Genomic DNA, 71,778 nt, shown 5'->3' with positions numbered 1-71,778 from the left:
TAGCTTGTATCAGGAGGACGGGTCCCTGGAGATCCGTTGCAGTTCTTGGCCCCTGTATCCCCCTCCCCTCCCTCCGGAGAAGGTCCTCATCTGAGATCTCTTTCCCTTCATTAGCTGTGCTTGTCGAGTCTCCCCAGCTGCACTTCCTCTGGTCTTTTCTGGCTTCGCTGTTTGTTTATCTGTTTCCCTGTCAGCCTCTTTCTCTGGCTGTGCTTGTAAATAGAGCCGATGACTGTCAGCTCCAGGGCCTGTGTGGTGAACCTGCCGCCCACGTGGGGGCGGCAGGTCTCGTAGACTCTAGAATCTGATGCCAAGGGTTATTTATCCCTGACGCTCAGAAACTGCTCCAGGCACTGGCCCGAGCTGTCCAAAAGGTTTTTCTCCTGATCATCCAAATGGAACTTTACAGACAGAAGCATCACACGACATGCTCTCTCCTTCCCCTCCCGGCCCTCTCTCTTGCTCCTTGTCCTTGCCACCACACCCGCATCACAGGTTGGGCAGCTGACCGAGGAGACACCCAGGTCATGCATTACACTCTTCCCTGGCTGATTTTTAATCCTCATTGAGAAAGTTAGAACTGGGCTCCCTCTACCTTGCCCAGTCATTCCAAATTCCTAAAGCCAGAGCATCCTTGCTTGTTGGCTATGGCAGGAGAGACCGCTTTGAGGCTGAGCCTCTGTCTTTTGCGTCCATCCCGGTCTGTTTTTGGGCCGAGGAAGGTTCTCCTCTCTCCTGAGGCCAGTTACCCTGTTTCACCCCCTTCCCTGCTTTGCAACCCGGGGGACCTCCTCCGTCCCCACCTCCACCCTCAGACCCCGGTGGACTCTGCTTCTCCCTGCCTTCTCCAGCGCACTGGCCCCTCCGAGGCAGCTGCCAGTGAGCTCGCTGTCAGCGGGAGAGCCTCATAGGCAGTGCCATCCTGCTCCAGTCTGCGGTCCTCCCCCGACTCTGCGTGGCAGCGCATCATCTGTCAGCGCCCCCTCCCCTCCCTTCGCTTCCCCACCCCCTTCCCCAGGCGCTCGCTGCCTTCCCGGTTCATGAGATGCAAAGCCCGGCAGGCGGGTAAGGAGCCAGCGGGAGCCGCATGTTGCAGCTGCCCTGCTAGGGGCACCCCCCACCCCGCGAGGTGAGGTGAGCCGCCCCTCGGCAGCCCTCTCCCATGTGCCAGGAGGTGGCTGACTCGGTCACTCAGGGCTTCACCGAGCCATGCTCAGCTGGGGCCGGCGCCAGCCAAACCTTCCCAGCTGCACTTCCCTCCGCCAGACAGGTAAGAGATAGCCGCTCTTCCAGCCAGGCCGAGAGGGTCCCCGAACTGGCCCTACCCAGCTGGCCATCCTGAGCCACGAGTCTTGCTGGGAAGTGCAGGATACCCCAGTGCAGAGAAGGCACTGTCTGCCTGTCATAACCCTACCCTCCCATTCTCTGACAGAGCTCCTTGGACAGACTGGGTTAAGCCTTAAGGTCACTCTTGCCAGGAGCAAGGGTGCAGGAACGTGCCCATTCTTCCCGGTCAGTGTGCACTAAGCTGCCAATATCCTGGTTTTGTTCTTTGTCCTCCCCTGAAACCTCCTTTCTTGTCCAAGGGGACGCAGTATCTCCCCGCGCATCCCTTCGGGGGCTCCGTGATTACGGTAGATTGCTGCCTGGACCGTGACATTGTCTCTGTTAGTTTCATTCATGCCGCCTTTGCTGTTGTGTTAAGCGGATGGCCGGCACAGCAGTCTGGCTGCCCACAGCATCTGTTCTGTTTCCAGACAGCGTGCAGGTCTCCTGTGCTCCTGGTGACTAATGCTGGTGACACATTCCAATGCAGGAAAACTCACAATCATAATGGGTTCAAGAGAGATCAAAATACATCAGAGGTCACCGATTTTTTTGTTTATTTCAGCTTTTTTGAGATGTAATGACAGATAACATTGCAATGTGTTTAAAGTGCCCAATGGGATGATGTGATACATGTATGCATTCTGAAAGGACTCCTACCGTAGAGTTAATGAGCACATCCACTGGCAGGTCACCAAGTTCTAGTTTCAAATATTTTTCCACATTTTTATTATTGCATATAATATTGAAAGAATATCAGATAGTTTTGTTCACGTTCTGGATTGTTTTCTTAGACATAGTCTTAAAATGAGATTTGCTGGGATGGTGGTGTTTTTTTTTTTTTTAAACTGATACAAGTGACATATAACATTGTTTTGGTTTCAGGTTACAGTGTAATGATTTGATATATGTATGTATTATGAAAAGATCACCGCAATAAGTCCAGTTAACTTCCATCACCACACGTAGCTGCAGTTGTTTTTTTTTAAGGGGAGGGCAGGTCACCAATTTGTAAGCAGTGAGTTGAGGACACAGGAAGCACCCATAGGAGTGATGAGTCCTTGGCAACAGCTTCTCAGAGCTGTCTAGGGGGGCGTGAAGGAGAGCGGCTTCTCTCTGTGCTAGAGTCATTCCATCTCAGTCTGTTGTTTCACTTCATACTTACAACCTGGCTGAAGGTCCTCATAGGTGTTTATCTTGGGATGCTTTCAAACTAATGAAATAAGGAAACTAAGGAAAGCCTACCCCTTCCTACAACTTGGGTTATTTTTGGATTATTTGTTCCTACAGTTTTGGAAAACTCCAGGTTTTTTTGGGAAGATGCAGGAGGTGCTGGAAAGTGGGGGAGTGAGATAACGGTTATCAAGAGAGCATCTAAGTGCTTGGGGGAAGTTCAAAGCTCTAAGTGGCAATGTGTTATTATGCTGATGATGGCTTTTACTTTTAGTTTGGGAATGGTATCCCTATGAGCACTCAATCAGTCTGGCAAACTGTTTTTATTAACCATTTGCTCTATGCTCAGTCCTTAGAATAGGTGTCCTCCTAGTAGAGGATTGATGGGAGTGGGGTGAATGGGGATTGGAGAGTGTTGGGTGGCCCCTAGTCCACCGTGGCCTGGCTGAGGTAAGCTACTCCTGGAGACCCTGTTATTTTGGCATTAAAATTTCTTCTCACACAGTGCTTTATGCACAAAGGAATCTTAAAACTTTCTCACATTCTTTGTCCAGTTGAATTAGACTTTCACTTGAAGCCAAGGTCTTTCTCCTATGGGTCAGTGATCTTCAACCACAAGAGTCATTTCACAAATGCCAGGGACTCCCAAGGGATTGAGTAAGAGGCAGATGGTTGACTGCACAAAATCCATCATATTACCATTTTAAAAATCCTCCAAATGTGGGTCTCAAGGATGGGTCAGCAGCAGCAGTACTGAATGTGATGCAATGTTTTATAGAATGGAAAAAACCCTGGTGGTCCTGGGTTCAAGTCTCCCTAAGGTCATTAATTGAATTACCCTGTGCCCCTCACTCAGGGATCTGGTACAGCTTTGCTTTTAGCATCTGTAAAATGGGTACAATAACAAGGGCCCAACTTACCTCCAAAAGTTTTTATGAGGATCAACTAAAAAATGATGATAGCTGCCAGTTATCAAGATGTGCTGGGCAACTTTACTAGGTACTTTCCTTACATCATGCTGTTTAATCCTTCCAAATTCCCTAAAACGTAGTCTCCAGGAGCTCAAGAAACTTGATCAGCTAAAGAAGTGAAAGCAATTTTTAGGTTTCGGCAGTGCCATACAAGTATAAGTTTTGTTGTGTATCACGACTTCATGGCTTAGGATATTTATCCTGCTAATCCTTTCCCAGGCTCTCCTGTCCCATGTGCTTGCTCATTTCATTTCTGTCCAAATACTTACAGCTCCAGAGCCACTAGAAATGCTCATTGCTTTTCCTCTGTCTTGAAAATTAGAATATTTTTCACTGTTCAAGAAGCATCAACATTCTCACCAGAACCTTTATCAGGGCTCTCTGTTTGGAATTTCCAAAAAGCTGTTGAATCCTTCAGTAAAAGGTCTAAAAAGAAGAGGGTCTCAGAAAAGCTGAATGGCTTAAGGTAGATTCCTCCGAGGGCCTTGTCTCTCAAGGAAAAGTGTCAGAATTTGCTCAGCATCTTTGTGCATCAGAGTGCACCCACACAGCCCTGGTCCCTCCTCCCGCCCCCAGTGCAGACATTCATGTGCACCGGCACAGGCCTGAAAGCAAAGCATTTCATTTTCCAGAGGGCTCTGTGAAGGTAGGAACAGATCCCAGTGGGAAAGCTGTTCCCGGTCTCCACACCACCATTTCCTGCCACTGTTGGTGTGGCCAGCCCCCATGCCCGAGTCTGGTGGCTGTGGAGCTTCCTTCTTACATGAATCTGGCTAGCTGGCTGGACTGGACCTGGCAGGGAAGACACAAACGCCATTGGCTGAAGTCATTAAAAATGGAGGATTAGAAACAGCTGATTTTCTATTCAGAGGAGGGGGAGAGTGCTGAAGCTGCTTTCTGCCCACAGCTGTAGACCCTGATGGCAAATGGTAAAGCTTTTGTTACTGTCTATGAAGGGGAAGAGATTGATAACCAGCACCCTGGCACTTCGAGACAGGAGGAGAGCCACACTCCTATTGTGGCAGGGCCTCGTGCACTCACATCTCAGCCCCAGGGCCTTGAAAACTAGGTCCCGCTACTTCTCCATGTGCTGCTTTGCTGCCCCATCCTCTGCAGCCTCCCGTCTACCCCTGTGTGGTGTTTGGCCTCTGTTTCTAAGACTCTGATGCTCTCAGTGTGACTTCATGTTTTGATAAGGCTGAAGAATATACAATCCATGTTTTCTTAGATATTATTGAATTCTTACAGTAGCTCAGGAAGTTGGCATTGCTTTAGTATTCTGATTTCAGAGAGGAGACAGCAAGGTCTTAAGCCAAGATAACTTAGCCACAAAGGGGATGAGTTGGAGTTTGAACCCTTTTTACTGGACCTGAGAGCTCATGCCATTTCTGTAATTCTGTGCTACCTCTTCCAGTCATCATCCTTACTCCATACAGTCTCACTCACCCATCCGTTGTCTGGTTCAGTTAAGTTCAACAAACATTTACTGAGCATCTTATTGGTGCCAGGCACTGGGCTAGGTGCTAGAGATGTAGAGAGGAAAAATCTTTTACCTGTGTCATCTGTATAGGTCATGAAATGGACCTATGCCGCCTGGTACATTGCTTGGCGCATAGGAGATACCTAAGGGTTAGTTGAATAAATGAATGAAAGCATGGATACAGTTTCCTGTCCTTGGTGAATTTAAGAGCCTTGGTAGGAGCCGAGACTTGTAGGCACTTAATCGTGCCAAGTGCCGAGGTAGAGAAGAATGTCCGGAGCACAGAGTAGGGCAGTTGCAAAACCTGGCTGTACAGGGGAGCCTGCTTGGAGGAAGTGGTCCTGAGCACAGCTAGAAGGGTGGGGAGGCAGAACAAATTGCAGAAATGAGGCTTAGAGACTTGGAATAATGATGTGTGCTCAAGACTGTGAGCAGTTTCGAGTTATTAGAGCATGAAGCATCAGCCACTGGGGTGGTGGGCAACTCTCAGGTAGGTGGGACCCAGTTCCTGAGGAGTTTATGTGTCAGAATCTTTATTAAAGCTTGAACTTTATCCCGAGGCTTGGGCTTACAGGTTGTGAGGCGAAGGGACCATAATCATGTTTGTGATTTAAATAGGTGATTATGACTGCAGACTGGAGTTGAATTTAAGGAGGTAGGCGGGATCACAGGCCAGAACAAGAACCAGGAACTATGAGCCAGGAGGTGAACTAGAGCGATGGTAGTAAGGAAAGAAAAGGAGGCAGGTGTAAAAACCGTGACGATTTAATCAGTATGGTTTGGTAACTGCTTGACTATGGGAAATGAAAGAAAAGGTGTCATCTCTAATTGCTTCCCTATTTTTGGCTCAAGTTACTCAGTGGATGTTGGTGCCAGAAGCTGAAACCAATGATGGCAGAGAAAGCCAAGATTTATAGGTATATGGGGGAAGGGTGGGGGGAAATGGGTCAGGAGAAGCAGGTATGATGTGCTCAATTTTTAGATACATCTGCATATGTTGTGCCTGGGGAATATCTGAGAGAGATATTCACCAACCCATGGGTTATAAGAATGTTTACAGTTGGGAAAAGGGCCAGAAGGAAAGTATTTGGAAATGGTCGGTGTATCTGTGTAGATAGGAGTGCGGACAAGGGTAAGATTGCCCAAGAAGCATTTAAGGAGAGGAGAACAGGAAGCCAAGGTTAGAAAGCAGGAGAATATCAACATTTATGCTTTGAGAAGAGGAGGAAGGAGCTAGCAAAGAAGACCAAGGGGAAGGGCAGTTAGGACAGTGTCAGGCTGAGGAGGCTGAGGGAGTAGGAACGCTAGAAGTGAAGGGTCACTGTGGTGGATGCAGTGAAGAGGTCCTTAAAGACAAGAGTCATTGGGCTTCACAGGATGGGGGTCCCTGTTTCAGGGCTGTGGTGGGCATGGGAGCCAACTGTGAAGGACTGAGGATGGGATAGGAAGTGGGGAAACAGGAGATGCTGTCAGACAGCTTTGCTGACAAAGGGAGGAATGCCCAAGGGGGATTTTTTAAAATGAAAGAGTACTTTTATTTGTAAGTGTAATGGGGGAGAGAAAGAATAAAGATAGAGAGTTTATCAAACAGGATTAAGTGGGGAAGCAGGGCCTCGAGGAAGAATTTGTCCTGATAGACACAGCTGCGAGGGGTGGATATGTGTAGATGTGGGTAGGTTTGCACATGAGGAGACAGGAGAAGAGGTTGAGGTTGTTTCATACCTGAGGGCTTGATGATCATGATGAACCAGGAGATGAGGCTGTGGGCATGTGACGGATCATGTTATAGAAGCCCTCTCTTCTCTATGGGTTTCCCAGGTGGCTTAGTGGTAAAGAATCTGCCTGCAATGTAGGAGACGTTGGTTTGATCCCTGGGTCAGGAAGATCTGCTGGATGAGGAAATGGCAACTCACTCCAGTAGTTTTGCCTGAAAAATTCCATGGACAGAGGAGCCTGGGGGGTTACAGGCCATGGGGCTACAAAGAGTTGGACACGACTGAGTGATGGAGAATGAGTAGGAGCACTCTTCCTTACATTCTGGCTTCCTGCCCTTTGACTGCCTTTGCAGAAGCCAGCTGGCCACTGGGAAGCTAATTTGTAAACAGTGAGTTCACTGTGTAAGGCTCAGGTCACAGTAGGGGCAGGGAAGCGTCGGGGATGTAAGCGAACAGGTCATCCTTTGCATCCTCATCCAAGGTTGACTTGTGGCCCTGGATTCTGGATGTTTGGGCAGCTCAGAAGTGGGAGGAAAGGAAGCAAGTAGCTGGATGCTGTTCTAATAGCTCTGTGCTGAGTCCTGACTGTGGCGCTAAGAAATGTGACTTTGGGCAAAGTCTTTAAAGTTTAGGTTCTGTAGGTGATATCTGAGAGTCATACCCGCTCTAGACCTCTATGGATTTTAGCACCTGCTCCCTAGGAGTCAAATAATAGTTTTGTTTTGTTTTTTAAGTTGATTTATCCATGGGGAAGAAAGCTTACAATGGAAAATAAACAGGGAATCAATTTTTATTCAAATTGCATCTTTCATATTTTGATTTCCTTGCACTAACAGTTTACACATTGTATGCTCTTTTTACTAAAGTGTATCTTGTCACACTAAAAAAACAAATTAGGCATACTATCAAAAATACACAAGTCAAGAAAACAGGACAACTCAGCTTTGACCCCCTTGCACTCACCACCCTGGATGATTTTAAAGCAATTTCCAGATAGCATATCATTTCAATGTTAAATATTTCCGAGTGTATTTCTAAAGAGTAAGATTGCTTAAGGAAAAAAAAAAAACACCTCAGTATTGATATCACACTAATAATAGTATCTAATCAGTGCTCATACTTCCCCCAATTGTCTCATATTTTTTTATGTTTTTAAACTCAAATCAGAGTCCAAGTTAAATTTCACATGCTGTATTTGGTTGATGTGCTTCTTAAGTTTTTGTTTTGTTTTGTTTTTTAACACTGATGGCCACTGTCTAAGAGTCCTGTAATTCCACAACAACTCCTGATTTCATGTCATTTCCCCCAGTGTAGGTCTGCCATTTAATTTTAGGAGCTCTAAGGGAACCACTGCAGTTTAGACAACAAAGCCTCTAAAGATTCATTTTAAAATGCCTTCTAAAAAATAAATAAATAAATAAATAAAATGCCTTCTAGACACACTTAGAAGGAGAAGTATAAAAATAATAAATTAAAAAAAGAGGATAGAAAGAAGAAAAGGCTGGAGGGAGTCATAAGAAGACAGATGAAGGCTCAAGGGGAACAAAAGAAAAGGACTTTTGTAGCAGGGACTTAAGTAACCCCCATGCACCAAGAAGCTTGAAAACCCTTACAAATGTGTTTCATACTTTTTTTTTTTTTTTTTACTGTCACCTGGCTTAGCAAGTGGCAAACATGAATCTTTAAATAATAACATTCTGTTTATTTAGTGTGTTTTCCCAGACAACTTATCAAATAGCTGAGTGGGTATCGTTGAAGTCATCCTCTATGTAAAGTGGGGAAAGGTAGGAATTCTAATTCCCATTTTACAGATGACGAAACAATTGATACAGCTAGTAATAGCTGTATCACAGTCATTTGCTGTTCATCAAACATTGTGCTGAACTTGATGATGTTATCTAATTGGATCCTTTTAACAAGCTGATGACATTGGTATAAGGATCGTTATAATCTTTATAACAAACTGATGACATGATGAAAATAACAGTCAGAGAGGAGAATAACTTGCCCACAGTTACAGATCTGGAGAAATCAAGGAGCAGAGATGGAAATCCAAGGCTGTCAAACCCACTGTTCTTTTTTTCCAGGTCAGTCTGGTCTCTACTAAGTCATCAATCTTGTTCTGCATAGACTTGCTCACTGGCAAAATTCCATTTAGGGAGTAGCACAGAGCATCACCAAATATAATAACAGGGTACAGTGTGCTGGAATTTGCAAAGCATTTTCCTTCCCACAGACTGTCTCATTTCTTTCTTATAACCACCTTGAAAAATAGGGCAGGTGTGTTAATTTGTGTTTTACAGATGAGGAAATTGAAATTCAAAGCTCTTGGTTATGTTAGTTGGTAATCATGCAGCTAGTGAGGGCAGTGAGTGTCACGGAGCTAGTTTGCAGCAGAGTGAGGATTAGAGGCTCTTTCTTCTGATTCCAGATCCCATGTTTCTCGGGTCCTCTTTGCAAACCTCCTGGGCCCACACCTTTAGCTGCTGACTTTTTTTCCATGCCCCCTCTGATGTTCCTTGTGCAAAGTCGAGTAGGCTTATTACAAATTAAATATCAGGAAGCTCAAACTGATGAACAGGAAGGAAATGAGTCTGCTAATGCTCAGAGGAATGGAATCGAAATGCATTTTTTTTAGCAGAATTTTGGGCCAACTGGCCTCTTTCTGTCCTTCCCTTCCCTGTGTCCTTCCAGTCTCCATGGAAACCCCAAATCAATGTGGCATATGTTGATTCATGTTTCTACTGTTACTAGGAAGCTACAAACTGGAAATTGCTTTTAAAAGATTTGTGGAAGAGCTTTAGCATGCTGACCAGAATTCAAATCTAATATCCAAATGACTGTTTTATTAAAAGCTTTTAATGTGGTCCTATCCTAGGTGGTATGTTGATGAAATAAGCACACGGGGGGCATTTGGCAATAAACCTCCGCTTCCACTATCGTGGCTTTTAAAAATATTATATTGCAGTCCTTAATTCCCTTTATCTTCAATGTAATTACATTTCTGTGGCCCGTGTGACAATGCCAGGTGTCCTTTTGCTCTTGATTAATTCCACTCTGCCCCAACCAGGCAGTTGGGAACAATAGTTTGCAGATGCCGTAGGTACCTGGACGGCTGCCCCTGGGCATCATTAACATTAGGCTGACTTCCATCTTGACCTGGAGACTGCAGAAGTCTGGCGTGTTTCTGCCATAAGGAATCCTCGGTGATTTTTCACATTTTCTCATGAACTGAAAATCAAATGCAGCTGACATTTATTAAACACCTGCTCCATACCAGGCAATGAAAATTGATAGCAGGGGGAACGAGTCAGAGAGTCTGTCTTTGTGGAGCACACAGTCATTTGGGAGGATCCGAAAACATAAATCACAAGGATAAACTACAGGCTGTGATGCGGGCTGTCAGAGAATCACATAGCACAGCGGCAATGCGGGATGAGGGGATTCCTCCCGATTGAGGGAGCTCTGGAAAAGCTTTGGAAAGGCCAAGTTCTAACTTGGAGATGTTGGGTTTTAGGAAGGACCTGGGAGTTAAGAGACAGACCCAGAATGGAGACAGTCAGAGAGCCTAGCTGAGGAATCAGGTCTGTGCTTGCATGCATGCATGAGTGTGTATGTGCACGCATGCACAGGCCTGAGTGTACAGCGGGATATGAGACTGGATAGGTAAATGGGACCAAATTATTGGAATATCAGGCAGGACAGGGAGTTAGCATGGAGCCCATTATACAGATGATCTGCTTTATTGTTTGTTGTTGCTGTTTAGTTGCTCATTTGTGTCCCCCTCTTTTGCCACCCTGTGGACTGTAGCCCACCAGGCTCCTCTGTCCATGGGATTTTCCAGGCAAGAATACTGGAGTGGGTTGCTGTTTCCTCCTCCAGGGAATCTTCCTGACCCAGGGATCAAACCCGTCTCTCCTGCACTGCAAGTGGATTCTTACCACTGAACCACCGGGGTTTGTGGGGAATGGGGGTGATGAAATAGGGACAGAAGATCAGTTATTTAGGGGAGGTGGAAGGGCACGCATTGTGGGTGCTGGTAACCTCTGACATGGCAGCATCAATGGATGCGAGATGAGGAAACTCAGAAATAAATCAGAAATACAATGATAAGGTTTAGAAATCAATTCAGCAAGAGGAATGGAGGGAAAGAAACCCCAGATACCTGCATTTATTACCTTGAGGGTCTGGAACAGAGTGATGTCATGAATGCACACAGGAGCCCAGCAAGAATGGAGGACTCGGAGGGGAAGGTGGTTGTTTTGGAGACTGTTGAGAGTCTGCAGGGTCTGAGAGGGGTGGGGCTGTCTAGAAGACCTCTTGAAATGCAGCGTGGAGCTCAAGAGAGCTAGGACCCAAGCCCTGATTCTGGAGAGAAGCTGTGCCCGGTGCTTGGGAGGACGGAGTTTCACAGAGGAGCAAGTGCAAAGAGGGGCGATCATCAAGGTGCCCGGCAGCCAGAAGTGCCGAGAAGCCAGAGCAGGGCATGCAATGATTGTTTTCCCAGGAAAAACCGTGCATCTCAACCTGAGATGCCGTCCTAAGCCTAGTTTTCAGCCAGCAGCTCAGGAGCTGTAAACAGAGACTAATCCAGAGTTCTACGTCCCTGGACCGGAGTCCAAGTAGCAAGTGCCTTTCTCATTAGCCCTCCAACCTGCTTGTCTTTTCCTGTCTCTCTCCTTTGGGAAAGAAAACCATGCCAGGATACATATCCCCTCGGTTCAACTTAATTTCCCTCGCCTAAATTCTTTACACACCTGCCTCTATAGGAAGGAAGATAAGAGTCCTCCCTTAAGAAATTATGTATTTGTTTGACTGCACTGGGTTTTGGTTGTGGCATGCGGGATCATTAGGGCTTTTCAGGTGGCACTAGTGGTAAAAAATCCATCTGTCTGGCTAACAAACACATGAAAAGATGCTCAACATCACTCATTATTAGAGAAATGCAAATCAAAACCACAATGAGGTACCATTACACGCCAGTCAGGATGGCTGCTATCCAAAAGTCTACAAGCAATAAATGCTGGAGAGGGTGTGGAGAAAAGGGAACCCTCTTACACTGCTGGTGGGAATGCAAACTAGTACAGCCGCTATGGAAATCAGTGTGGAGATTTCTTAAAAAACTGGAAATAGAACTGCCATATGACCCAGCAATCCCACTTCTGGGCATACACACTGAGGAAACCAGATCTGAAAGAGACTCGTGCACCCCAATGTTCATCGCAGCACTGTTTATAATAGCCAGGACATGGAAGCAACCTAGATGCCCATCAGCAGATGAATGGATAAGGAAGCTGTGGTACATATACACCATGGAATATTACTCAGCCGTTAAAAAGAATTCATTTGAACCAGTCCTAATGAGATGGATGAAGCTGGAGCCCCTTATACAGAGTGAAGTAAGCCAGAAAGATAAAGAACATTACAGCATACTAACACATATATATGGAATTTAGAAAGATGGTAACGATAACCCTATATGCAAAACAGAAAAAGAGACACAGAAATACAGAACAGGCTTTTGAACTCTGTGGGAGAAGGTGAGGGTGGGATGTTTTGAAAGAACAGCATGTATATTATCTATGGTGAAACAGATCACCAGCCCAGGTGGGATGCATGAGACAAGTGCTCGGGCCTGGTGCACTGGGAAGACCCAGAGGAATCGGGTGGAGAGGGAGGTGGGAGGGGGGATCGGGATGGGGAATACGTGTAAATCTATGGCTGATTCATATCAATGCATGACAAAACCCACTGAAATGTTGTGAAGTAATTAGCCTCCAACTAATAAAAAAAAAAAAAAATCCATCTGTCAATGCAGGAGACACTAGAGACGTGAGTTGGATCCCTGGGTCAGGAAGATCCCCTGGAGGAGGAAATGGCAACTCACTCCAGTATTCGTACCTGGAAAATTCCACAGACAGAGGAGTCTGGCGGGCTACAGTCCATGGGGTCGTCAGGAGTTGTTGGACACGAGTACGCACACCCACACCACTTGGGATCTTGAACCTGGGCCCAATGCACTGGACTATAAGGGAAATCCCTAGAGTCCTCCCTTGCGAGGGACCTGTGCTAGGTCTGCGCTGCTCAAACTGGGGTTCTGTGAGCCTACTCCTTGGTGTTTAGGAGAGTTGGTAAAAAAATAAATAAAAAGTTTTCAGTGCTTTTAATTTTCTTTTTACTCATGCTAGAATCATGTCTACACACCCTCATCCCTCTGCTCTTTATATTCCTGTTCTTTCTTTTAAAACTTTATTAATTGTGGTATCGCTCCTTAAATGTTTGGGTTGGCTTACTGACTTGCTGTGACTGTATTAATTCTCTCAAGGCTAAGTGAAGATTCTGATGCCTAGTTAATATGGGTCAGCTTCCACTCGAGCCTTGGGCTCCTGTACAACACCCCGCTGTCTCTTCAGTGCCTTTAAATCCTGGATGCTGGACTGGGCAGTGTAAGACTTGGAGGAGGTCTCCAGCCCCCTGCGTTAGCACCGGTAGAGGGGTCCCATGACGACCCTGCCTTTGTGTTCAGGCGAAAGGTGGAATAGGCTGGAGGCACTGAGTTTGGTATCAGACACCCAGCTCTATTGCTTACAAATGGCTTTTCTCTGTTTTCCCATCTGTAAAACAGATGATAAAGACGTTGGTCTTGTAAACTTGTGTTAGTCACTCAGTTGTGTCCAGCTCTTTGCGACCCCATGGGCTACGGCCTGTCAGCATCTTCTGTCCATGGAATTTTCCAGGCAAGAATACTGGAGTGGGTTTCTATCCCTTTCTTCAGGGGATCTTCTGGACCCAGGGATGGAACCCAGGACTCCTGCAGTAGGCAGATTCTTTACTGTCTGAGCCACCAGAGAAGCCTGTAAGTTTTTGGTGAGAGTTAAATAAGATAACAAAGTGCAATGTTTAGCACAGTGCTGGCACATACTAGTCAGTTCAGTCACTCAGTCATGTCTGACTCTTTGTGACCCCATGGACTGCAGCATGCCAGGCTTCCCTGTCCATCACCAACTCCCGGAGCTTACTCAAACTCGTGTCCACTGAGTCGCTGATGGCATCCAACCATCTCATCCTCTGTCATCCCCTTCTCCTCCTGCCTTCAATCTTTCCCAGCATCAGGGTCTTTCCCAGTGAATCAGTTCTTCGCATCAGGTGGCCAAAGTATTAGAGCTTCAGCTTCAGCATCAGTCCTTCCAATGAATATTCAGAACTGATTTCCTTTAGGATTGACTGGAGTATGAAAGGAGTATGAACAGTATGAAAATGGCACATACTAAGTGCCCATTAAACATTAGCCCTGGATGAGGAATCCAGGGGTGGATCCACCTTATAGTATAATCTTACCTTGGATTAGGGAAGTGCTTATCGCTGGGCTTTTATTCACTGGTTTATCTGTGTGCCTCTTTCTGATGGTACAGTTCACCAGGAAAATGTCCAGAAGTGAATGATTCTCTTTATGCTTTAATTCAAAATCCCAGTTTGCCTCGGGGTTCAAGACAGGAATTCGGAGGGCTAGAAAATGCTCCTTTGCATCTCCTTTTATAACACGAAGTTCCCTTTATCTAACAGAGGGGCACTGTGGACATTTTCAGAGAGAGACTGTGAGTCACTGTGGAGGCAGCATCAGAATTTTTATTTCATCCTATCATCAGTGTGGTTGCGGCAGAGTCATTGCACTGTGAGGGGGCCAGGCCATGCACCAATAGATCTGCCAGGAAAGACTGGGTTCTGGCATGACGTAGTAGAAAAAGCTCTGCTCTAAAAGTCATAAGGAAGCATGTTCTGGTCCTTGAAGTGCCTGTGACGTGTGCTGTCACTTTGAAAAAGGCAGGTCACCTTTTCTACCCTCAGTTCTCTGCTCTGTGTCACAGGGATGATAATACTGTCTCTGACTGTGGCAAGGGGTTGTTGAGTGACAACGCAAACAATGCTTTCTACATTGTGAACGGTTCAACAAATAGAGTCCGGTATCTTTAGAATAAAAGCATCACTTTCCATAGTGATATCTGCTGATATCTCCAGCGAGTGCTGCCTTCTGGGTTTCAGAAATGATTTGCAGCAAAGTCTAAGTGCATTGGGAGCTAGTTCCTGGGTGGGAGCAGGAGGCAGTGCCTTAGAGACCTGGAGTGGAATGAGGAGAAAGAAGGTAAGTAAACTTTATCCCAGGGCAGTGGTTTGTAAACTTTAGCATGCACTGGAATCACCCGTAAGACCGGCCCCATCCCCAGAGTCTCTGATTCTGTAGGTCTGGGGGTGGGGCCTAAGACTTTACATTTCGAACACATTCCCAGGTGATGCTGACACTGCTGGTCCAGGGACCACACTCGGAGAATTACTGTACTAGGGCAAGCAGGAAGAGAGAGTCCTCCTTGTGGAACTGAACCGGGCAGTGTGAAGATCCATGTGGGTAAGGCGATTTGAAAGAAAAAAAAAAAAAAGACTGTAGAAGATAGAAAAATAGAGATAATGTGCGGATTGGGTAGAACAAAGGGAAAAGTCTCATTCCGTGACAAATACAAGTCGGGGGAAGTTGCTAGGTGATGGATGAGGGAGAGGGGTGAATTTCCAGTGTAGGGAAACCCAGGTGAGAGGCAAGAGCATCGATTTGGAAATGTACAAGTCTGGGGAGGTGGAGATTTCTCATTAAGAAGTGAGGAGTGGTGTGGTTGGTTCTGGGGACTGGGATGGGTTGCGGGGGACCAACGCCGCTGTGGGGTAAGAGGGACAGCTGAGCTGTGGCAGAGGGGGGTAATTTCAGTGTTGTGTGGTGTGGCTTGGCAGTGCGGCACAATAGAAATTGGGAGAAAGGGGGTGGAATTTAGATGTGTGACCTGCCCCATAGCTTTCTTGCTCTCTGCATTTATCACATCACATCACACCCAGCAAGACAGCCCCCCTCCTCCTGGTTCATTAGGAGATTTGATTCGGCTTGGCTCCTGCTGTCAGCAGCTGTCTGGGGGCAAAATCTTTATGCTCCCTGCTCCCTAAGCAGCAACCAGCCTTCAGCCAGCAGCAGAGCTCATTAGAAGACGCCCCCCCACCCCCCACCCAGACCCTTGATTTTCAGCTCACTGGTGGTGGGAAAGAGTTAATACCTCCAGCTTCGCTGCCCCCCTGGGCAGCCTCTGGGTGCCGAGGGAGGCAGCTCTGGGCTGTGGGAACTTCTCCCTGAGCTGCTGAGCTGCAGCCAGAGGAGCAGTGAAGCAGGTTAGTGAGGCTGAAGACGGAGATGCGGGAGGAGTGCCAGGCGAGCTCCGCTCAGGGGCACCTCCTGCATCCTGCCAATAAGGATGGGCGTGCAGCCTGTGCCCGGGAGCTGAGCCGCCGCCCGCTGGGTGTAGGCTGCTTCAGTATTTACCGAATGTGACAAGCAGAGAGAAGAGCTTTCAGCGGGGCCGCTTGCTGCCCAGCTCAAGTGGTGGGAGGTGTGTTGTGCATGCAGGCATGTGGATATGTGTGTGTGTGTGTGTGCGTGCACAAGTGTGCCTCTGTGTTCATGCACACATGCCCTTCACCCGCCAAGGATTTGACTGCTAAGAGAAAGATCTACTCTTTCCCCAGAGCTCCTTACCTGCAGCCTCTCTGACCATCCCGTTGGCAAAGACCCGCAGGCCATGAGGACTGGTCAAAGACAGTGAGTATCGCTTGGGTTTCTCTCTTTCCTCTCCGGGGTGCCCGTGTGGGCTGATTGCATTATCCATATTTAATTAACCTGCCTCTCCATGCATATTGATTGCTTTCTTCCCGCTGAGGCTCTTAGTTCCTCTTCCCCTCTTTATAAATCTTTGCTCTTTGCTTTTAACCTTTTTTTTTTTTCTTTCCCCTTGAGTATCCTCTCTTTCCAATATGTCTCAGCCTGTCTGCCCCAGAGTCACCTGTAACTCGATGCCTACTTATTAGGGCACATGGACCATGGTACCATCACACCTTTGACCTTCCTGGGCTCTGCGTAACCCCAAACTCTTCTACAAATCGAGGGTCAAGTAGGGAAGAGACCCCAGGTGCTGGGATGAATGAGAAAGGTGGAGTCAGGGTATCCTGCAAACTCTTATGTACTTGACTCTAAGCTGATATAAGGGGTGGTGGAGGGGTTTAAAGGGCAATAGTGGCCAGTGTTGGATGAGGAAGAGAGAGAGGCAGATGTCTAAGCAGCCCTGGGAAGCCGGCATGGATGGTGGTGGGACTGGAAGAGCCGCAGGGCAGGAACGGGAGGCCAGGTGATGCTGCCCAGGTGACCTTGCCTGCTGTGAGTGTGGGTGGTAGTACCTGATTCTGCTCGGCCCCAATCTAGTAAAGGCTCCTGGCCTGGGCGTCCCCCTCCTCTGGGGCTCTAACCCACAAGTCAATGAAAACAAGGCTAAGATACCGCAAGTAATGCTTTCTGGTGACCCTTATGGCTGTGAAGGACTTTGATTTCCTGACTTCTGTGCAAGCAGGTATATGCACAGTTAGGGCACAGATTAAGGAAACATCCTTGATGTCAGGAACACAGCCCTCGCTCAGTCTCCTGCACACAAAGTCTAGTCCCACCCCCCAGTTTTAATAAAGTAATCTTTTAATTTGATTAATTATAGTAGTATGAGAGAAGGTATTTTTTTTTTTAAGTATTGGTGAAATGTTCCCGGTGATATCAAAATAATTTAACCTGCGTAGATCTTGCTGGGGCTGTATCTATCTAAATTAGGTTTCTTTGAAAATGGATTCTATGTTTGGTGTCAGGGTTCCCAGGGGAACCCTTAATGGATAGGCTGCTCTCCTCACGTGTTTCTTCCTATCAATTTCGTCTGTGGGAACAAAGGGTTTGACGCCCTGAGAGTGGGACCCCCAGGAGAGAGAGGGGGTCAGTCAATCAGGCCTCTACCTAAAGACCCCCGTTTCCCTGCTGCGCTTCCTGCTTCAGGTCAGGGACAGGCCAGTCCCCAAACTGTGGAAGGTCAGACGGTCTCCATCTGGGCTGGAGAGAGTGACTTGCATGTTCATTTCTTCAGCCTGTGCCTGTGATCCCCGCCAAGGGGCAAACCTGAGTGGTGACTGTGCCTGACGAGCCTCCCTTGGAGTTCTTCCACCCTTCCTCCCGCTCACGCCCTCCCCGGGCTCCGGGCTCCCACCTCCGGGACAGGTCCCCTCGGAGGGAGGTGAGAAACAGCCAATCAAAGGATTCTGGAGCAGGCGCTGACCCCTCCTCCCCCACCCAGGGCTGGCTGGTCACTTGGGCCCCACTCGAGTAAGACATAGAGAACAGTCATTTGGGGCTTGCGATGCCGTGCCTTCCTCCCCAGGGAGGGGCTTGCGTCCCACTTTAGGTTGATGGTCAGTAGCCCGGGAAGCAGGGACTCCTGACCAACAGGCAGCAATGTGAAGCCTCCCAACACCTGGTCCTCGTCCACCCTGGTTGGTCACCCTTGATCAGGACAGGAGACATTCGTGGGGGACGGGGGTGTGTGGGGAGGTATTTTCTTGGCAGACAGTCACCTGCGAGGACTTGCAGTGCAGTCAGAGAGGGGGGCCCCCTCTTACAGCAGATTCTTTGATTCTAGGTGAGAGGACGTGAAAGGGTAAATCCCTGAGCCCTGCAGTCTTATCTCCCGCCCTGTCGTCCCTGCACATCAGCCAGAGGGTTAACCATAAGTGGGCGCCCGTATGGCCGCTTTACTGATGCCACGCAGGTAACTGATGCTAACATGTCTTCTCACCTTTCTTTTCTCTTTTTCCACCTTCCCACCTGCCCTGCTGTCTGAGCTAGCCCCAAACCTTCTAATCCTGTAGGTGGATCACTGGCCTCCATCCCCCAGGCCTCCTGTGTAGACTGTGCTGTGTTTGCCTGGATGCTTCTTGCAGAGTTGAGGCCTTGCAAGCAGAACCTGCCTTAGTGCCAAGCCCTGCCCTACGGGATGGGACTCAGAGGGTGGGACTGTGCATGAGCTTGTACTGAATCATTTAGGGGTCTCTCTGTGTTACTGGGATAGAGAAGAAAGATGAGGGCACCTTTGTTTTTAAAGTAACCTTAACCTTTGACTCGTGCTTCTGCTCCTGTTATTTCCGACCTAATGAAAAGGTTAAGTTTCAATTAGACAAGATAGAAAGTCAGAACTATTTTGCCCCAAAGGATATTTTATGGAAGATTTTTGCAAACTATTTGGGAGACTCACCGTTGTCTTGGTAACAAGCAGCACCCTTTACACTGGCCCCTGCTAAACCTTGTTAGATGGCTTGCATGGATTTGCCATTTATTGAAATCCTCTTAATTGCTCTTTTGGGGGCATGGACCTGACTATTCACTGACTGATGTTTCTGAGGCACCGAGGAATGAGCCGACTCACTCTGAGTTGGTTCTGGCCTGTGGTGCAGCCAGGGCAGGACCTGCACTTGAATTCATGGAATGTGATGATTCAAGGACCCTTAATCAGTTGCTCCATTAGCCTGGTGCTGGGACACCCTGTGATTTGTAAGAGCAAGTGGACATGACATGCTCACTGTCGAGGGAGAGAGAATGACTGTAGCCAGTGTTTTGAAAAGCGAGGAAATCGATGGCTGCACAGTGAGCCTAGCTGAGATGAGAGCTGGGTGCGCAGGATGTGCAGGAGAGGAGTTATTTCTGGGACCTTGGATGTTCTGGCCTTAAAAGGCTCCTTGGAGATGGGCTGTGCACAAGTTGTCCATCCCCGCCACAGGTAATACCATACCCATAGACATTTGCTGGATGAGATTTCTGTGAACAATGACCAGGGTCAGAGATGAAAGCCCATCTGAAGTAAAAGCACTTAAATTGGATCTCACATTTCTGCCCAGATCCAGGATTTGTGAAAATGAGGACGGGAAACCAGGATGGAAGAAGTTCCTTTTAACAAGGAGAATAACGTCTTTTTGGACTATTTCCACGGCAAATTGTCACCAGTGTGCACATGGCGGCCCCCTTTTATCAGTCACTTTTAAGTCCTGCTCATCCCAAACTCCTCCTTCTTACCTTTGCCCTCCATCCAAGGAGTGGTCACGGTTAGGGGTCAGGGGTCAATGAACTTAATCTCTCAGGAACCAGGGAGTAAATATTGTCAACTTCATGGGCCATACAGTCTGTCCTCAACCACCCAACTGTGCCCTTATGTTCAAAAACAGCTTCAGACCATATATAAACAAGCAGGGTGTTTCCAATAAATAAAGTTCCAATAAAATTTTATTTACACAAACAGGTATCTCTCAGGGCCATAATTTTCCAATCTCAGCGAAAGGTCAAAGGGGGCTAATATTGAGAGTCAGAAGGAGATATTATCTTCATTTCTCTTGGAGCTGTCACAACATATAACTGCAAAGTGTCTGGTCCTTAAGAAAATAAAAAAATTGAGAAATTTAAGCACACATGTTAAAATTTTAAATATGTTGACTGAGATTAGTCAAAATACAAATAAGTGTATGAGAGCTTAGTTAAGTGAAATTGCTGACAGAGGGTACCCTGGTCCTTAGCTGCTGGTTGTACCCACTGCTTCTGCTTCCCACCTGCAGGCATTAGTCCTCACTGGCCTGTCGCCATTCATGTTTATCCTCAGGTTTGTGCAATGAATGGGAAAGACCTGAGGTAGAACTGACCTTCCCTGAAGGTCCCTACTTTGTCTGTGCTCTGAGATCCTGTGACAGGCATCACTGTATCACTCAAGCATCTCTCTGCTCTCCGTGTGGATATCACTGGGGCTCTATAGCCAGGAGTTATTGCTGCTGCTGCTACTTTGCCCTCCTAGAGGGAGAGCAAAATGTGGATTGTTACTTTGTCATCACTGTATTTCCTTTCCCCACAGAGAATCCTAATTTAGAAATTCATCCAAGCTAATGACCTTCATTGACTTACCATCAACTTGCATGTCAGCTTTAAAAAGTGTTAAGCCTCTAGGGCTAGGGGACCTATTACTATTCCGGTTGTCAAGATAGGGAGTGAGTATTGCCCTTGATCCTCTTGGTGTTTCTCCTCTCGCTCATGAAATCTTCAGGGGCCACCTGGGGAAGGATGGGAGCGGGGCAGGGCTGGCTTCTGCCACAGCAGCTCCCCTTTGGGGGCTGACAGTTATTTTCATGACAGTTCCCCATCTTTCTGCCCCTGTGTTTGTTGCAGGAACAAAGGGATGAGGACTCGACTGGGATGCCTGTCTCACAAGTCTGACTCTTGTAGTGATTTCACAGCCATTCTTCCCGACAAACCCAACCGTGCTCTAAAGTGAGTAATATGGCCACACTGCATCCCCGGAGTGTCGGCCGTGGGATGCTCACGCTGGGACTATACAACCTCTTCTTTGTTAGATGGCTGAAGAGATGAGCAGAGTGACAATAACTTCCTGTCTCTTGGCGGCTTCTTTTCTATCTTTGAACACGAATGAAAGAATGTTATTTTCCTTTTCAAAGCGTATGGTTTTAAAATTCAGAATAGGGACCCTCCTTTTTCTCCTAAGAAAGCCAGATTAGGCACCACTCTTATAAAGCTGTAGTGAAGAATACTTCTTTGTTCTACTTAATTGTCAACCTGAGCTTCTCAGTTTGGAAACACTCAAATCTACTCTTAAAAATCTGCTTAGGTTGAGATGATCTGGTTTCAGTGCCTGTTCTCTGTGCAGGCACTGTCTTAAGTGATGTCACAGATGGGACCTCGTTTAACCCTCATGGGGTTCTGTGATGGGTGCCGTTATCCCCATTAAAGAGGTAAGGAAACAAAGGTGACAGGAAGAGATGCAGTCAGGAACTCAGCCTAACTTTTTTGTTTCCAAGTCCAGCTTCTTTTCGTTGTGATTGTGATATGTTAATTAACTAATTTATTAAGTAGAGGTATATAGTTGGTTTGGTGGTTCAGATGGTAAAGAATCCACCTGCAATGCAGAATACCCACGTTTGATCCCCCGGGGCGTTAAGACCCCCTGGAGAAGGAAATGGCAACCCACTCCAGTATGCTTGCCTGAAGAATTCTATGGACAGAGGATTCTGGCGGGCTATGGTCCATGGGGTCACAAAGAGTCGGACATGACTGAGCAACTAACACTTTAATTTTCTTAGTTGGTTTACAATGACATCTGATTTATTATTTTTTTAATTTTGCTTTTAATTTATTTTTGCTGCCCTGTGCAGCTTATGAGATCTTAGTTTCCCTTCCAGAGATTGAACCTGGGCTCTTGGGAATGAGAGTACTGAGTCCTAACCACTGGGTTGCCAGGGAATTCCCCTACCGGGGCATCTTTAAATGATGTACTTTCTTAGTTTTGCTTTTTAGACTGAAAGCCAACTTATTAAACTTACAAAATCCCAATTCGGAGATTCTTCTATCAGCTACTTAAGAATGTGTACATTTCTAGCGACAGGATTGCAGGAGTCCAAGTGTGGTCTTCATTTACCCTCCATTGTTTTGATTTGTTCTCATGAGCAAATCTCAGTGGTGGCTGAAGGAGAGGAGGTCATTGCAGAAAGATTCAAGACAGATGTTCCTTCTTTCCTAGGAGACTATCCACAGAAGAAGCTACGAGGTGGGCGGATTCCTTTGATGTACTTCTCTCCCATAAGTGTAAGTAAAATTCAGGCTTTATTATGTCTCGGCAAATCATTCATTTTGTAAAAAATGAACCCACCATGATCCTGGTACCATGCCTGGTGTTCCAGTCAGCTCCAGCCTCCACCTTCAGAGAGCCTGAAAATAGACAAGAAAACATAATTTAAGTGCTCTGGGAAGAGGGCCCTTATTTTCTGTTTTCTGAGCTGAAAGTTTGGTCCCAAGAAGCCTTCATGTCTCAGCAACTTTAGCAAGAAAGAATTTGACTTAGAGAGTTGGAGTGATGGGTTCATTGGGAATGAAAGTCTAGATTCCATCCAGATCTTGCTTTATAAAATTAAATGACCTCCCCCCAAGTCACTGGAGAGCCTGGGGTTACTCATCAGTCAAAAGAATATTTTGTGCATTTTGTTATTGACTTGAGTTCGCAGAGTTTTGAGTTTTCTTATCCCTCCTTATTTGGGGGTTTTACTGCCCCAGCTGTATTATACCCTCAACTTGGTCTTAAGTTTTATTAGTACACACTTCCGATATCTCTCCTCTTCTGATTCCCCCTTTCCTCATCTCATATGCCTTCTGTTTGTCACAAAGACAGAAAGAGTTGTGCATTTTGCCATGAAGGAGGGGCATTTTGATGGCAGCCAGATTTTTCAGCTCTTGCTTTTTTCCTCATCGTAAGCAAGTCCAAGTTCATTGGGCGTCACGTCCTAGTGGCATGAAAAACATGAAAGTGGGAAAGCAGAGGTGAAGAAGACGGAAGGGTCTTTTGAGGAGAAAAGAGGGTTTTACACAGACATTCAGTGCTCCCCGTAAATTCGTCTTATTGGCATTAGGAATCCTGATTGATCTGGGAGCAGGAGGGGAGCTTTTGGCATGGAGAATGGGACACGATTTTGCATCGCAAAGTGAAGGGCATTGGCTGGTATACACTTGTGTTCTGGATTCTGACCCAGCTCGGCTACCAGAGAGTTGATGGCCTTGATGGGGTTGCTCGATCTTTAGAAAATAAGTGACTTTGCTTTCATCTAGAGTAGCAGTTCCTTCTAACCATATCCTTAGTCCTAATACTAATTAACAAATGCTTTTGAATAGATTTTGAAGTGAATTGCAAAATTTAAGAATAAGCACATATTGTAACGAGTAATTTTGTGAGACAAATAGTCATTTTAGTGTTCTATGGATTACAGTTAGGAAGGAAAATAAAGCAGAGAAGATACAGCAAGTATGACGTATGGCTGTAACCCCAAACAGCAAACTTCTGTGGTGAATTTGCCAAGGCAGTGGCGTATGCGCGGTAATACTTAGGATTTGACAGTAATGGTTGTTTTTTTTATGGGGCAATTCTGAACTTATTTTCTGGAGTCACAATAGGCGGCTAAACAAGTGTCACTATCAATTTACGCCTTCTTTTCTGGTTGGATTTGATTCAAGGTCATCTTGAAGTTTGGTTTCTATTTCAGCCTCATGACTGACTCAGTTTAAGTCCCTGAGGCTGTTTCCTCATTCTTAAATGGGGATGCAAATACCTGTGTGCCACCTGTCACCCAGGTGTGAGAATCTTCACAAGAGGTCACCTTTAGATGATTTTGGGGTTCTCTATGCAAAGGTGGTTTGTGAGAATAAGGTGGAATTTTTTTTAAGAATGGAATTTTAAAAGAATTTTTCTCAAATGAGAAATAAACATGCCTTGAGAATAAGACTGCAAATTTTGCTGCCAATGATTAATAAGAAGTCTTTACAGACAGAGTTTATGGTACTAAAGCTAGTGGATGGATGCTCAGGGTATATTTGGATTGTTTCAGTGGTAAGACCCGGAGATTGAGAGGTTTAATTGTATTTGCTTGATTCAATGACTTTTAGAGCTAAAGATACTTGGTTCTGCTTCTGTCACAGATACTTTGAGTTTCCAGGAATGAAATAACAATTTTCTGGGAGGGAGATTCTACTAAGGGGTTACAAGCTGATACCAGATTGCCTCTTTGTTATATATATAAAAAAAAAAAAAGATACAGAAATAGGCTTTTTGAACTTTGAAGTTCTGTGATCCTTCTTGGAATCTGATGTTCGTTTTTACTTTTTTTACTACAGAAATAAAAAGCCAATCGAGTGAATGTCTTTGAGAAGCAAGGGACTTTTATTTAGGGGCCTCTGGCAGAATTTAAAGGTTTTAAAACTTGAACACTTACTCCCCGTGAATCTGTGGAGGGGTCAGAGCCCAGCCTACCTCCAAGAGTGTTGGCAACTTTCTAAAAGTCTAATTAATTTGGGTTAGTATTATGACTCAATTAGGCCTGATTAAGCTTTTCCAAAGGGATTACATGTGTGCTGGTCTCTTAGGAAGGACAGCAGTTGATCAGAGGTGTATAGGAATTTAAACAACAAAATGTCCTAAAAAGAAAAGAGAAGGACTGAATGGGCTCCAGGAGCACTTGTGTTGGTCTAGAACACACTGGCTGGGAATTCTCCAGGCAGCTGTCCTCCCTGCATATTCTATTTCAGAAAATTCAGATAATTGTTCTTGTTCCCTTTCTCAATCAACAGAGCATCTCTGCCATCTTGCCCTGCCTGGATGTTTTCATTCTCTGTAAAAGGTGAACCGAGTCCTCATTATGGACAAAATCTATGCTAAGTCGCTGATGGGCAGGGGGCTGCAAAATGAACCGGACTGTCCTTCCCTGGTGGAGAATGCAGCCTCCTGAGAAAACAGGCATGCCTACAGACAATACAAGATATAGGCAGTGTGCTAAGACTCGGGGAGTGGGGAGGAATTCAAGATTTCAAATAGGATCTTGGCATCCAGTGTTCCTCTTAAATGCTACCTAGTCTATGTTAGAGGTCCTTACCAATGCAGAGTAGAAGGGCTGCTTTTGGTTTAAAACAGGGGTCCCCAACCTTTTTGGCACCAGGGACTGGTTTCATGGAAGATAATTTTTCCACAGACCGGAGTGAAGGGGTTGGTGGGTGGGTTGTTTTGGGGATGATTGAAGTCATTAAATTTTCTGTGCACTTTATTTCTATTATTATTATATCAGCTCCACCTCAGATCATCAGGCATTTGATCCCAGAGGTTGGGGACCCCTGGTTTAGAGCTTTGTTCCATTTGATTGGGGAGCGTGTTTCTGCTCACACTGACTGGTAGTCAGACCTCTCAATTTTGACCCAGCTCTACTGCTAAATAGCTGGATGGCCTTGATGGAATCCTTCATTCTCTTGGAAGATCTGTTTCCTCATCTCTACAGTGAAGGATCTGGACTCAGGAGGACTGGATTGAGTTCTGCCCTGTTGTTCTAGGAGGCTGTCTATAGCAACCACCAGGATTGGCAATCATTCGTCACCTACGGCAGGTGGTTTGAGTCAGCACTGCCTGCAGGGTTATATAAAAGTGCTTTAGAGCTGAAATGGCTTGGGCAAGCAGATGAGAGGTGAGGGGACCTGTGTTATGAAGCCTTCTCCCCTTGGCAGGATCCCACTGGACAGGGATGCCCCTCATGGGTTCAAATCTCAGGCAAAAAAAAGAAAACAACTTTACTACATTTTAAACCATAGAATAAAAAAAGCTGGAACACAAATTCTTGAAGCAGTTTTATTTCCAATTACATTTGCTTACAAATGTAGTACAGAACTGAAAAAGCACCCGTGGCGGTCTAGGAGATAACTATTTGCTAAGTGCTCTTTTTTTTTAACTAACAAATGAAAAATGAAATTGAAATTGCTGATGGCTTCATTAGATAGAGAGGGATTTCTAATGTGAGTTAATTTGGCATCTTTTTCCTGTTCAACTAGTGACAATTAGACTTGGTGCCTGTGAGTGTGCACGTAGTCTGCCCCGGGGGGCGTGCGTGCGTGCACCCACCTCTGCAGTTCAGACCTGGGAGAATTTCCCAGCTTGTGGGGAATCTTTTCTGACAGGTTGCTGGGGAGTACAGAATTGTGTGTCTCCTGCTTTTATTCCTCATGAGGTTCAGACATATGCTTGTTATTTGTCCAGCTTTTAGTAGGACGTTCAGTCCTTAACTCTGAATTGATTCTCTTGCCTTCCCTCTGTCCCTCCCTCCCTTTTTTTTTTTGACGTAGAAGTTGAAATTCATTCCAGTTTTAAGGTGAAGGTGGAGACCATGTTCCTTTCCCCTTCCTCTCACTTCTTTCAGTCTGATCCCCCACCTGGATGACAGAGCACCCCATCCTGGGTCTCCTTTTGGTCCTTGTCCTTGTTTCATTGCTTGCAGAGCATGAAGGGTCCAGACTGACCTGTCTCCACCAGGCCCAGGGAAAGCTAGCTTCATGGAATAGTATAATTGAAAGCTCTTTTACATTTGCAGAGTTAGTATTTGTCTCTGAGCAAAGGAGACCAGTAAAGAAGCTTTTAGTTTAATGAAAAAATCAGCCCCTTTAGGATAATGACTGAGATACAGAAAAATAATGATGTGACCTGGTCACATGGCACCCAAACAGAAAACTCCAAACAAGCAGACACTAAAATTATCAGCTCACGAAATTCCACACTTGTTCATCCAAGTGGCCTTTAGCTCTAGAATGTACAGGTTAATAATCAGATTTCCATTTGTCACACAGTCCTCCCCTCATTCCTCTCCAAGCCCTAAGGTTCTAGAACAGTGTTACTCAAAGTGGGATCCATGGAAGGCCAAATCAGCAGAGGATGATTCGATGGGAGCTTGTGAGAAAGGCAAATTCTTATGTCCTGGCTCATACCTACTGAATCAGAATCTCTGCAAGTGGGGGTCTGCAATCTGTTTTTTCTCTGTAATAGTGTGTGCTCAGTCATGTCCAACTCTTTGCAACCTGGTGGGACTATCGCCCACCAGCATCCCCTGTCCATGGAATTCTCCAGGCAAGAACGCTGGAGTGGGTTTCCATTTCCTCCTTCGGGGGATCTTCCCGACCCAGAGATGGAACCCACGTCTCTTGCATCTCCTGCACTGGCAGGCAGATTCTTTACCACCGTGCCACTGGGAAGCCCATTTTTTCTTTAGCCCCCCGGTAATGTTGACGTGCACTGAAGCTTGAGCAACACTGCTCTCAAATACAAGTAGGGAAAGCTTTGAGCCTGGAACATCTTGGTAGGGTAGGTGGTCAGTGTTTTCCAAGATAAACACTAAAGGCTGGACTTCAGTTCTCCAAAGCTCTCAGACAACACATCTGTTTAAAGGGGGCATCATCCGTGTATTGCAGAGTCCACATATGTAGCAGGCATGGTAGAGGGTATTCATACTAAATAAACAAATATGGCAGGTGTGCTTTCTGGATAAAGTGAGATAAAGGTTAGAAAGAGGTACTTGAGCTAAAGATGGATGGAAAAGAAACTTCTCTTCCTCCTTACTACCCTCTCTGTTGTTGTTTAGTCGTTAAGCTGTGTCTCTTTTGTGACCCCATGGATTGTAGCCCACCATGCTCCTCTGTGCGTGGGGTTTCCTAGGCAAGAATACTGGAGTGAGTTGCCCTTTCCTACTTCAGGGGATCTTCCCAACCCAAGGATCGAACCCATGTCTCCTGCATTGGCAGGTGGATTCCTTACTGCTGAGCCACCGGGGTAGCCTGCCATCCTCTCTACATTGCTATAATTTTTACTTTCACCCACCCAGGAGTATGGGTGCACTTAGCCTTCATAGAAGAAGTGCCAAGAATATATAAGGCAGCTATTAAAAGCTCACTGGAAAAGGTTTGAATGAAAGCAATTGGACACTCATTCTGTTGCTTACCAGCTGTGACCTTTGCTAAATTATGTAACCTCTATAAACCTCACTTTCCTCATCTATGAAAGGGGAATGCTTAGACTTACCTTGTAGAGTTGTGGCAAGTATAAAATGTGATTGTGAAATGCTATGCATGGTGACTGGTGCATAGTGGGGCTCCATGAAGGATAACTATTATCATTTTTGTTATAACCCAACATTGAATTCACATGCATTTCATAACTCCTCTATGCTAGAGATTGTGTAAGCTCCTTGATCCCATAGGGAGCTTGAGGTTGAACTCAGGGGGTAGGATGTGGGTCACGTTAGTGTCACCAGTGGGCTTATTTAGATTTCATATCTCCCTCCACTTGCCACTTGAGGTTTTGACATCCTTTCCTCATAGCATCCCAATTTCCTCTCAATGTATGTAAGAGAATCTGCCTGAAGATGTATTTTTTTCTTTTTTTAATTTAAATAACATTTATTAACAAAAGTATTGATTTTATTTTTAATTTTATTGGAGTAAAATTGATCTGCAACATTGTGTTAATTTCTGGCATACAGTAAAGTGAATCAGTAATACATATGCATATATCTATCCTTTTTTAGATTCTTTTCCCCTATAGACCATTACAGAGTGTTGAGTGGATTTCCCTGTGCCACACAGTGGGTCCTTATTAATTATCTCGTTTATGTATAGTAGCGTGTATAGCAATCTCAGTCTCGCAATTTATCCCTCCCCTCCTTACCTCCTGGTAACCATTTGTTTGTTTCCTACTTCTGTGACTCTATTTCTGTTTTGTGAATAAGTTCATTCGTATCCTTTTTAAATATTTCATATATAATTGATATTATGTGATTTGTCTTTGACTTACTTCACTCAGTATGACAGTCTTCAGGTCCATCCATGTTCCTGCAAATGGCATTATTTTGTTCTTTTTTATGGCTGAGTAGTATTTATTGTATATATGTACCACATCTTCTTTAGCAGGAGGTAGTTTTCAAAAGCCCAGTAGGTGAATCTGCTGTTTCCTCTTTGAGAGTCCTTGCAGTATTGTTATATCAAACCAGCTAGACAAGCATTCCCAAACACTGAATTTTTGAAATCTTTTAAGCTGTGGACTGTGTACACGGGATTTGACAATATTTCTCTTGTCTTTACAGTTATTTGTGGATGTTAAACTTTCACTCTATTTGGGGCACATCTCCTTTTTCACATCTTTAATTTAAAAAAAAATTCCTGGCTAATTTCTTATAATAGTTGCAGATACAGACTCTATTATGTTCTATCTGTTACTTGACTCAGTTTCTGCTTGACAAAATAAGAAGGAACATTGGACTAGAAGTTTTAAGACCCAGGCTCTCCTTTCTCTTCTGTGACCACATCCTAGGAATAAGAAACTGTGCAACCCAGGGCCTCATCATTTCCTAGTGGTCAGTGTAGGGCTGGATCGTAGTATCTCCCATGTCCTTTCTGACTCAAAGACTCTAGCAACTAAGTCCTACTACTTCATAATCTATCATCTTTGCTATATACACAATAACAAAGTAGAGATCATTGAAAAAAATTACATTAATCACAAGACTGAAGTACAATTAGCATACTAATTGCTTGCCAATAAATGTCAAGAACTGGAAATAGTTTGTTCTCTAAATAATCTTCCTACCTAAATCTTCTTAGCCGAAGTTATTTGCTTTAAAACCTTCATTCTGTAGATAACATAAAAGGAAGGCTTTGATCCTGGTGCTATTCTCATCACAAATTTCAAATTAGTAAGCTTGGTTCTGAATCAAAGAGGTTTTGATTTGCCATTAGTGTGTGTATCCTAGATTTTATAAATGTATATTCCTCTCCTCTCCTCTGTCTGACCTTGGACCCATGCGCCAGCTTGTTTTTTCCAATTGGTCAGGGATGCAAGAGGACTCTGGTCTTTGAGACTACTACACTTTAGCAAACAGAAAGCTAAAAAAAAAAAAAAAATCATTCTTGTGATCTTGTATTTTTCCAAGCCTGGGGACTGAGCTGGGCTGCAGCCCACCCCCAGTGCCAGCTAAATCAGGACTCCTGGACCTTGACCTGTTACCTAAGCCCCCCTCCCCGCCGCACCAGCTGCACTGATCATTCATAGTGACCCAGTTTCTTTTCTTATGTAAGCACCCTGCATCAAAGAACTAGAGGGAGGGTGCCGGCAGCAGGCAGCGTGTGCGGCCATGGGTGTGTTCTTGGAGATGCTGTGCATGCTCGGGAGGACGTCAAAATTCTGTCCCGTGTTCCAGGAATTCTGGTCACCAGCCTTTCCTCTCCTGCGACTTGATAGACACTAATTTCAAACATATCTGATGTCTTTAGAGCCTTGACTTCTTAGAGGGTCGTACAGAGAAAACCCAGTATGAAATAAAAAAAGAAAAAGGCGGATCCTCCTGTTTCTCTCATATTTTCATGAACTGTTTCTCACCCATCATCTTTAAGTTACCAGGGTCGTTTTTCCGTGTTAGGCATCTTTTTTTTTTAACTGGAGGATAATCACTTCACAATGTTGTATTGGTTTCTGCCATGCAACAAGGTGAATCAGCCATAAGTATACATCAGGCGCGTTATGTTCTGTCCTATGAATCCTTAAGTCAGCAAAGTACGGGAATAATGGTCACAAACATGTATGGAGCAATCACTGTCTTGGTGTCAGACTCTGCGTGCTGTTCACACATATTAACAGTTTCATGGGGTAGGTACTATTAGCATCTGCATTTCACGGAGGAGAGAACTGAAGCTCAGAGAGGTCCAGTATCTTGCTCAAGGTCACACTTAACTAGTGTGTGTCAAGCCGGAGCACAGTCTCAGGCAGAATAGCTTCAGGACTCAGAAGTCACTCTTTCTGGCTGCCTGGAATCTGTGGGGGTGGTGAAGGGGGGATTCTATTTCTCTGGGTACTAGGGAGGGAACTGGGTCTGGGATGCCCCAGGGAGGGGTGGGTAAGGAGGGGTGGATGGTGCCAGGCTGGGGAGGGGGTGGGGGGAGGGCAGAGGAAGCACAGCTAATAAAGCAGGTCACTCTCAGAAGCCAGTGGAGGCTATGAGCCTTTCAGAGATGAAGTGGCATCTTGCATTTTAACCAACTGCAGTTTATGGACAAGCAGAAGGGAAGGAGAGGGTCCTGGCAGAGAGAAGGGGAAAGATGGAAGGAGGATCAAAAAGGGATGGAAGACAGAAGAAAAGGGGGAAAGGCAGGGAAAGATGTTGAGGAGTCAGGGAGAGGACCAGACAAAAGACTTGCTGGAAGGAGGTGGGAGGTGATAGAAGGGGGAGGAAAAGATGTAGATGGGAAGAAAAAACCCTGCTGTAGTCCCATATGCTTCCTTAGCTAGGTCAGAAGATCAGGAAAGGTGGGCCAGGTGGGAGACGAGTGGTCTGTACACAGCAGGGAAGGGGAGGGGCTCCTGCAGTCGTGGGGGTGGGAGGTTCCACCTGCATCTCAGGTTCCTTTTTGCAGGATGAAATTTCTCTTGCGCAGTGAATCTCTGCCCTGCCTTGCTCAGAGCTGGCCCTGGGATTATAAAAGGGTGGGGATAGGTTGTGCTGCGAGGGGAGGGGAAGGAAAGGAGGAGGGCTGGGATCCCCAGGGTGGGTGCAAGCCTCTTTCAAAGACACTTTTCGGGTCATCTTTGCTACAGTGCTGCTGTTCGGGTCCAGACCCTCCCAGGCCTTTCTCCCTTCCTTCCCCATCCCTCCTCGAGCTCTTCCCTCAGGATGCCAGGCAATTTTAAGGACCATATTTTGCTTTGGTTCCCCTCCCATGCCCTCTGAAGCCTCTGAAATGCAGGCAAACACATTTTGGATCAAGGCCACCTGAAAGGATGCACTCTACAAGGTCACTCAGCGGTGCTGTGTGACAGTGTCCTGGGGCTGGGGTGCGGGAGTTTGCCTGTCTGCTCTGTGAGGTACCCTCGCATCCTAGGACGGACACCTGGGGCAGATATTGGAGCTGTGGGAAAGGAGCGAATTCCGACTGATTCCAGGTTATGCCTGGTACCTGGTAGCCTCTGTGGATAGCACAGAGGAGGTGGTGGTCGTTGTCTTGCCGGAGAATCCCCAGCTCTGTGGGCCAAATGGTGCCTTTGCTCTGGTGGGGCTTACTTTCATCGTACTGTCCGATTTGGGGTTATTGTCCATCCCACCTTTGGAGGAAGTGATAACGTGGGACCCACCAATGGTCACCAGAGGACAACAGGCAGAGTGGGCTCTGAAGTCACGTAGATGTGTGTGTAAATCCACCTTCCACACCTCACAGGCCAAATGACCACAGTCATTTCACTTAAACTTAGAGATGTTAAGGTATTTTCCCAAGATCTCACAGTATTCAAGCCCAGGCTGTCTGACCCCAGAGCCTCTGCCTTGATAACAGGCTTGGTGTAGAGGTTATGTGAGTAGATAAATGGACTGGACGCTGTAAAACTTGGCCTGGGGTAAGTTCTCGATGTGTGATGGTGAAGAGGAGGAGGATGGAAAGCGATCGACTGAGAGCTGTGTGTGAGGCAGGCTGGTGATTGTGATGGGAGCCCAGGGCGGAGCACTAACCCTCCCTGGGAGAGTTCATCAAATCCACCACCCTCACTTACAGACCAGGGTGCCGAGGCTCAGTCAGGTTGAATGTGCTAATTACCAGTGGCCTGCCTGTGACCGGAACTGGTGCTCTAGCTGAGATTGCAGTGCTCCCACCCTTGGTGGGATGGGCGGACTCACCTGGCTGCCTGACAATCTGAGTATGAGCCCATCATGCATTTTACTCCGAATCTCCCTCCCCACGGAGTCTGAGCTGCTGTAACTCCGTTGGATTCTCCTGCCCAAGTACATCCCTGTCTCTGTGTTGTTCTCATCTCCCATACCCTTCCGCCTCCCTTGGTGACTTTTTTCATCTTCTCTCCACCTCATCTGTTGTCTTCGTTCCTGGAAATTTCGTCACCACCATGCTCTCCAGACCTCCTTGGCTTACACTGCAGTGGCTCTCCTCTCTAGTCATCACTGGCGCAGGCAGGCATCCCTTGGGACAATCATCATGCAGAGCTGGGGACTGGACCACCAGCCGCAGAAGAATGCTGGCTCTGCAGTTTGGCCTCCTTGTCACTTGCTAACCATGCGACCTGCAGCAAGTTATTTAACTTCTCTAAGCTTCATCTTTCTCTGCTGTGAAATGAAGAAACTCTCAGGACCTATGCTGTTGATTTGCTAGGAACAGCAAATACCATGAGGCACACAAAGCATTTGGTGCTGTGTCTGGCCCAAAATGCAAGCTCAATACAAATTGGCAGGGAAAAAGAAATGCAAAAAGGCAAAATGGTTGTCTGAAGGGGCCTTACAATAGCTGTGAAAAGAAGAGAAGTGAAAGGCAAAGGAGAAAAGGAAAGATATACCCATTTGAATGCAGAGTTCCAAAGAATAGCAAGGAGAGATAAGAAAGCCTTCCTCAGTGTTCAGTGCAAAGAAATAGAGGAAAACAATAGAATGGGAAAGACTAGAGATCTCTTCAAGAAATTTAGAGATATCAAGGGAACATTTCATGCAAAGATGGACACAATAAAGGACAGAAATCGTATGGACCTAACAGAAGCAGAAGATATTAAGAGGTGGCAAGAATACACATAAGAACTATACAAAAAAGATCTTCACGACACAGATAATCCCGATGGTGTGATCACTCTCCTAGAGCCAGACATCCTGGAATGCAAAGTCAAGTGGGTCTTAGGAAGCATCACTATGAACAAAGCTAGTGGAGGTGATGGAATTCCAGTTGAGCTATTTCAAATCCTAAAAGATGATGCTGTGAAAGTGCTGCACTCAATATGCCAGCAAATTTGGAAAACGCAGCAGTGACCACAGGACTGGAAAAGGTCAGTTTTCATTCCAATCCCATAGAAAGGCAATGCCAAAGAATGCTCAAACTACTGCACAATTGTACTCATCTCACACGTTAGTAAAGTAATGCTCAAAATTCTCCAAGCCAGGCTTCAGCAGTAAGTGAACTATGAACTTCCAGATGTTCAAGCTGGTTTTAGAAAAGGCAGAGGAACCAGAGATCAAATTGCCAACATCCGCTGGATCATCGAAAAAGCAAGAGAGTTCCGGAAACACATCTACTTCTGCTTTATTGGCTATGCCAAAGCCTTTGACTGTGCGGATCACAACAAACTATGGAAAACTCTTAAGAGATGGGAATACCAGACCACCTGACCTTCCTCTTGAGAAATCTGTATGCAGGTCAGGAAGCAAGAGTTAGAACTAGATATGGAACAACAGACTGGTTCCGAATAGGGAAAGGAGTACATCAAGGCTGTATATTGTCACCCTGCTTATTTAACTTATATGCAGAGTACATCATACGAAATGCCGGGCTCGATGAAGCACAAGCTGGAATCAAGATTTCCGGGAGAAATAACAATAACCTCAGATTTGCAGACAACACCACCTTTATGGCAGAAAGCGAAGAAGAACTAAAGGGCCTCTTAATGAATGTGAAAGAGGAAAGTGAAAAAGTTGGCTTAAAACTCAACATTCAGAAAACTAACATCATGGCATCTGGTCCCATCACTTCATGGCAAATAAATGGGGAAACAATGGAAACAGTAAGAGCCTTTATTTTTGGGGGCTCCAAAATCACTGCAGATGGTGACTGCAGCCATGAAATTAAAAGATGCTTGCTCCTTGGAAGAAATGTTATGACCAACCTAGACAGCAAATTAAAAAGGGAGAGACATTACCTTGCCAACAAAGATCTGTCTAGTCAAAGCTATGGTTTTTCCAGTAGTCATGTATAGATGAGAGAGTTGGACTATAAAGAAAGCTGAGCACTAAAGAATTGATGCTTTTGAACTGTGGTGTTGGAGAAGACTCTTGAGAGTCCCTTGGACAGCAAGGAGATCTAAACAGTCCATCCTAAAGGAAAGCAGTCCTGAATATTCATTGGAAGGACTGATGCTGAAGCTGGAGATCCAATACCTTGGCCACCTGATGGGAAGAACTGACTCATTGGAAAAGATCTTGATGCTGGGAAAGATTGAAGGCGAGAGAAGGGGACGACAGAGTATGATATGGTTGAATGGCATCACCGACTCAACTCACAGACTCCGGGAGTTGGTGATGGACAAGGAAGCTTGGCGTGCTGCAGTTCATAGGGTCGCAAAGAGTTGGACATGACTGAGGGACTGAACTGAACTGAACTGAGGGGTTATTTAAAAAATTCCTCCTCTAACTTCCAAATTTTTTTTTTTTCTTTTTAACCTTCTGCTTAGCCTCTTCCTTTTTAAGTGTCCCAACTGCTGGTTCCTTCCTGCTCTCCAGGTTCCAGCCTGGAGCTGATGTTCCTGTCCTTGAATGATGGGCACACCCCAAAACTAAAAGGTCTTACTCCTTTCCCGGTGCATCATAACCTTCTCCAGGAACTGAGATCTATGTCTTCATAGTGGTTTGCCTATTTTCTACCTGGTTCCTATTCTTTTTTCCAAAGTAGCTGTTCTAAACTCTTTCTACTCTCATCAGCATTCCCATTTCAGCACACACTGCACTTTTAATTATTCAATTGATTTTTAAATTATTTATTTACTTGCTTATTTTTGACTACCCTGTGTCTTTGTTGCTGTGAGCAGTGGCTACTCTTCATTACAGTGCCCAGGCTCAGTGGCTTCTCTTGGTGGAGAGCTTGGTGTCCGGAGTGTGGGCTTCAGTAGTTGCAGCACACAGGCTTAGTTGCCCCAAGGCATGTGGAATTTTCCAGAACCAGGGATGGAACTCGTGTCCCCTGCATTGTCAGGGAGACTCTCAATCACTGGACCACCGGGGAAGGCCCTCAATTAATTATTTGAAATAATTGCTTAGTGTCTGTTAACACTAGACTAACCTGGAGTTCTGTGAGGTTGTGACTTTATATGATTTGATTCTACTGTATCTCCAAAATCTAGCACATGGAGGCAGACCACCTGCAGGGCTTTCCCCCCAAATTAAGAAGAAGATCAAGGGTGTTCAAATTGATGCATCCCAAATATGTCCCTCCCTGAACTGTTTATCTCCTTTGACCCCCGCCCCTCTTTCTCCACTTTTGACTCCTAGGAAGTCAAGTTCTTCCACTTCTTGATCCTTCTCCTTCTCTAGAATTTGCTTTTACCAGATACTGTGCTTTTCTCCTTTAATTGTTTTCTTCCCTTGCTCCTCTTTTCCTTCTGCCTGCAAACACATCTGGAAAGATCCTGCTTTGGAGCCTTATGGACGGTAGGGAAACTTGGCTGTCCTTACCAACTGTGTGACTGGGAAGTTTATCTGACTTCCGTATGTTTTAATGTGGAAAATTGAGAGTGGGTCACTTGTGCTATCTATGGGTCAGCACTGCTGTGAAAGTATACTGAACTCCTGTGTGTGAAACCTCTAGCTCAAAGCGTGGTGTGGAGGAAATAGATAAAACTCTCTGCCGCAGATCCTAGATAAGTAAGTAAGAAACATATCTTCAGTTCCTACCACTTTTCCCGCTAACATCAGATAGGACCTCCTTCTGTATCCTGTGCCCAAACTACAGACTTCCCTGCATCCACACACAACTTTTCTTCTTTCTCTCTATCACGACATTATTCTCTGACCTTTCTCCTGGCTTCCTGGAGACAACATTTTATCAATTAAACACTTTCTTTAAAAACATTATTTATTTAGATTGCATCAGTTGCAGCACATGGGATCTTCATTGTGGTATGTGGGCATCTCCTTAGTTGTGGCATGTGGAATCTTAAGTTCCCTGACCAGGGGTTGAACCCATGTCTCCTGCACTGGAAGATAGATTCTTAAACACTGGGCCACCAGGGAAGTCCGCTCAATTAAACTCTTTCTTTTCGTTAGCTTCAATTCCTCCTGCTCAACAAGTATTTTCCGGCCAGATCAACATTTAATCATACCCAAGGCTATCTGGGAGAAGGAAATGGCAACCCACTCCAGTATTCTTGCCTGGGAAATCCCATGGACAGAGGAACCTGGAGGGCTACAGTCCATGGGGATCTCAAGAGTCAAACATGACTTAGCGACTAAACCACCACCAAGGCTATCTTACCAAAACCCTAACAGACACACACACACACACACACACACACACACCCCAGAGTTCTTTCCTGACTTCCTGTTTCTCTCCAGCTATGCTCTCTGATCTCTCTACTCCCTTTCTTGGAAGAGGCATCTAAATTTATTGTTTCAACTTCCTCCCCTCTCACTTACCCCGTACTTAACCACAGCATGACTAGGGCTCTCATCACACCACTGTCCCTGTTCCTGCCAAGGTTGCTGAATCTTGCTGGTGAGTCTAACAACCACTGCTTCTCATATCATATCTAGCTTGATCTCTGGCTAGCACTGGACACGGTGGCTACCTTCTCCCTGACATGTTGACTCCCCAGGTCTTTTGGAGGGCTGTGTCATCCTTCTGTTACCAAGTGCAAGTTTGCTCTGCACATCGCATGACAAGCCAGTGAACCTGAGAGAGAGGGGTTGAGGCAAGGAAGAGACTTTAACTGGGGAGCTGGCTGACAGAGAAGATGGCAGGCTAGCACCTCAAAATGACCATCTTATCGTGGGGTCTGGAAGCCAGGCTCCTTTATAGATCTGAGATGGGGGAAGGTAAGGAAGCAAAGCAAAAAGTCCATTAATCTTGCAAACATCTCCCAGAAATGCAAGCTTCAGGCAGGGGATGTGTTCATTTCCTCCTTCCTGCCATCCACAGGTGGACAAGGTTCTGAACAAAGGCACCTTAGTTTAAACAATCAGGCAGAAGGGCAGGATTCTCCGAGGCAGGCCATTTTGTACGGTTATAATCATAAAAGCAACAAAAAGCAAGTCAAAGAAACAGTTCCAATGTGGAATCAGAACTGGCTTCTTCTCTGCAACACTTTCTCTGACTCTTTCACAGGCCTCTTGGTGTATGTGTATATTCTAAGTAGGCTCAATCATTTTAGCATTATTATTAGTAGTAAACATTAGTCTTAACTATTTCTGGTCACTCTAACGACGTTTCTTAACTGTAGGCCTCTGCTTGTGTGACTCACCTTTCCTGCCCGTCTCTTCTCCTTCTTCCCCTCCTGCTTTCACTTAACTTCCTTCTCAGCTTCACATCTCAGCCTAGAAGCTTCTTCCTCCTGCAAGACTTCCCTCTTCTCCTCAGCTCTGGCACAGGCACCCTTCCTGGGTACTTTCACAGCAACCTACGCTTTCCCTATCATATCACTTATCATCTATACCATAATTACCATAATTATGTTATCTTGGCTCAAATTGCTCTTTTACTGTAAGTTCTGTGAACACTTAACTGTGTCTATGTTTTCTGCCCAGGCTCCTAGCAGAATGCCTGGGTTGCATAATGGGTGCAAGAATAAATGAATGAATGAGAAGAGATGGTGTTACTGCTGTATTAGATTGGAAGTTAACCTGTCTTATATTTTTTAACGCTGCGTGTTATTACTTGTGTGAACTCAGTCTAGCCCCTTCTCCAAGCCTCCATTTCCTCATCGATAAAGTGGGGAGAAGTAAAGCAATGATCCTGCGAGTACTTTGCTAGTGTTATCTCCCTTAAGTCACACAAAGACCCAGCAAAGCTGAGCTCTGATGCAAGGAGATAAGGTCTGTACCTTGGGTAGCGTGAGGCCAGACAGTTTGCTTGGGAGGGCGATTCTCACTGATACCATTGAGGAAGGCGGAGAGGTAATTTTCCTTATCTCTGCTTGCTCACAAACACCTGTTCTTTGCTTGATGAAAAGCAAAACAAAATCTAACACGAGTCACAAACTTTTCAATTCGAAGAATTTAGCCTCTTCTGGTTTAAAAACAACAGGCTCTTGAGAGAGTAGCGTTGACATATATACGCTACCATATGTAAAATAGCTAGAAGGAACAGACTGTATAGCACAGGGAACTTGGTGCTCTGTGATGATAGAGGGGTGGGATGGGAGTGGGATGGGAAGGAGGTTCAGGAGGGAGGGGACTTAGGTATACATGTAGCTGATTCACTTCAGTGTATAGTAGCAACTAACACAACATTGTAAAACAATTAGACACCAATTAAAAAAAAAAGGAAAAAACCCCAGGCCCTTCCTAGTCACTCTTCTGAGTCTCTTCACATTTGCTCCTTTAGATCAATGCGGTGTTTTAGCGTCCTCCCACCTTTTTCCTTCCATACCCTGACCACAGTGGGAAGGCACAAGGTCAGAGCCCATGGCCTGTGTCCCCCCCACATCGTGGATAGTGTCCCCGGCTCTGGTCACATGTGGACTGATCTCTGCTCCAAGGTCACTTTGCTGGAGCAGACCCCCACCCCCCACCCCTCGCCTGTCACGGGCACTGAGTCCCCTCAAAGGCTCCGACGGCAGCAGGTGGGTGTAGAAACCTCTTGACCTCTTTGAGACCTTGGAGGAGATAGGATGTGGCAAAAAGAGCACCCACAAGAGATATTATGGACAGGAATTTTATGATTTGTCCTCTAACGTAATCCTAAGACTTTGAACAGTACTTTGTACATAAGTAGGTTATTAAAAAAGTTGTTGAGTTGAATGAATGATTTTCAGACTGTCTCTCTCTGCCTAATCATTGCCAGGCCACTGTTTCACGTGCACTTTGATCCTCAGTTTATCTCGCATTTCTATTCCCTTCTCTCAGGGTTTTGAACCCAAGGCAGGGATAAGGGTGAGTGGAGACCTGAGCAGGCCTTGCATATGAATCTAAACTGTGTTACTCTCCTCCTGCCTGGCACAGCAACAATTTTATTTCCATCCTGCCTGGTGCAGAACAACCTTATATCATACTCTGCTCTCTCCAGTCTTTTGGTCTTACTGTTAAGGTGACCGTGTGTCCTGGTTTTTGCCTGTGGTGGTCATGGTTTATGCCCGTTCTTCCTGTGTAATTCACAGAAATGGTCCCCTTCACTCTCAGAAAAGTCCTGACTAGGGTGATGTCATGGTCAACCCTACCTTTGTTAAACACTTTAAGCTCAGGCCCCCAAACTTAGATTTCTTTGTGATTTAAGGTTTAGATTTGGGAGTTTCATTGAAACCCTTTTCTCTCCCAAGTTCCTGGCTCTTAAAAGTCTTGGTTTTTATAACTATGGTTCTAATGTGGGCAATAAAACGTCTATTTTGAAACAGACGTTTTAATTAGAAATAAAAATGTTTCAGGAAAGTAAAACAAACATTTAAATATGTCACCCACGTGGCTAGTGCCACTGGTCCACGGAACGAAGCTGGGCAGTGCCCAATCCTGGTACATATGCATGGACCTAAGCTGCTCAGGGGAGTCCATGGGTACCAGTGTGGGAATGGGGTGTGAAATGAACTGGGAGATTTCAAGTGGTGTATATATACTGCTGTGTATAAAATTGGACTTCTCTGGTGGCTCAGGGATAAAGAATCTGCCTGCCAGTGCAGGAGAGGTAGGAGATGGGGGTTTGATCCCTGAGTTGGAAAGATCCCCTGGAGAAGGCAGTGGCAACCCACTCCAGTATTCTTGAGTCTGGGAAATCACATGGACAGAGGATCCTAGTAGCTAACAGTCTGTGGGGTCGCAGAGTTTGACACAATTTAGTGACTAAACAACAACATGTATAAAGTAGATAACAAGAGAACAGATTGTATAGCACTGAAATGTCTACTCAGTGCTCTGTGGAGACCTAAATGGGAAGAAAATCCATATATATACTTATGGATATAGGTGTATATGCGGCTGAAAACTAACACGGCATTGTAAAGCAACTATACTCCAATAAAAACAAACAAAAAAATCTAAAAACTAAAAAAAAGAGTGAATAAAAACCTGTTAACATATGCAGAGACATTAGTTTGCCAACAAAGGTCCGTCTAGTCAAGGCTATGGTTTTTCCAGTGGTCATGTATGGCTGTGAGAGTTGGACTGTGAAGAAAGCTGAGCACCGAAGAATTGATGCTTTTGAACTGTGGTGTTGGAGAAGACTCTTGAGAGTCCCTTAGACTGCAAGGAGATCCAACCAGTCCATCCTAAAGGAGATCAGTCCTGGGTGTTCATAGGAAGGACTGATGCTGAAGCTGAAACTCCAGTACTCTGGCCACCTCACGTGAAGAGTTGACTCATTGGAAAAGACCCTGATGCTGGGAGGGATTGGGGGCAGGAGGAGAAGGGGACGACAGAGGATGAGATGGCTGGATGGCATCACTGACTCGATGGACATGGGCTTGGGTAGACTCCGGGAGTTGGTGATGGACAGGGAGGCCTGGCGTGCTGCAGTTCATGGGGTTGCAAAGAGTCGGACACGACTGAGCGACTGAACTGAACTAAACTGAACATATTGTCCTTCTAGTAAATTTTAGAAAAGAAATGAAACATTATAGCCAGAGTCATTTTTTACCAAATGCAGTCACTCCTTTATTTTCAGTTGTATCTGCCCTTTCTCTGGGGACAGATGGTAGAAAGCGATAGGTCTTATTTGATTTGAGGAGTGTGCGTTAAAGGTTAGGACACTTTATAAAAACTCTTTTAAGATGAAAACATCAGCTGAATGCATAGGCTATCAATGAATGTTGTTTCTTTCTCCAAATCTGTGTGATAATCCTGCTCATCTTATTCTGATCAGAAGCTCCATTTGGCAATATGCATGACATTAATTAAGAAAATGAAAGGATATATTAATCATTAAATCATTTGGCAGAAAAGTTATAATTGATCTCAATTAAAACATAATTTGATAGGCAAGCTCTTTTAAAATAAAGGATCCATGGAATTAATCATTAAAATATGGGACCTCAAAAGTTTTTAAAAAGAGGCTGAGAACCCCTTCCATGTAATAGGATGTTTTTACTGACTACATGGCAGTGGGGTGTTTACTTTCAGACATTTTTCTGATATTAGTAAAGGATTTGCCCTGAGGCATTCACACACCCTGACCCACCCAATTTGTCTTGTGACAGATCATTTTTTTCAGGTTGGTTGACTTGGATTGGGCGAGAAGAATTCCATGTATTACTTTGGCCTCATTAGAAACTCAGGCTCACCAGTAGACCCAGGGGACAGCCAACTCTGCGTTAGGGGACAGGCAGTGACCACTGAGGGCTGATTAGAAGTGACCAGGCCTTCCCAGAGTCATTATTCCTGTGGCATCCTAATCATTTCTCCGGAACATCCCTGTGATCCTCTAATGAGGAGCACAGCTCACCTCTGAGGGTACCTGTGTGTTTAAGAGAAGAGAATCCTCAAGAGGACGTGGAGGAGGCTCAATGTGGGCTGGACAGTGGCCTAATTAGGGCCACTCTTGCTTTCTGACCACCTTTCTTTCTTTCTTCTACAGTTCTTGAACTTAAGCCTCTTCCTATTTCTCTTCCTTTCCACACCCCTCCACATCCGCAGATGGAGTGGCTGCCTTCCGCGCCTTCCTGAAGACGGAGTTCAGTGAAGAGAACCTGGAGTTCTGGTTGGCCTGTGAGGAGTTCAAGAAGACCAGGTCAACCGCCAAACTGGTCTCCAAGGCCCATAGAATCTTTGAGGAGTTTGTGGATGTGCAGGCTCCGCGGGAGGTGTGTTGGCGGTGGGGTCTTGTCAGATCTCCATCCATAGCCCTCTGTCTTTGAAGGGGTTTGAGCCAGGTTTGACGGGGACTTTCTTCTGAACTGAACCTTACTGCTCTGATGGCTCTTGATGAAAAAAGGGATCACTTTTAAGGTGCAGAGCCCAGGGATTCTATAAAAAAGAGCTCTATTAGGAGTATTCTAGCTGTCTGTCAGTTAAATATGTGCCAGCAGGAACTGTGTTTCTATAGGGATTCTGCAAGATAGATGCCAATAAATCCGTGTTAGTTTTCTTAGAGGAAGGCAGCATGGCTTGATGGAATGAGCATGTACTTTGGAATCTTGTTGCAACATTAGCTCCACCACTTACTTGCTATGTGATCTTGGTCAACTTACCCTGTTTCTCTGAATCACATTTTCCCCAGTGTAAAAGGGTACAATATCACCTCCCTTTCAAAACCACTATGAGTATTAGGGGTAATACACCTAGCCAATATTTGCCATTGCTTAGTAATGGGTAATTACAGTCACTTATATTATTTTATGGTCATTTATTATAATTACTTATAATAGTAATATGAATTTCTATGTACTGCTATTCTGAGTTATAAAACAGGGTTTTACCTGGGAGGGTTTTATAGAAGAAAAATATTTGCTGTCTCTGAATTTAGATGCATTATGTATGTAGTACTCTTCAATTATGCTTTGACTTGCGACTCAGGAGGTCTTTGGCCAATGGCCAGAATACAGCAGGCTTCTTATAATTGTTGGTTGGATGAGAGATGTACATTCTTAACATAGTCTTTCTCCCCAGGGCATTTGTTTCCTTAGTAGCTGAGAAAGGACAAACGGGCAAATTTACTTTAGGGAACCCACATTAATGCTAGTCTCTGGTTTAACTCTTGACCTGACATTGGGAAGACCTCTGGATTGAGTGTTGAGTAATTTGGGTTTTTTTACCTTGACTGTTACTAATTTTCCATAGTACATTAGACCAGCTTTTTTTCTTTTTCTTTTTACGATTACACACTAAATTTTAATAGCACCAGGGAATAAAAGTGGGGAGGTGAGTGGGAAAGGGGAGTGCTCAGTCACTCAGTTGTGTCCGACTCTTTGTGACCCCATGGATTATAGTTAGCCCGCCAGGCTCCTCTGCCAGTGGAATTTTCCAGGCAAGAATACTGGAGTGGGCTGCCATATCCTACTTCATAGACCAGCTTTTTGATATCTCATTTCTTCAGTATCTTTATAAATTGGGATGAAGAATATCTGGTCTTCAGACCTTACAGGACTCTTCCTGGGATCAAAAGGGATGACTTTCATGAGAGCAGTTTGAAAAGTATGAATAACCTTAACGTATTTAGGATGCTGTCATGAATAATTATTAAGTACGACCAGCTGCCAGGTGCCTTGGCCCTTGAGGGCCTATGATGATGTTCTCTGCTTCTGTCTCCAGGTAAACATAGACTTCCAGACCCGAGAAGCCACGAGGAAGAACATGCAAGAGCCATCCCTGACTTGTTTTGACCAAGCCCAGGGCAAAGTACACAGTCTCATGGAGAAAGACTCTTACCCCCGGTTCCTGAGGTCCAAAATGTACTTAGATTTGCTGTCCCAAAGCCAGAGGCGGCTCAGTTAGAACTCAGATGGGGACTCTTGGAGATCACCGGCTTCCCCCTCCCCTTGCTGCCAAGACCATATTCTAATGTGAAGTGTCATAGGTGTTCAAAAGCAGTGGCAATTAGGTTGGGAGGCCAGGAGTAAGGAACGGATGAAGGGCCATTCCAAAGTCTGATCCAGCCACCAGAGCTCGGACTCTGTCCTACCCCATTTACCCATGTTTGTGTTTTGGTTAGTGGTAGGACATTGTCCCCTTCTCTGGGTTGGCAACTTGCCTTTCATAAGGCCTTGGGTCATCTCCACCAAGAAGGGAGATTTGCTGCGCTGGGCTAATCTGTAAATAACACAAATGCAATTTCTACCACTTCCACACGCTCCTCATTTAGGATTCCCAACTCTCAAACTTGTCCTAGACCCCTGTGAGGAAGGGCTAGAAGACTCTGGATCACATTTGTGATTTGCTGTTATGATGTAATGGCCAGTCCTGGGTGCTGAGACCTCAGTGGTATCTGGGGTTCTCAACACTGTCACTGACAGGTGGTCTCTGAGGAAAGGGACAAACTCCATGAAGATGGCTATTTCTTCCATTTCCATAGGACCAGTATGAAAGGCTGTGATCACTGCCCATCTCAACCTAGGAAATTCACAAGACTCCTATACACTTGCAAATCCAGGAAGGATCTTGGGAGACGTCCTTCATCATGTCTGATGTAGATGAGCTGCTATTGAGAAATAGACAGCCTGCAAGTCTTCCTCAGTTCTGCCAAGAAGTTTTCCAGAAGTTGAATGAGCAGGGAATGTAGCACCAGTAGACTTTTGGGCAGTGGGGCACCATATAACCTCTCTGTTGCTTAATGTATGCTCTGCCCTCACCTCCCTGTGGCATCACACATCATTGGCCCCATAGAATGATGGATGGCTTGGTAAATGGAGGTGAATTCCCTTAGCATGGACAGCTCTCACGTGCCTAATACTTTCCCTGTCTCTCCCTCTTTCCCCCCCTCCATGCAGGTCATGTAATTCTGATGGGGGAGAATGGGAACTTAGGCTGTCACTCTCTTTCCAGCTAGCTTCCTGAGAGCATGCTTTCTTAGAAAGGTCCCTCTCATGAGGGCCATCTTGGCTGATCAGCAGTTTCCTTCTTGATGTTTTGGGATTGAACATGGAAGCGAAAGTGAGACTGAGAAGATCACTGTGAGCATCTGGTTTATGGAGAGCCTTCCTTCAAGATGACTTCATGGTACCCCAGCGCTGCTTTTGGAAGTACATCAGGACACTCTTCCTTGGGTGGTGAGTGAGATGCAGGAAACCTTTTTCCAGCTGCCCAGGAAGAAGCTGACTTTGGCCCAAGACTGTGGTGCCAGGGAGATGAAGCCTCAGCAGAAAGACCAGAAAGTGGAAGAGGAGCCTGGGAGATGCTGGTCTCCTGGTAGACCGAATCAGAGAGAACAGGCTGGAGGTCGATCGGGGTGATTGAAAGCCGATGGATTTGGATTCACTGCAGAGTTCCAAAGCTTTCAGCTGGGCTAAATGAAGCTACACAGGTGTGGGTTCTGCAGTGCAGGTGACTGAGGCCTTGGTGGAAGCTGTCTCCTCCTGGGGGAAGGATGGGCCTCTTTAAATGTGAGGGTGTTCCATATTTGCGTTCTCGTCCAGCAGCTTCATGAATCTCTTCCTTCCTCAGCTATAGCTGCAACAGGCCAAGAAGGCTCTTGAGTCCCACTGGCAGGGTCCGCTGCCCTGCTGTGTGTCTATGAGCATCTGTGAGTGAGGGTTGATGTGTCTGTATAAACCATCAAGGAGAGAGAACTCAGGACTGCTGAAGAGACCTGCGGAATTTCACGTTCTAGAACCCTGCAGCCTCCTGTGGGTGTTCCTAGTCAGAGCGGGTAGTATTCTCCAGTCCCCACTGGTGAAAAACCATCCTTAGCTTATGCTGCCAGAATTAATTTAATGATCAAATTCTTGAACAGGGTATTTCCATCGTTGTTTACATACAAAATGTGCATCTGCTGCCAAATCTACTGTCGAACACGAAGGGCATGTAAATTGGAACAGCACAGAGTTATGGAAATGCGAAACGTTCTAAGAGGGGCCTTTTTACCACTTCCACTGTCCCTGGGAGAAAAGTCTGAACAAGAGCATTGTGCGGGGGCCTCATTTGGAGCCTAGAGTTCTTGCTAAACTATTGGTGGAAGGAAGGCAGCAGATGGTGGTGTCATGGCGCCCAGTGACTTCCTCCCATGATGGGGAGGTGTGAAGGACCCAGCTTGGGTATCCTGAAATTTGACACTAAGTGAGGGTGGGTGGGCTTGTGTTTGTGTGTAGAGGAATATGATAGCTGTGTTTATGGTACTCCTGTGGAGTGTGTGTGTGTGTGAGAGAGAGAGAGATAGAGACAATTAAGAGCACTAGACTTGTACACCACAGAGATGATCTTCCCACGGGTGGAGCTTTCCTCACACCCTTTATGTCCTGCTTCCCACAAGAGGCACAGAGCTTTCCGCTCTGATGCTACTTTCAGGCACTTTGGTCATGCCAACCCAGATTCTGGTCTGTGACGAAACAAAGAGAAATGTTTACAACATCTAGAGCAATATCCGAGCATACCTCATCCCTGACCTTCCCCATCACCCTGTCCCACGCGCTCCCCTGCCCTCTTCACAAGCCCTCCCCTGCCTCGTTAGGGGGGCACTCCCAGGGGCCGCTTCTCCCATTTGCCGTCTTCCTTGGCGCCTCGTGCCGGGCTTGCGCTGTGGACTGCCTTCCAGGTGCAAGCCATGCAGTGGGCCGGGCAGAGCTGTGACATTTAGGGCTGCTCTCATCCCTGAGTGGCCTTTCAGCCCCACATGAGTATTAACCGATTTGGGGGCTGGTGTAAGATTTTCTGTTGCCCTTGCTAAACCAAATAGAACATCATCAATGACAACCCTTCAGAGCTCTGGGCACCTCTGGGGTGAGAAAGGATCCCTGAGCAGCATCTATTATGAAACCTGAGGATGTGCAGGGGTTACCCAGAAAGCCTGTTACGATTGCTAATTCCCAGCTTCCACACCCAGAGATGCTGATCTGATAGATCTGGGGTGGGATTCAAAAATCTGCATTTTTAATAAGTTCCCAGGTACGTAGTGGCCTGTGAACCATACTTTGAAAAAAGATGGTCTAAGACAGAAGCTCTCCCCCTTGGCTGTTCAGTGGAATCACCCGGGGAGTTTAAAAAACCCAAACATCCAGAATCCACCCCAGAAGAGCTTGGGGTTGGAACTCAAGCATCAGTAGTTTTTAAAGCTCCACAGGTGAACCCAATATGCAGATGAGGTTGGGAAGCTGGGCCTGAGGAATGGGGGCGGCGGAGGGCGGGGGTGGTGGTCTCCAGCTGGTCCCAGAAGGCTAGAGCACACCCAGCCACAAACAAGCACAATAACCAGGAACCTGCCAACCCTGAATCTGACTCTTAGGGTGGCTGTCTCTGTGCCCTCTCTGACTTGCTCTTTTGAGATAAAAATATTTCTGTCCCAGCTGCATGCATGGGGTATGCCAATGGTGGGGGCTGAAGGGGTCCTTGGGGTTTTCTATGCCTCCCGGGTCTTGTTCACAGGGCTTCCTCCAAGCTTGCCTCGTGGGCTGCTTCTCTGTTTTCCGTTTGTGTTCATGCACTCATGTGCTTGCTCATTTCATGTTAGGCTGTGCCTCTGTACCCAAGGCCATGAAACATGGGAGCTGGTCTTAGGTAGCAGGTGAGGAGCGCATGGCAGTAATAACAGTGGTAGCATGACAGTTTCAGATTTCTCAGTGGAGGGTGTCATACCCTCAGAACTGCAAGCTCTTTGAGGCTTTCTCTGCCAAGGCTGCCGTGGGGTTTGGGTTGTTGCTTTGTGCCCTCACCATTCCCTTGTTGGTCTCAAGCCGGGTGGGCAGCGGGGAAGTTCCTAGTTGATTTTCTCTCTGGTGCTCTCTGCAGAACTTGCTGCTCTGGATTAACCAAAGCTGTGAATGGCCCTCTGCCCAGCCTGCAGGCCCAGTCGCTGGGGGCAGGCCCTGGGCGCTTGTCCCGGCACAGCTGGGTGTCCAGGTGTGAGGGCAAGGTGTGAACTCACTGTGGTTGAGAGCCGGGGAAGAGGAAGGAGTGGGGCTGCAGGTGGGTTGAAGACAAACCACTCCTGTGGCATCTGCTTCTCCAAAAACTGGAAAGGAGAGGTGGTGAGTGGTGAGTTCAGAGGCAGGATGTTTCCCGTCATCGAGAGCACCCAGACCTCTCCTGACCCCTGTCTGTGGCCACTTCCCAGCCAGGCAGAGGAGTTCACGATTTTCCATCTGAGGCTCTCCTGCAATCTGCCGAGCATCAGCCTTCTTTAAATCTGCATCCTCTGTTTTAAAAGCAGAAGAGGTGGTGAAGTCACCCCCCGGCACGGGGAGCCTGTGCCACTTCGCATGAGACTGTGAAGGAAGAAGCCAAGGGAGATGTTTTCCGACTGTCCCTGCGACCTCGCCGGACCATGCGATGCTGTGGTCCAAGTCGGCAGGATGGGGCCACTGGCCGTCCCAGGTGTGGGGGCCGGGTCCTGTCGATACACTGGTCCCCTTCCTGCTTCTTCCTCCCTTCTGCCCCTCGGCTCCCTCCCCTCTTCCAAGGACTGAACTGGTGGCTGGGCTTGTGTGCCCTCCAGGCGAGGCAGCGTTAGCCGCTGCCGAGTCACGGGGCACGCGCGCATCTGTAGCAGCTCATCCTCATTGAATTGTTTCATTACCGTGCAAAGTGGAATAATGTCATTCACCTCTACTATAAACAAGGCTGTGAGAACATAATAAACCGAACCTGAACACGCTGCCCTTCGCTCTCTGCCCACATTTCTGGCCAGCTGACTCTTTTGTGAGGAAATACTTCCTGTAACACATGGACGCCCCGGGAGGGGGCACGCGGCCTCTCCCTGGCAGAGGCTGCACGGGGCCGGCCATGAGGGAAAGCAGTGGTGTGGGTGAAAATGGGAGGGGAAGGACTTGGGATGAGTGGGGGTGGGTGGAGAGTGACTTTGGGCTGCAAGACTGGCTTTGAAACTGTGAAGTGCTATGCAAACACGAGGTGGTATTTTTATTAGTGCCACCTACTGCTTGAGAATGCAGGGAGAGAAAAAACTGAGGATAGCTTGTATATTTGTTCAGCTGGAGCTATCTGAGAATGGAGTGGGTTGATCTCGCTTATGCCTGTACTTCACTTTATACAATTGGTGTGCCCCTGAAAGGCCCAGGTGAATCATCGAATCTTCCAGAGTTTCTGGTGATGGGTCCCATCGAGGGGACCCGCAGGAGAATGAGCTGGAGAACCTGCTCGCAAAAGCTCATTTTTCAGGTGCAGTGATGAGACAGAGATACAGGAAATGTTAATCATCCAGAATAATTAAAATGCACCAGAGATGGTCTGTCTTTAAAGGAAAGCTGATGTTTCTTCACAGGTGATTGCTTTGGGTTAAATGAAGAAGCCTTCTGCCTGGAAACGATCCGCCCCCACCCCGCATCCCAGTTTTGTGGACTGGCCACGAGAGCTGACGGCCCAGCTGCTGTAGATGGGAACCCTGCCCCTCGGGAGGGGGTGGGATCGACTCCTCTCTCGCCAGCTTTGCCCTGCTGGCAGCTTTCCTCCTCCTGCCTTGCCAGCTTTCCTACCCCAGTTGCCGGCTGGGGTTTCTGACCCTCCTAGCCCCAGGTGGGAGAAGAGCAGGGTAGGAGGAGAGGTGAAGGAGCATGGGGCTCATACGTGGTACATATGCCTCCTGGGACAGGCCCCTGTCTCTCAGAACCTAGAAGACTCAGGTAGGTCCTTCCTAGGCTCACAGGGGACCCTGTCTCTGGGGGATTCCTTCCCCGCTGCAGCTCTCCCAACTAGGGTAAATGCTTCCTCCTCTGGCTAGTGGCTTGCTTCTTCTGGGGAGGTACCCCGGTGTCTCTCCGCTGCAGTCCGTTTGTCCCTCCAGGACATCCTCTTGGACAGTCCCAGGATGACCCCATGGCTGTCTCTTTGTCTCAGAGGCCCACACCTGGCCCACTGGAAGCACCGGGCCCACATGTGGCCCTGGAATTACAAGGCAGCAGCTGCTCTGCCTGTGCTCAGCAGCCAAGGCCTCCAGCCAGCCCCCTGCTCACATTTTATATTTTCTAGGCTGGAGTCAGGTCCCCAAACATCAGGAGCCATGATCAGGCTCTCCAAGGGACCCACCGTTCTTGGGGGCAAGGCGAGAGAGAGAGGCGTTCAGCCCCATTTGTGTGGGGTAGGACTTAGAGTACACCCACAGCTCTCTCCAAAAACCTTCACAGATTCTCTCTAGCCCTGACCGTTTTCCCTTGGAGACAGGTTTTGAGTGCCTGCCACTGGTTCGCCACTCCCTCCCTGCAGTGTTTGCTTGATCTGCAACCCTTTGAATCTCAGATCTATCTCCTAGGCCTTGAGAGAAGTCTCTTACAGATGGGAAGCACTTAACTCTATGCCAGGCATCTGATTAACGGACAGTAAATGTAGGGGGGGCGGGGCGGAACAAAGCCCTTCTGGTCCAATTGTCTCCATCAACAAGGTGACAGCCACAGTCAGAGGGAGACAGAGCAGAGATCCTTGAGATAACACCCTCCCACAGATACATTTCTTGGTTGGGGTCTGTCCTGGTTCCCTGCCCAGGAGCTGTGGGACAAAGCCCCCCTGAAAGCTGGCGGGGAAGGGTGGAGATCCATCACGGGTGCTGTCTCCCCATCTACGACTCATTCTACAACAGAGAGGGAGTGAGTCATGGGGACCACCATGACGCCGAGGCTGCAGGGGGTGAAACAAAGTCACAAGCCTGGGAGAGCTTTCTTTGATCAGGGTGTCATACACTCTTTCTCATATTTGGGGCTCTGATGCAGATTCTGAGTTTGAATCCCAGCTTTAACTCTTAGAAGTTGTGTGAGCCTAGGAAAGTGATGGCTCTGTTTTCTCATCTGTAAAATGTGCATAACAGAGCCGACCACTTGGGGCTGCTGTGAACATCATGTAAGTTAACATAGAAGAGTGTTTATTATGACGCCCGGCACATAGGAGGCACACAGTATGTGCTGTCATCTTCTCTCACACTGGGATCACCAAGGCTCTAGCCAACACCCACTTCTTGATTGAAAATGAAGCATTCAAACCAAATGATACAAATTCAGTGGCTCTTGTGAGTGTGCTCAGTTGCTCAGTAGTGTCTGACTCTTTGCAACTCCATGAACTGTAGCCCACTGGCTCCTCTGTCCATGGGATTTCCCAGGCAAAATATTGGAGTGGGTTGACATTTCCTACTCCTGGGGGTCTTCCCAACCCAGGGATCAAACCCGTGTCTCTGCATTGACAGGTGGAGTCTTTACCATTGCACCACCTGGGAAGCTGTCAATGTCTCTTCCCTCCCTGCTAAACCATAAACTCCCTGAGGGTAGAGACTATATCAGCCTTGTCCCCTGCTCTAGTCCTTAAATATTTATTGAAAGAATATTGTACCTGTAAGTGTTTTCTGAGCACCTCTTAGCGGTTATTGTTGTTGTTCGGTCTCTAAGTCCACTTTGTGTCCCCATGGACTGCAGCACACCAGGCTTCCCTGTCCTTCATTATCTTCCAGAGTTTGCTCAGACTCATGTTCACTGAGTTGGTGATGCTATCTATCCATCTCATCCTCTGTCGCATCTTTCTCCTCCTGCACTCAATCTTTCCCTGCACCAGGGTCTTTTCCAATGAGTCAGTTCTTCACATCAGATGGCCGAAGTATGAGAGCTTCAGTATCAATTCTTCCCTTGAATATTCAGGGTTGATTTCCTGAATATTCAACTTAACCAACCTACCCAATAATATTCAACTAACCCAACTTAAGTTGGGCACTTACAGGTTAGGCACCCAGACTGTTTGGAAATGGAGGCAAGAAACCCACAACCTGGGCCCTCAAAGAGCTTATTTAACTCTTACAGGAACTTAGCCCTTCCCAAGGTCTAGAGGATAGATCTCAGATACCAAAGGACTTAACAAATTGATGGTAGAGGAAGTAAGTGGCTGCGTAGTCACAGTGACAGTGCTAATAGAAAACACCTAGGAGCCAAGAACATTGAAGAGCAGTTTAGATGCTTCATCTAGTTGAATCACCACAACAGTTCTATGAGGTAGTGTATGGGTTTACTAGGGCTGCAATAACAAAATACTACAGGCTGGGGGGTCTCTAAACAACAGAAATCAATTTTCTCATGGTCCTGGAGTCTGGAAGCCCAAGACCAAGGTGCAGTCATGGTTAACATCTTCCAAGGCCTCTTTCCTTGGCTTGCAAGTGGCACCTTTGCACTATGTCCTCATGTGACCATTCCTCTGTCTATGCCCTGGTGTCCCTTCTTATAAGGACAAAAGTCAGATTGGATGAGGGCCCACCCTAACAGCCTGATTTTAACTTACTCCTCTAACTACCTATCTCAAAATGTAGTCACATATGAATTTTGGTTGGGGGGGGGGGGCGTGTAATTAATCCCATGCAGGTAGATAGTGTATTCTGTTATTATCCTCATTTACAGATAAGGAAATAGAGAGTTTAAGCCACATATCCAAGGTCACACAGCTTGCAGATGGCAGAATGGGGATTTAGAACCCTATAAATCCAGAACCCCTGCTGTGCTAATGGACCAGAGGGGAACGTGAGGATGGGGGGCATGGGGGTGGGGAACCGAGCAGATGCAGTGATGGGGGAGGGAGTTCAGTTCAGTTCAGTCACTCAGTCATGTCTGACTCTTTGCGACCCCGTGGACTGCAACACGCCAAGCCTCCCTGTCCATCACCAACTCCTAGAGCTAGCTCAAACTCTTGTCCATCGAGTCAGTGATGCCATTCAACCATCTCATACTCTGACATCCCCTTCTCCTCCTACCTTCAATCTTTGTCAGTATCAGGATCTTTTCTAACCAGTCAATTCTTCCCATCAGGCGGCCAAAGTATTGGAGCTTCAGCTTCAGTGTCAGTCCTTCCAATGAATATTCAGGACTGATTTCCTTTAGGATGGACTGGTTGGATCTCCTTGCAGTCCAAGGGACTCTCGAGTCTTCTCCAACCCCACAGTTCAAAAGCATCAATTCTTCGGTGGTCAGCTTTCTTTATAGTCCAACTCTCACATCCATACATGACTACTGGAAAAACCATAGCCTTGACTAGACAGACATTTGTTGGCAAAGTAATATCTCTGTTTTTTAATATGCTGTCTAGTTTGGTCATAACTTTTCTTCCAAGGAGTAAGTGTCCTTTAATTTCATGGTTGCAGTCACCATCTGCAGTGATTTTGGAGCCCCCCAAAATAAAGTCTGTCACTTTTTCCACTGTCTCCCCATCTATTTGCCTTGAAGTGATGGGAACAGATGCCATGATCTTAGTTTTCTGAATATTGAGCTTTAAGCCAACTTTTTCACTCTCCTTTTGCACTTTCATCAAGAGGCTCTTTAGATCTTCTTAGCTTTCTGCCAAAAATGTGGTGTCGTCTGCACATCTGAGGTTATTGATATTTCTCCTGGCAATCTTGATTCCAGCTTGTACTTCATCCAGCCCAGTGTTTCTCATGATGTAATCTGCATATAAGTTAAATAAGCAGGTGACAATATACAGCCTTGACGTACTCCTTTTCCTATTTGGAACCAATCTGTTGTTACATGCCCTGTTCTAACTGTTGCTTCTGACCTGCATACAGATTTCTCAAAAGGCAGGTCAGGTGGTCTGGTGTTCATGTCTCTTTAAGAATTTTCCACAATTTATGGTGATCCACACAGTCAAAGGCTTTGGCATAGTCAATAAAGCAGAAGTAGATGTGTTTCCGGAACTCTCTTGCTTTTTCGATGATCCAACAGATGTTGGCAATTTGATCTCTGGTTCCTCTGCCTTTTCTAAAACCAGCTTGAAGTTCATAGTTCACTTACTGTTGAAGCCTGGCTTGGAGAATTTTGAGCATTACTTTGCTAGTGTGTGAGGTGAGGGCAACATGCCATAGTTTGAGCATTCTTTGTCATTGCCTTTCTTTGGGGTTGGAATGAAAACCGACCTTTTCCAGTCCTGTGGCCACTGCTGAGTTTTCCAAATTTGCTGGCATATTGAGTGCAGCACTTTCACAGTATCATCTGTTAGGATTTGAAATAGCTCAACTGAAATTCCATCAACTCCACTAGTTGTCTAGGTTGGTCATAACTTTTCTTCCAAGGAGCAAACATCTTTTAATTTCATGGCTGCAGTCACCATCTGCTGTGATTTTGGAGCCCCCCAAAATAAAGTCTATCACTGTTTCCAAGGGCTGGAGCTAAATGCTTATGGGATTGGAAAGATGCAGGCCAGGTAGTGGTGGAAATCAGGGCTTCTGGAGAAGCTGGAGACCTGGTGGAAAATAGTGGTGGCTAGAAGATGCTACAAAGCTCGCTGAAAATTGGATTAGCCAGTTTCCCTGGAGGTGCATTCAGGAGCAGTTATGCAGGTTTGTTTTGCTGCTGGCCTTCCCTTTATACTCTCTCTCCACTAGTACAAGTTCACTATGGTCGGTCTCACCCCAGCCCACCACTCTTCCAGGGAAGGCTGAGTCACGGCCCTGCCCACAACTTCCAGACAAGCTTTGGCTCCATCTCCTGAATCTGCCATAAGGCAAGCACATCCTGATGGTGCAGGCTCCAGACATGCCCTTCCAAGGAGGAAGAAACAGCCTCATCTTCTCAAGCACTGAGACCAGGCTTGCTGGCACCAAAAGGGACAGAGGGTTATCAAGCCACAGCGTGGGAGAAAATAAGGGATTTGGATGAGCTGGCCTGAGACTGAATCCTGACACTGTTGCTTACTCTGTGTATATGACTCTGGGAAATTTAGCCTCTTTGCCTCTGTTTTCTTACTAGCGAAAAGGGGTGTGTGTGTAATAATGCCTATATTTCCAGGTACAGTGGCTGCAAGGATTAGAGGTGGAACTTTCTGGTGATCCAGTGGTTAGGACTCTGCTCTTCCACCCTCAGAGGGCGTGGGTTCAATCCCTGGTCAGGGAAGTTCTGCATGCCTTGAGGTGTGGCAAAAAAAATTAAAGAATTAGAGGTGATATGTGCAAAGCACCGGAGGCAGGAGCTGATACGGGTTGGGACTCAAAAAATGGCAGGTATAAGTATTAGGGATCCAGCCCCAAGGCTGTAGACATCCTGGCCCTCAGTCTATTTTTTAGGTTTTCTGAAGGTCAGAACCTGTCATGGAGCTGGTGGCAGTGGAAAATCTATGGGGTGGGTTGAGTGTAAGTTACACTTGCAGGAATACAGGACCTCGGTTAGCTAGAAACAAGATGTGATGCCCTTCATTGAGGAGGGCGCTCTGCCCTGGCCAAGGTACTAGGGCCATGGATGCCCTGTGAGCGAACTGTAACTGGCATCACTCACTTGTCACACAGGCTCTTCAAAGGGCACTGAAAAAGCAACAAACTAACCGGACTTTGAATTGGCAGAATTAAAAAATCCCTGAGTCTTTCAAAACCAATTTCACAGATCAAGCACCTCCAGCACCTTCTCGTTCATCCCAGGACCAAAATTATAGTTTTGACTTGCAGTCTTTGCTGAAACACAGGAAACATAACTGATGTGGATATTCTCATTCCAGGTGCAGAGAATGTAAGTGGCTCTGGCGTAGATTGAAGTGGAGCCTGCCTCAACTACAGAATAGCCGTGTGGAGGTTTGCTGGGGTATTAAGGGAAATCATTTCAATCGTGTATTTTAAAAATGAATTCGGCAGAGTCTTCCAGTCAGTTGTAACCAGTAGCACAGATGATGTAAATCTATAAGTCTGAGGCATCTAGATGGGCAGCAACTCCCAGGAAATAGCAAAGAAGGGATGAGGAGCTGGGAAGCGGTCTTCTAGGACCACAGGCTTCACAATGGCGTTCCCATCACAGAAACCCTGGGACAGGTGCACGCTGTCTTGGGACCAGCTTCTTCTCCCTGCATCCTGGGGAGGAAGGGAGCTGACTCCCCTGGAGATGAATGGGGGGCAATTACCCATAAGAAACATCAGCCCCTGCTGGGGCCTGGCCTGGTTGAAGTCTGAACCCGGGCCAGAGGGCAAACAGCTTTCCTTTCCTGACTCGGGCTGGGCAGTTGCTAAGATGCAGAGAACTCGCTGGAGAAGCAGGGAGCTAGTGCTTTCGGGCAGCCAGGGGAGTCGCGGGACCCTCACCCCTTTCCCTGGCAGACGGCCCCGGGCAGGCAGCTCTGCAGAGTACTTGGCGGGGAGGGAACATTCTCACGCAGAGGGGCGGCATCAGGGCCCCTCTGCAGCGGCCGAGACACACTCTTGCTCTGTCCAGGGAGCAGCTGTCGGCCACCTGCTCACCAAGGCTGGGTTAAATCCTCTTTTGAGCAGGAACGAAGCGGGCTGGCCTCTAGAATAAAGGGTGCGTTCAGTGCCGCCTGCCTGGGCCATTAGCTTTGGGAGGAGGTACGCTAGTCACGAGTCCTCACGGCCCCACCTAAGGTCCCACACAGGGCCCCCCTGGATGCTGGCAGCTGTCCCGTCTGCCGGCCTTTTTGTCTCAGTAGCACCTGCCCTTGCTCCCACACCCGTGTCCCAGAGGAGGTGTCTGTCCCAGAGCCAGACAGGCTGGCAGCGAGATTGGGGGTGGGGGGAGGGCATCAGACTCCCGCCCCTGCTCTCCCACTAGAGCACATGCAGATCCCAGAGCAGAGCCAACCAACCACCTTTGGGGTGTCTGTGCTTGTGTATGAGGAGGGTGGGGCGGGGGTCGAGGAGCGGAGATGTATTCTCTGAAGCTGGAGAAGGAAATGCCATGTATATGGATCACCACCAATCAAGAAGGAGAGAGGAAAGAAACAGACCAGAGGCGGGGAAGTAAGGCATCTTGTCATCTTTGAGTCTGAGCAGAGAAGTTGATGGGGGTGCTCCATTCTTGATGTAAAAATTGCTGCTCTTCACGAAGCCCTGATTATAAGCCTTACAAACCGGACGTGATCCTCCAGGCAGCCCTGGGAAGCAGGCACCATCATCCACCATCATCCTGTTTTACAGAGAGGGGTGTGGAGCTCTGAAGGCTTGGCAGAACGAGGCTAGGCTCCGGCCCTGTGCCCTTTGCCCTGGCCTATCACCACCTCCTGTGTCTGTGCTCCACCTTCCAAGAGACAAACCCCTCCAGACACCTCTCCTAGGAGAAAGCTAAGCCACTTACTTAACACTTCATCTGTTGTTCATTTTCTCTCTTTTTATCCAGAATGTAAGCTTTCCAAGGGCAGGAGCCAAATCTAATACTTCTTGGCAGGCAGCTCCTGATGCCCAGGGCACTTGGATGATAGACACTAACACCCGAATGTTCTCTAATGACCCAAGTTCACCCCGGGTTGTTCTTCTCACAGGAGATGGTATTCCTGACCCTCTATCTGCAGGGCTTCAATACTAGATAGGTTTTCCAGCTGGGACCCATAGTCTTTCCCCTCATGGCCTTCAGCAAATTCCATTAGAAGGCTGAGGTCTGAGTGAGGGCAGTTCTGTGGCCTTGGGAAAGAGTGAAGCCTCTCTCCAGAGGAACAGGATCTGTGTGCCTGGGGGCTCTCTGGGGAGGAGTTTTATGGCCCTGCCATTACTTAAACAAGCACAGATCTGTGAATCCTGTAAGCCTGGGGCCATTGAGCAGCTGGCAGGCTTAGGGCATATTTGCCTGGTAATTCTAATTTTTATTTGAACACCCATCTGCCCCATCTGCTGACATCACAGCGCAGCTGCGGGTCTTGTTTTCCCTTCCTGGTTGCCTGCGCCTGTGGTGTGGCCTTGCTCTGGGGATGATTAAATGGCTCTGTGGGTGGCCTCACCCCGTAATATGTGAGCATAAGATGGGGGTGGGGGCAGGCAGGCCAGAGGGGGTTGGGGAGGGACACTCTAGAGCAGGAAAGACAGGGAAGGTTCTGGCATCCTGTGTGCACCATGGGGGAGGTGGGGCTGGACAGGGGCAGAGTCTGGGAGCACCTCGGCCTCGGGGAGGCAAGGGGGGCCCTGCGAAGAGGCTGCCCCTAATGCCCAGAAAGGTCTGGCCTGTAACAAAGCCCTCAGCACTGGTGATAAAGGGCCTGCTGGCTCCTTGTCCAGAACCAGGGCCAGAGTTTCCCTCAACTTTTGTGCTTTCCAAGTCCAGCACAAACCAGGGCCCATGAGGACAGGGATATAAAGTGCTGAGCACATTCAGTAAATAGAAGTTCTCATCTCAAGATACGAAGTCGCCTGTTTCTCTGAATACGCCTGGTTACTGCTTTCTCCCACCTTTCCCTCACCTTCTGCTCTTCACAGCAGTCTGGATTCAAATCCTGGATCTGCTTATTTACTAGTAGTGTAATTTTGAATAGTTTCCTTAATCTTGCTAAGCCTCAGTTTCCATATTTGTAAAGGGCGCCCAGCATTTCTGCCCCTTTATGTATATAAATCTCAAGGACAGTCTCGTCTGAGGACACCAGTGGACAGGCACAAGTGTGTTCTTAGCAGCACTGTTTGCCGTCAATCAAAGGCTGGACACCACACACCAGGCTTTAGAAAAATGAATGAACTGTGGCATGTTCATTCAGTGGAATCCCATCTACCTGTGAAAACGAGTGGACCACAGTGATACTGTAGTAACCATATGGATGAATCTTAGCAAAGCAACAGTGAGCTAAAAACGCAAGTCCTTATATTAAAATTTAAATATGACCCCAAAAGGTCCATATAGTCAAAGCTATGATTTTTCCAGTAATCATGTACAGATGTGAGAGTTGGACCATAAAGAAGGCTGATCACTAAAGAATTGAAGCTTTCAAACTGTGGTGCTGGAGAAGACTCTTGAGAGTCCCTTGGATTCTCAAGAAGGAGATCGGTCAATCCTAAAGGAAATCAACCCTGATTGTTCATTGGAAGGACTGATGCTGAAGCTGAAGCTCCCATCCTTTGGCCACCTGATGGGAAGAACTGACTCATTGAAAAACACCTTTATGCTGGCAAAGATTGAAGGCAGCAGGAGAAGGGAGGGGGCGACAGAGGATGAGATGGTTAGGTAGCATCACTGACTCAAAGGACAGGAGTTTGAGCAAACTCTGGGAGACAGTGGACAGGGAAGCCTGGTGTGCTGCAATCTATAGGGTCGCAAATATGGCTGAGCCACTGAACAACGGCAACAACGACCAAAATAAACAATGAGGCTTCCCAGATGGCTCAATGGAAAAGAACCTCCTGCCAATGCAGGAGACACAGGTTCAATCCCTGGATTAGGAAGGTCTCCTGGAGGAAGGAAAATGGCAACCTGCTCCAATATTCTTGCCTAGAGAATCCCATGGACAGAGGAGCCTGGTAAGCTAAGTCCATGGGGTCACAAAGAGTCAAACATGACTGAGCAACTGAGAACAAGCACAAAATAAACTATATTTTGAGACGTCAGATATATGCAATAAAACTGAGAAAGGGCAAGGGAATGACAGGATGGGGTTTGACTTGGGTGAAGGGAGGTTGGGGAGGATAGGGAAGGGGCAGATGAATAGATGTAATTTAGCATTAAGTGTCTAAATTCTCAGGTTGAACGTGGGTTCAGGGGTGCTCATCATATCACTAAAATAAGTGATTGAAAGGGAAATTAAACAATTAGGACACAAGCATGAACCAATAAGCATAGTATGAAATGAATGAAAAAATTGTAAAGATTAATTCAATTTTGCACACTGAGGCGCATTAAAAAATATGATTGCTGGGTTCCATTAAATGAGATACTATTCTTAACAATCTACTAATGCACTATCTAGCACCCAGCAGATATTCAAGAAATAAAGTTAATCCTTCTATTCTCCCAGCCTACCAGGGGTCTGATCTTGCTCCCCATATATAAGGATTCTCAGTGCTTTGATCCTTTAGGGCTGAGTCCTAAATCACTTACTAATTTTCTTCTACTGCCTCCCTCCCTCCCCCTACTCTTCTCTCCCTCCCCAGAACAAATAAAGCTTATTTATATCCTATGTCACTGAGTTATGGGGATAGCACATATGAGAAGGCTTTTCAATTGCTGAGGGCCCTCAGTAAACCTGTCACTTTCCCATGCGGCCTGCCTTCTGTCAGTGGGTGAAAACAAGACACACCTGCTGAGCTGGGCAGCTTCTTTAAGTGAAATGGACCCGTGACCGTGCAGTTGGTATTCGGGTAGGAGAGAGGTTGCTGTAATCTCTAATATTCTAGGGGGAGAGAGCAGGATGCTGGAGAAGATGGCAGGGGATTGCCCCTGGGATGGCATCTGTGATCGAACGGAAAAAACCCCGGACTTGGATGTGGAGCTATAAAACCTAGATTAGAATCCTGACCTTCCTAGTCATTGGCTGTAGGTGAGTGAGTTACTCAGCATCGCTCTGCTTCCCTTATCTGTATGAAGCAAATTGAATGTAAATTAAACACACACATGCACACACAGAGGCAGTAGAATGCTTGCCTGGCACATAGCAGCCATTCAAAACTACTTGCCGAATCTGAACCCCATATCCTCTCTAGAGCCCGAGTTTCCTTCCAGGCGACTGGAACACTCACTTCGGCTAAAGTGAAAATAACTTAATCCAGATTTGACAAGAAAGAGTTATTCTCAGATTCAAGGCTGATGAATTGGTGGGACAGATGGGTGACATCTGATATGGGGTTGGAAGCAGGTCCTGACTCTCTTCCTTACTTTCTGAGCCCGGCCCGCTGGTGTGGGAAGCCTGGAAAAAAAAGACAACAATCACTTTACTGGTGGCTCTCTTCTCAAGTTCTCTGTCAGATGGAAGCAAGAGGAAGGAGTCAACCAGAGCAGTCCTGGGAGGAAAAATAAGTCACTGGCTATCAATTCTGGAGAGCCCTAATGGTGGTGGAAGTCAGGAGGAAGGTTTAAGGGTACCAGTAACGAACAAACGGTAGGCCTTTTAAAGATTGTTAGGCTTGGCTGAGGAAGTTGCCTACTTTTCCCTCAAAAAATATGACAGCTCATCCCAGTCCATGATTAGTTCTAGGTCTGTGAAACAGACAAGAAGCCTGAGGGGAACTCTGAAACTTACTTTCAAAAACAGAGATATAGCCAACACCCACTATGTGTTAGCACAGTGCAAAGCTTTTGAGGTACTTAAAAAAAAAAAAAAAACTTTACAGGATATAACCAGTACATCTCCAAATCTTCATTTTCTAGACGTGGGAAGGTTTCTTCGATTAGATGGGGTTACCCAGAGATAAATAGTGAAAATGTGGGGGCAGAGAGCAGGCGTCAGAACTGAGGTGGCTGCCCCATACAGGAAGTGAGGGCATCCTGTATCTTAGGTCACACCTGCCTGGGCGGGGGTGGTGTCTGCAGATTCTGACCAGAGCGCAGTTGTGAGACTTGGGAGGGAGGCCCTGGGGGCCCCTCACTTCCCAGTTGGAATCGTCTCCTGGAAACACTGACCTTTCCACACAGCCCCTCCTGCCACACCACACGGAGAAGGGAGGTGACTGAGGCTGGCCTGTCGTCCCAGCAGAATCTGCATTTAACTGGGATAAAAGACTTAGCCTGAAGGGATAGGGCTTGGTGAGATTCTGAGCCTCGGTAGGCATCTGGGGGGAGGGAGGGTTTTAAAAGGACCCCCTTGGATGCCCTTCTCTTTACTCTGAAGGGCAGGATTTTGTCCTATTTGGAAGCGTGGCCAATCTCTTCACTCCCCCCCACCCTCTCAGAGATTTGAAACTCTGGGGTGTTTGCCTTTGTGAGTAGGGACAGGCCTTTTTACATTTAGAAGCATACTTTTTTTGGAGATAAGGTATATGAAAGCGTTTTATAAATAGTAAAAGGTTACATAAGTGTAAGGGGATGCTTTTCTTCCTGCTTCTTATGGAGCCTGCTGCAGGCAGGGGCCTCTGATCTTGCTCCCACTGGGAGCCTTTCTCCCTTCCCAGGAGCCTGACCCAGAATTGAAGCCCTGGAATACATCTTATGTAAGATTTGGCTAAAGAGATAAAGCCCTTCTTCCCAGTTCAAACTTGGTTAGAAATTTATTCATTCATTTATTTATTTTTAAAAATAGTTTTCTTTCTTTATTTTTGACTGTGCTGGATCTTTGCCGCTGCATGGGCTTTTTTCTAGTTGTGGCAAGCGGGGGCTCTCCTCTTGTTGTGGAGCATGGGCTCTAGGCTGCTTGGGTTTCAGTAGTTGCGGCTCCCGGGCTCTAGATGTGGTGATGAACAGGATGAACAGATGTGGTGCCCGGGTTTAGTTAGTCCTCGGTATGTAGGATCTTCCAGGATCAGGGACCAAACCCATGTCTCCTGCGTGGGTTTGGCAGATTGCTTTGGCAGGCAGATTGCTTTTTTCCCTTTTGTTTAAAATTTATTTATTTTTAATTGAAGGATACTTGCTTTACAATGGCTTGTTGTTGGCTTCTGCCATACGTCAACATGAATCAGCTATAGGTATACATATGTCCCCTCGTTGTTGAACCTCCCTCCCCATCCCACCCCTCTAGGTTGTCACAGAGCCCCAGTTTGAGTGCCCTGAGTCATACAACAAATTCCCATTGGCCAGCCAAGGGTGGCACAGATGGACAGAGTAGCATGGAAACAGGCAGGCAGATTCTTTATCACTGAGCCACCAGGGAAGCCCTGGTTAGATTTACTTTAATTAAACATTTTAATTAAGTGTTTACAATATGCCCAAGCACTGCACATAGCTGAAAACATAAAGAATCATATATTCATGATTCCTGTGTACAAGGAACTTATAGTTCAGGAATGGCTGAAAAAAGAGGGGGGATCTTTTTGTTAAGAGAAATTTTATTTAAAAACTGCAATACATAAAATGAGAGGGCCTGGGCTGCTTTGATTGAGGTGGGGAGAGAGGAAGGAAGGGGTGAAAGACGTAAAAAGTCAGGGGTCACGTTGGCCAGACCTCACCATGTCCCCTTGAGGCCCTGCTGGGGTTTCTCAGAGGTCTGTTCAAAAGACAATAATTTGCATAAGCTTCTAAGAGAAAACAACACTTTCATGGTTTGGAGATAGGCAGAGATTACTCAGGACCCAAAAAACCCTAAGCATTTAAAGGAAAAAAGTGATAAATTAGACTATTTCAAAAATTAAAACTTCTGCTCCTAAAATGACAATTACTAAAGTAAATAGAGACCAGAGTGGAAGACCATACTTGTAATCCTTACATCTGACAGTAAATTTGTATCCAGAAAATGTGAGGAACTCCTGTGTACTGTGCTTAGTCACTCAGTCGTATCCAACTTTTTGTGACCTCATAGACTGTAGCCCTCCAGGCTCCTCTGTGCACGGAGATTCTTCAGGCCAGAATACTAGAGTGGGTTGCCATGTCCTTCTCCAGGGGATCTTCCCAACCCAGGGATCGAACCCAGGTCTTCCACATTGTAGGCAGATTCTTTACCATCTGAGCCACCAGGGAAGTCTGAAGAACTCCTATAACTCAATAAAAAACAATGTGAAAATTTGGTCAAAAGACTTACACAGACACTCCACAAATGAATGTACATTAATGGCCAATAAACCAAGTGATAAAACTAGTCAACACCATAAATCACTTGGGGTGTGTGAATCAGCAGCTTGCCAACACTGTGCTTTTAAATAGCATAGCCACCATTTGAAATGGCTTTGTGTGTATCCTTAACAGTTCCATGGATTTCTGAGTGTTTTTTAAAATTTAAGTTGTAAAACTTGTCCTCATATCCCTTCTCTGCCTCCAAATTATTTTTATCCACAGCACTAAAGCCACAAAGATACAGCTAGATGATCCGTAGGTGTCAATGGTTTTGTAATCTTTCATTAATGGCCTCTGAGGTCTCTTTCCTAAATTCAAAAATGATATATTAATATTTGTGTTTGCCAGGGAGTGGTCTCCCAACAGGCTGCAGTTACCATCCTCTGTAAACATGCAAACCCATGTTACTAGAGTATAGCACCATAATGATTTTTCTTGCCCATAAAAACAGCTGCACTTGTGAAGTACAAGTGAAACCAAAGAGAGTGCTAAGAGACTGCTATTCAGAGTTCCAAGAGGCTCTTCCAGGAACAAGAGAACACTTGGAATAATTATGCCAAACCCACAGTGGGGTTTCACTATACTCCCACCAGATTTGTAAAATGAAAATCCTGGTCACACAAGAGTTGGCAAGGATGTGCAATAACTGGAGTTCTTATATAGTGCTAGTGTGAATGCAACATGGTACAAAGTGCTTCAGAAAGAAGTTTGGCAGTTTCTTATAAAACTAACTTATAACATACGTATACATACATACATATATATATATATATATATATATATATATATAATTTATCAATAGCTTATAACTTTCTTATAAAGCTAACCCTATGGCCCAGCTATGGAGAAGGAAATGGCAACCCACTCCAGTACTCTTGCCTGGAGAATTCCGTGGACGGAAGAGCCTGGTGGGCTGCTGTCCCTGGGGTCGCACAGAGTCGGATACGACTGAAGTGATTTAGCAGCAGCAGCAACATGGCTCAGCTAAGTCAACTTATAGAGTTTTCATAACTGAAAATACGTGTTCACAAAAAGACATGGACACAATCACTCATAGCAGCTGTATTCACAATAGGCAAAAACTCGAAGCAACCAAATAAGGAGGACAATGCAGGATCAGCAAATTGTGGTGTACTCATACATGGAAAATACTACTCAGCAGTTAAAAGGAATGCATTATTGGTACATTAAACAATTCGGATGAACCTCAAAAGCAAACTGACTTAAAGAAGGCAGACACATAATACTATATCCTGTGTGATAATGTATACATGAATTTCTACAACAGGCAAACTAATCTATGGCTTTTAAAAAATGAAAAAGAGTCTGGTTGGGGATGGATGGAGTGGGATGGTAGCGGAAAACTGGGAAGGGCCACGAGGGATCCATCTAGGGTGATGGGAATGTTCTAGATCTTAATAGCAATGTGGATAACGTGCATGAGTGCATTTGTCAATACTCCTTGAACGAAAACAGTTACGACCTGTGTATTTTGTGGTGTATGTCTCAATAAAAATATGAGGCAAAGACGTCACAGGCTTCCAATTTCAATAAGGCAGAGTAAAGACCTTCTTGTCTTTCTCTTCTCTCACAGTGGGGTTTCACTATACTCCCACCAGATTTGTAAAATGAAAATCCTGGTCACACAAGAGTTGGCGAGGATGTGCAATAACTGGAGTTCTTATATAGTGCTCGTGTGAATGAACATGGTACAAAGTGCTTCAGAAAGAAGTTTGGCAGTTTCTTATAAAACTAACTTATAACATATATATATATATATATATATATATATATATATATATATATATACGTATAATTTATCAGTAGCTTATAACTTTCTTATAAAGCTAACCCTAAAACAACTCACAACTAGGAGAAGAGCAAATAGCAAAATAGACTGTAGCTCCATGAAACTAGCTAACATCTGTAGCAATAAAACACAGAGACAGAGAGCAGAGAGAGCAACGACAAGTCACTGACCAGAGAGGACAGAAATCTGAGCCCAGCAGGTAGGAGTGAAGAGTGGGGTTTTGGTTGATGGACAGGGGTCAAGTTCACGTGCCTGCAGGAAGTGGGGATAGGATGCTGGAGCAGGACTCACTGAGAGCCCGGGAAGAAGGGTTTGCCACATCCTCCCCACGACTTCCCTAGGACACCATCATAGGAACCCACAAACTCCTCCTCTTATTTTCTACAATCCTGAACCCTTCTCAAGATTTAGGGTCCGGGAAATCCAAAGTCAGAAAGATCTGCAGTCTACCTGACAGCAGAGAGGAAGCAAAAGAAGAAATTTCAGGTAGGGAAGAAAACCCCAGATTAATATTGGCAGATATCCTTTTGCTACTTACACAAGCACGTGCCTGCTCTGTTTTCTAATTTTATACCTTGTGTTGTGTTTCCTCTATACATGAATCTGTGAAGGGGTGCAGCCACTATTATTCCCCATTTAACTGATAAGGGAAACTGAGGCACAGAGGATAACATGACCCATCCAAGGTCACATGACATGCTACTGTCTACTCAGAACAAGGGCCCTGGTCCTTTGGCTCCTATATGAGTATTCTTCCACTATTCAGTGATGACAGTGTTCTGCTCTTCAGAAATATGGGGGGTGGGGGGGTGGGAAAGGAGAGAATATGCTGTGATTCCCTTTCTGTACAATTCTAGAAAACATAAACTAATCCATAGGGACAGACAGCAACTCAGTGGTTGCCTGGGGATAGAAGGCAGAGCGAAGTGAGAAGCAGAAATTACAAAGAGATGAGAGATTTTAGTGGGTAATGGATGTGCTCACTGTTTGATTATGATGATTTCACTGTGCTTACATATGTCAAAACATCAGATTTTACACTTTCAACAAGAAACACTTTGTTGTGTTGATTACCCCTTAATAAAGCTGTTTACAAAAATACAAGTAGAAATGATTCATTTGCTGGGAGGCCCGACAATGATCATTTCCACTTTTTAAATCTCTAGGAAACATTCAAAAATATGCTAGACATATGGAATAATGTAGACCCCCCACCTTCCTGGGGATATACTTTAAGAAGAGGACTTCCAAGAAAGGAACCAAGTGATTAAACACTTACTGAGTATCCGTTATGAACTGCTTATTCGAGTCCCCTCATATTCATATGTTGAAACTCTGACTCCTAAGGGCATTGGGTTAGGAGGTGGGGCCATTGGGAGGTGATTAGGTAAAGATGAGGTCATGAGGGTGGAGTCCCCATGATAGGATTAGCTTTCTTGGGAGAAGGGAAAAAGCCTGGAGACTGCTCCCTCCCTAGGCCATGTAGGGACACAATGAGAAGGCAACTGTCTACTGGGTCTGCCAGTGCCTTGATCTTGGACTTCCCAGCCTCCTGAATTATGAGAAATACAAGTCTGTTGTCTGAGCCATCTAGTTGATGCGATTTTTGCTATAGCAGCCCCAACTGACTAAGACAATATCTAACATACTTTTAGTTTTTTTCGTGTAAAAAAAGTTTTTTTTACAGTAAGTCCTTGTTGGTTATCCATTTTAAATAAAGCAATGTGTACATCTAACATATCTTTAAAAATCTTCACTGAACCCCATGCAGTGCCTACTACCATCATATCCACCTTATTGGTAAGAAATTCTCAGGCAGTAAGAGTTGGGATTTGGGGGAGCCAATAACTAATACCCCCTTTTCCCACTCAGTTCCTGAGTGCTGAACTCTTTGACTGACTCAGGAGTCAGACACACAATGATGAAAATGTCAACTTCATTACTGATAAAAGCTGGTTTGGGAGGCCTGACTGAGAAGCGCTGCTACATGGTTCCGTTAATAGGTTCTTCTGATCCTAACTGGCACATTCCAGGCTTTCCCTCAGGCCCCACTAAACTTAGAAAAAGAGTAGGGAGTTTGGCGACAGGCCACTTCGGACGTTGCTGCTTCCATCGTAGGACTGAGTCAAGTTGGGAAGAGAGGCCATAAGTATAACTTTGGGGGAATCCCTTCACATGAAAAGGCAAGGAATCAGCAATTAACATTCCCCCCAACAGTCTGGAGGAGTTCAGACATAGGTCCACAGGCCAAAGCAATTACTACATCAGTGGGCTTCATTCTGAGAGATGTGGGAAAAGTCATTTCCGTGCACTGAGTCCTACGTTAAATGGACTAAGGGACATTCGATTTAAGAAAGGCAGGAATGGACTTCCATGTTGGTCCAGTGGCTAAGAATCTTCCTGCCAATTCAGGGGACACTGGCTTGAGCTCTGTCCACACTACATGGGCAACTGAAGCCTGTGTGCCACAGCTTTTGAGCCCTGCACTCTAGAGACCATGCTCTGCAGCCAGAGACGCCACCACAATGAGAAGCTTGAGCTCCCCAACTAGAGAGTAGCCTCCCCTTGCCGCAACTAGAGAAAGCCCTAGAGCAGCAACCAACATCCAGTGCAGCCAAAAATAATTAAATTGAAAAAATAAAGAAATCCAGGGGTAAACTTTTTGGTAATGGTATAACTTCCTATATTCTTTCATTCATTTAAATACTTATTGTGCACCTACTCTGTAACCCTTTGAGCCCATGACCAGACAGGCTAGGATAAATGTTATGGGCTCTCTGCTCGGGAGTGATCAGCCACTGCCTCCAGTTTTCTTTTCAGTGTATCTTCCATTGATTGATTTTGTGCATTCTTTTAAAAACAAATAGGATAAATCCACGAACCTATGGACACCTTATCTTTGATGAAGGAGGCAAGGATATACAATGGAAAAAAGAAAACCTCTTCAACAAGTGGTGCTGGGAAAACTGGTCAACCACTTGTAAAAGAATGAAACTAGAACACTTTCTAACACCATACACAAAAATAAACTCAAAATGGATTAAAGATCTAAATGTAAGACCAGAAACTATAAAACTCCTAGAGGAGAACATAGGCAAAACACTCTCCGACATGAATCACAGCAGGATCCTCTATGACCCACCTCCCAGAATATTGGAAATAAAAGCAAAAATAAACAAATGGGACCTAATGAAACTTAAAAGCTTTTTCACAACAAAGGAAACTATAAGCAAGGTGAAAAGACAGCCTTCAGAATGGAAGAAAATAATAGCAAATGAAGCAACAGACAAAGGGTTAATCTCAAAAATATAAAAGCAACTCCTGCAGCTCAATTCTAGAAAAATAAATGACCCAATCAAAAAATGGGCCAAAGATCTAAACAGACGTTTCTCCAAAGAAGACATACAGATGGCTAACAAACACATGAAAAGATGCTCAACATCACTCATTATCAGAGAAATGCAAATCAAAACTACAATGAGGTACCATTACACACCAGTCAGGATGGCTGCTATCCAAAAGTCTACAAGCAATAAATGCTGGAGAGGGTGTGGAGAAAAGGGAACCCTCTTACACTGTTGGTGGGAATGCAAACTAGTACAGCCGCTATGGAGAACAGTGTGGAGATTCCTTAAAAAACTGGAAATAGAACTGCCATATGACCCAGCAATACCACTCCTGGGCATACACACAGAGGAAACCAGATCTGAAAGAGACACGTGCACCCCAATGTTCATCGCAGCACTGTTTATAATAGCCAGGACATGGAAGCAACCTAGATGCCCATCAGCAGACGAATGGATAAGGAAGCTGTGGTACATATACACCATGGAATATTACTCAGCCATTAAAAAGAATTCATTTGAACCAGTCCTAATGAGATGGATGAAACTGGAGCCCATTATACAGAGTGAAGTAAGCCAGAAAGATAAAGATCATTACAGCATACTAACACACATATATGGAATTTAGAAAGATGGTAATGATAACCCTATATGCAAAACAGAAAAAGAGACACAGATGTACAGAACAGACTTTTGGACTCTGTGGGAGAAGGTGAGGGTGGGATGTTTCGAGAGAACAGCATGTATATTATCTATGGTGAAACAGATCACCAGCCCAGGTGGGATGCATGAGACAAGTGCTCGGGCCTGGTGCCCTGGGAAGACCCAGAGGAATCTGGTGGAGAGGGAGGTGGGAGGGGGGATCGGGATGGGGAATACATGTAACTCCATGGCTGATTCATGTCAATGTATGACAAACCCCCCCCCCCCAAAAAAAATGTCACATTCTGATTGAAAAAAATAAAAAAATTAAAAAAATAAAAATAAAAAAAAATTAAAAAAAATAGGATTACTACTTGGGACTCCTATAGATGTATCCATACCCTTTCCTGCCCCTTGCCTTTACTTATGCTATTACTTTTGCCTGGAGTCCAAATCAATAAAACATAAAATTTTGAGCATCTGCTGTGTTAGTATTGTGGGAGTTGGAGTACAAAGAGAAAAACTATCTGGCTTCTGGAGGTCGTAAACCTCGGCCTTTAAATCTCTAAATCCTATTTAGCCTTTAAGGTTTACTTCCTCCATGAAGGCTTCCCAGGTTTCCCTACCTGCCCTGCTCTCTGATTTTTGCCCCCTTGGAGGAATTTGAATTGTAGCTTTGAATGGTACATCTACCTGCTGATCAAATTGCCAACATCTGTTGGATCAAAGGAAAAGCAAGAGAATTCTAGAAAAACATCTACTCCTGCTTCATTGACTATGCTAAAGTCTTTGTGTGTATCACAACAAACTGTGGAAAATTCTGAAAGAGATGGGGATACCAGACCACCTGACCTGCTTCCTGAGACATCTGTATGCAAGTCAGGAAGCAACAGTTAGACCCAGACATGGAACAACGGACTGGTTCCAAATTGGGAAAGGAGTACGTCAAGGCTGTATATTGTCACCCTTCTTCTGTAACTTTTATGTAGAGTACATCATGAGAAATACTGGGCTGGATGAAGCACAAGCAGGAATCAAGATTCCAGGGAGAAATATCAATAACCTCAGATACGCAGATGACACCACTCTTATGGCAGAAAGCGAAGAGGAACTAAAGAGCCTCCTGATGAAGGTGAAAGAGGAGAGTAAAAAAACTGGCTTAAAACTCCACATTCAAAAAAGTAAGATCATGGCATCTGCTCCCATCACTTCATGCCAAATAGAAGGGGAAACAATGGAAACAAGCTTTGTTTTCTTGGGCTCCAAAAGTCACTGCAGATAGTGACTGCAGTCGTGAAATTAAAAGACGCTTGCTCCTTGGAAGAAAAGTAATGACCAACCTAGACAGCATATTAAAAAGCAGAGACATCACTTTGACGACAAAGGCCCATATAGTCAAAGCTATGGTTTTTCCAGTAGCCTGGAAAAACCAGATGTGTGGATGTGAGAGTTGGACTGTAAAGAAAGCTGAGCACCAAAGAATTGACGCTTTTGAATTATGGTGTTGGAGAAGACTCTTGAGAGTCCCTTGGACTGCAAGGAGATCAAACCAGTCCATCCTAAAGGAGATCAGTCCTGAACATTCATTGGAAGGACTGATGCTGAAGCTGAAGCTCCAATACTTTGGCCACCTGATGGGAAGAACTGATTCATTAGAAAAGACCCTAATACTGGCAAAGATTGAAGGCAAGAGGAGAAGGGGATGTCAAAGGATGAGACGGTTGGATGGCATCACTGACTCAGTGGACATGAGTTTGAGCTAGCTCCAGGATTAGGTGATGGACAAAGAGGCCTCGTGTGCTGCAGTCCATAGGGTCACAAAGAGTCAGACATGACTGAGCGACTGAACTGAGCTGAACCTGCTGATTGGAGACTTTTCAGCCACACTGACCTAAGGAAGCACAATGGAAACACTCCTCATTCCATGACTCATCTCCATAGCAGAGTCCCCGAAGAGTTGGACTTTCATTCGCTTGTCCCCAAATGTCGCTGCCTAGCATACAATGGGCAGCAAAGAATATAGTCAATGGATGGCAAAGCCTACTAGTGATTGGCCTCGCTCTGCATCTTGCGTGGCTCACATTTCCTTTGCTCACCCCTGCCCCTCCTTCTTCACCTGGCCGTTGCCATGGCTCTCAGGTCTCTCTACCTTCCCCTGTCATCCTCTCACTGCAGACTCTGGATTTCCAGCCTGAATGAGCCCAGCCACGGATGTCCTTGCCTCCCCCAGAGACCAGGACCTCAGCCTTTGCTGTGCACCCTCTCATCCCATCCCACGGTCCAAGTCATTCCCAGGAAGTCAGAGTCGCTCTGTCCTGGGCCCAGAGCCAGATTAAATTTTAGTGCAAGTCCGGGGACTCCTTTGGGTTTTTCCAGGTTTAAACTTCCCCATGTCTCATCAGGTCAGGGAACACGATCAGATCTCCCCACGTTTTCTTCCTGCT

At 46.1% G+C, this 71,778-nt stretch overlaps 1 protein-coding gene across 1 annotated transcript; it reads left to right on the top strand.

Moving 5' to 3' along the window:
* The first annotated feature begins 18,299 nt into the window (after positions 1-18,299).
* RGS8 (regulator of G protein signaling 8) lies at positions 18,300-44,661 on the top strand. The gene is made up of 5 exons (XM_061161267.1): positions 18,300-18,325; positions 20,758-20,859; positions 22,124-22,188; positions 42,243-42,409; positions 43,857-44,661. Exons 1-5 carry the CDS (start codon positions 18,300-18,302, stop codon positions 44,037-44,039), a joined length of 543 nt encoding a protein of 180 aa, XP_061017250.1. The 3' UTR covers positions 44,040-44,661.
* Positions 44,662-71,778: the final 27,117 nt, after the last annotated feature.

Source organism: Dama dama, chromosome 14 (genome assembly GCF_033118175.1).
Source record: "Dama dama isolate Ldn47 chromosome 14, ASM3311817v1, whole genome shotgun sequence".
NCBI classification, from domain to species: Eukaryota; Metazoa; Chordata; class Mammalia; order Artiodactyla; family Cervidae; genus Dama; species Dama dama.
The sequence above is the reverse complement of the archived record's forward strand: the minus strand, read 5'-3'. Positions and strand labels throughout refer to the sequence as shown.

Bases quoted from the DNA above. Each gene is read 5' to 3' on its own strand.
- RGS8 (XM_061161267.1), top strand. From the start codon at position 18,300: ATGGCCGCTTTACTGATGCCACGCAG. The intron at 20,860-22,123 runs GTGAGTAATATG...CTTCTTTCCTAG, and splicing joins AAACCCAACCGTGCTCTAAA to GAGACTATCCACAGAAGAAG. The intron at 22,189-42,242 runs GTAAGTAAAATT...CCACATCCGCAG, and splicing joins TGTACTTCTCTCCCATAAGT to ATGGAGTGGCTGCCTTCCGC.